At 39.7% G+C, this 72089-nt stretch overlaps 2 protein-coding genes across 5 annotated transcripts in view; both read left to right on the top strand.

Annotated features, from left to right (window-relative positions):
• Positions 1 to 13861: 13861 nt before the first annotated feature.
• On the top strand, positions 13862 to 51029 carry Coprox (oxygen-dependent coproporphyrinogen-III oxidase). The gene is made up of 9 exons (XM_071679792.1): positions 13862 to 14084; positions 19133 to 19229; positions 22220 to 22418; positions 26557 to 26759; positions 29594 to 29741; positions 30269 to 30431; positions 36745 to 36864; positions 41605 to 41774; positions 41920 to 51029. Exons 2-9 carry the CDS (start codon positions 19141 to 19143, stop codon positions 42004 to 42006), a joined length of 1179 nt encoding a protein of 392 aa, XP_071535893.1. The 5' UTR covers positions 13862 to 14084; positions 19133 to 19140; the 3' UTR covers positions 42007 to 51029.
• Positions 51030 to 66647: 15618 nt separating this feature from the next.
• The window catches only part of LOC139758393 (uncharacterized), a 120367-nt gene continuing 114925 nt past the window's right edge, over positions 66648 to 72089 (top strand). For 2 of the 4 annotated variants that reach the window (XM_071679758.1, XM_071679749.1), the window contains exon 1: positions 66650 to 66914. In XM_071679758.1, coding sequence (XP_071535859.1) covers positions 66797 to 66914 — 118 coding nt within the window. In that variant the 5' untranslated portion in view covers positions 66650 to 66796. Of the gene's footprint in view, positions 66915 to 72089 lie in introns of all 4 variants that reach the window. The other 2 variants (XM_071679777.1, XM_071679768.1) reach the window with 2 other exon arrangements.

Below are 72089 nucleotides of genomic sequence, written 5' to 3'. Positions count from 1 at the left end.
ACGCCGACGGAGAGTTGATCGTTACATCAGTTAAAAAGAAGACGAAAAAAAGTAATAATAATCCTTGGATTCCCCTTCGTTAGAGTTACATTAACTTAAGACGGGGGGAGGAGCCTCCCCTCCCCTCCCCCCCCCTCCTACCCTTCCCCCTTGCCCCTCCCGCTCGTTGGGGGAGGAGGGATGGGGGAGGGGGGAGGGGCATCCTCAGGTGGTCGTGGGGTGGACCACATCCGTGAGCCCGGCCTTCTCGAGAGGCACTGGACGTCATGGTGAGGTGGGTCAAAAGGTCGACATTAGGGGGGGGGGGGGGGGGGGTTGTGACCCTGAACGGAGCGTTGATCCACGTGAACAGTCTTCCTCAAAGACTTGGGATTTAAACAGCTGGTTGGTAAGCTGGCTAGAGGGAGGGAGGGAGGGATGGAGGGAGGGATAGAGGGAGGGAGGGATGGAGGGAGGGAAGGAAGGAGGGAGGGAGGGAGGGAGGGAGGGAGGGAGGGAGGGAGGGAGGGAGGGAAGGAGGGAGGGAGGGAAGGAGGGACGGACGGACGGACGGACGGACGGATGGAGGGAGGGAGGGAGGGAAGGAGGGATTGAGGGAGGGACGGAGGGAAGGAGGGAGGGAGGGATAGAGGGAGGGAGGGATGGAGGGAGGGAGGGAGGGAGGAAGGTTGGGTTGTTGAGTTGGGCACTGTTGAACCCTTCTCCTCTCTTAACTCCTTCGTAGAGTTGCATCTCTCGTTGGTCGTCCAGCTGGAGGATATGAGGGTGGAGGCAGCCACTGGCTTGTGTGTGTGTGTGTGTCCAGGGCTCTCTTCACCAGCTAGGGAAAGGGTCGGCGTCGCTGCTCATACACCCATAATAATCTGCCGAAGGACTAGACGTCTCCTGGGATGAGACCAGGGGCCACAGTAGTGAAGGTCACCTTGGCTTTATAAAGGCGACAGTACAGCAGCAAGTGTCTCGCCCGCCGTGGCGACCCTCACACATAAACACACACACTGGCGCACACATCACACTGGCGCACACACACACTAACACACACACATACTGGCGCACACACACACTAGCGCACACACACACACACTGGCGCACATACACACACACACACACACACACTAGCGCACACACACACACACACACACACACACACTGGCGCACACATCACACTGGCGCACACACACACACTAACACACACACATACTGGCGCACACACACACTAGCGCACACACACACACTGGCGCACACACACACACACACACACAGACACACACAGACACACACACACACACACACACACTAGCGCGCACACACACACACACACACACACACACACACACTGGCGCACACACACACTAGCACACACACACACACACACACACACACACACACTGGCGCACACACACACTAGCGCGCGCACACACACACACACACTGGCGCACACACCTCCAAGGTGGGCGCGGTCTCTGTCCTCAGTCTTCACTGAGGATTATATAAAACCATCCATAGCATCACAGGGTCGAGTACCTGTATACAAAGCATCGATGTGATGTCTACCCTCAGAGAAATAGCGTTAGTTTCAAAACAATTTTAGTGACGTGTTCACTAACACAATCTCCATCTCTTTCACGGATACACGTTTTTAGCTTGGGGATCATACCATCTCTGCGTCCTTAAACCGTACGTTCTCCTGCATTAAAGTCTACTCATCCGGACGTATAACTATTCCCGTTTCAACGTCTCAAAAAAAAAAAAAAAAAAAGAATGAATAATAATGATAATAATTTGGATAAGAGACAACCTCCCCCTCCCAGCCTTAGTTTTATCGCGTATCAAAGAAATTTGCGGCCCAGTGTTTACGACTCTTGTGAGGGCTTCTCTTACCTCCGGTAATCAGGTACGTAAATTCTCTGGCTCGTCTTATCTCGGTCCTGTTATCAAATAAGGGCATCACGACGTGAGGAACTTATCTTTTAACGATCGAGGTTATAATAACAAAGCTGAAATAGGTCGTTCGGGGGAAAAATAGATGAGTCATTCATTTAGCTTTAGTGATCCAGTGGTGGGTACTGGGTCAGATGGTTGACCTGTGCGTTGGGTCACCACTAGAGGTCAGCTGTTTGGTCTGTATGTTGTAGGGTCATCACTAGAGGTCGTATGTTTGACCTGTGTGTAGGGTCACTACTAGAGGTCGTATGTTTGACCTGTGAGTAGGGTCATCACTAGAGGTCGTATGTTTGACCTGTGTGTAGGGTCACCACTAGAGGTCGTATGTTTGACCTGTGTGTAGGGTCACCACTAGAGGTCGTATGTTTGACCTGTGTGTAGGGTCAACACTAGAGGTCATATGTTTGACCTGTGTGTAGGGTCACCACTAGAGGTCATATGTTTGACCTGTGTGTAGGGTCACCACTAGAGGTCGTATGTTTGACCTATGTGTAGGGTCACCACTAGAGGTCAACCGCTTCACCTATGGTTAAGGTCACTACAAGAGGTAAGCCGATTGACCCATGTAGGGTCATCATTAGGTCATCTACTTGATCAGTGGATAAAGTCACTACCAGAAACCATCTGCTTGACCCGCGCGTAAGACCATCAACAAAGGCAGTCTTAGCTAAAAACGTAAGTTGAATCTCCAACACCCCGAGATTGACCTCCACCCTTTACCCTCGGGATATCTATCAGGTAGATGGCTCAACCTGCATTGACTGACCCTACGACGCGTAGTAGAGTCCGCTGAAGTCCATCTATGGTCGTGGCTATGCAAGCGGTGGACATAGCTTTGGTCCTGAGCGACGTAGCGTCAGTGGGAGAGGAGTATCCGTCAGTTGAGCCTCCACTTTGTCAGTGGGTTGGAAGGATGAACCAACGAACGAAGGTAGTACACGTCTCCCTCCAAACTATCATTCACCCTTATGATCACGACAGTATATATCTTCGCACTATTACTAATCATTATGAGCACTACAGAGGATCACTGCCCTAAAAGGGTCTTTACCACAGCTTCGATAAACCTACATTGCAGCTTCCACAAACGCATCTCCACCCTTGAAAAACACGTCACTGCACAGCAGTGGCCAGAGTAAATACATACCTACTTGCCTTTCAATGAATGAATCGATAAATCCAACTTATGAGGTGGATATGATGAATAATGAATGTCGGCATAATAGCGTCACACCTTCCCGTGCAGACGTGTATCAAAAATGACAAATGACTAACATTACATTCGAGGGATTTTGATGTTAAAGCTCTATCTTGTAAAATGTTTACCTACATCAGAACTTTAAGCCTTTCTGTTTACACACAGACTATAATCAGTGCTTCTGAAGTAAACACTGATTATAAGTTCATATCAGAAATACATCTACTTGCTAAAGAACTTTGTCGAAGCCATTTAGTTCTAAATTACTACACACGGTAACTAAAGTATGATATGGAGTGGAAGGATAGCTTACGTCTTGGATCTGTTAAATGATTAAGCAAGATTGGAAGAGACGTGCTTTTGTACAAAAAAAAAAAAAAAGAAATATCAACTTCAGTTCTAACCTACAAGCTAACCTATGGCCGGTATATGTATTAGGTCGTTGAAACAAGAGCTACGAATTCTTGGCATTTAAGCGCAGCTTTATAGACTTGTACGTAAACTTGATGAAGTCCTTGGAATTGCGTGGAACTGGGACAGCTTTTATGGCGATGGATCCAGCAAGTAGTTAGCTGACTATAACAACATATTTCCCTAGATGCCACTAAAGCGAGGGACTCTATGCGCCATAATTATCTCACAGTAAAGTTTGATAACCAAAAGTTAATGGAGTTATATAGGCATAGCTTAATTATAACCCATATCTCTCGTACATACTGAGTGTGGCTTTATATTCGCTCGCAGTTTTCTTATATCAAGCAATATTACGTATTCCACTTCTGTACATGAATGTCACTCAGACGGTACGTACATTTACATGAAGAATGCCCCCCCCCCATATATATATATATATATATATATATATATATATATATATATATATATATATTATATTTTTTATATTATTATACTTTGTCGCTGTCTCCCGCGTTGGCGAGGAAGCACAAGGAAACAGACGAAAGAATGGCCCAACCCGCCCATATACACATGTATATACATACACGTCCACACACGCACATATACATACCTATACATTTCAACGTACACATACATATACGTACACATACATATACATACACAGACATATATTTATATTTTATTTATTTTGCCTTTTCGCTGTCTCCCGCGTTAGCGAGGTAGCGCAAGGAAACAGACGAAAGAATGGCCCAACCCGCCCACATACACATGTATATACATGCACGTCCACACACGCAAATATACATACCTATACATCTCAATGTACACACACATATATACACACACAGACATATACATATATACACATGTACATAATTCATACTTTCTGCCTTTATTTATTCCCATCGCCACCTCGCCACACATGGAATACCATCCCCCTCCCCCCTCATGTGTGCGAGGTAGGGCTAGGAAAAGACAACAAAGGCCCCATTCGTTCACACAGTCTCTAGCTGTCATGTAATAATGCACCGAAACATATATATATATAGAATAAGGCAAGGTTTATACTCCTTCGTCTCCCCTAGCCATAAGAACTACTTCTAACATACCCAACTCAGCTTAGCATAGGAAACTCCATTACAGGAGGGTGAATATTTTGGAGTCCGGTAAGCTGGTCTACATGTTCCAGTCAAAATCCGACATAAATCATAACCAGTTTTAAGTGGTCAAAACTAGAAGCGACAAAAGCTGCACGGTACAACTAACTTTACATACACAAAAGAAGGAACATATAAAGTTGCTAGAAAAATCTGAAATATACGACATGTCATTACACCCAGGTTCAGCTACGCACTTAACGTCAAAACTATTTTCAACAACAGTTCTGCTTGAATAAACTACTGCTCCCTAAAATGTAATAACTCACTACATAAAACAAGATTCTATAAGTTGCGTGGGTCACTAATTTGGTGAAATTAAATTTGGACTGCATACAATTAAGACTAAAACTATAAATATTTTTTGTAATATCTAAAGCTAATCTCAGTTAACATGTTTACATCTTTGTCAGTCTATATTAAACAGAAAGGTGTAAATCTGTAATGCAGGAACCCACAACTCCAGTTAGAAGTAATCAGTCAAAACCCATGGAATATATTATAATAATTTTATAGTGGTTATTGGGATACTGTCGGCACTCATGCATGATTCAAGGGATATTATGCCGACATTGACTGTCCTCCACTTTTCACGGCATTATGTGGAATTATCGATATTTCCGATAGAGTAGATAAATGATTTACTATGAAATTAAACCCATGGCTTTAACCGCACCGCAGTAATGATTTGTGTATGGTATTAAATAATTCTGTATTGCAGTTCAGTCGTATTTCAGGGTCCTACATTTGAAACTGCGCCTCCCTTTATCTATTTATGTATGATATCTACTGTAGTCTCCTCTACTGTGTATCATCATCAAATGATTATTTATATTATGTCTTTCTTAATGTCTTCTCTCTCTCTTACTTTCCAAAATTTATACATTAGTTCTTTCACAGCTCCTTACATTTTCATTTCCAAACAAGAGTTGTCCCATTATCATATCTTGATTATCTATAGAGGGTTGTTATAACTCTGGTTGCCTTCTTTCCATTGGATATCCCGGCACCTCAGAATGAAATGTAACTTCCCCTCTAATGCTAAACATAAAGCACCCTATCCTAGCCTTAAAAGACAAGGCAAATGACACCAGACCAAATCAAGCAATGTTATCTCTCATTATCATACAACATCAGAGAACTGGAATATGATACAGAGGAGACCTAAAGAAAATTGAAGTTACGTACAGCATACCACTGGCTGATCTACCTTCAACTTTGTTCTTAGCTAAGTTAGGTTAGACTAAATATGCTCAAAATGAAAGTACAAATCTAACATAGCCTAACACAACAATAACTTAGTGGTGACAACTCCAGGTGATACTAATGATTCCCGTGTCTACAAGTTACAATGAAAAGAGAAAACAGATTCTTCCTTTACATGAATATTTGTAATGATTTTAAACCCAGGTTCAGCTAAGCACTTACGTCAAAAAGGTTCAACAGCTGTGATTGAAGGGGAAAAAATACGGAGAATTTAGCAACTAGATGCTTATAGTTGTGTGAGTAAACTAACCTGATGAAGCTTAGTAAAACATTCGGAGTGCATATGATTATAGACATTAAAAATCTATGAATATTCAACGTAATATCTAAGATTCTTTTCATTTACGACGTTTAAACCCTTGTCAGTCAAGCGACTTTACAATTAATAACTAGGTAACTAAATACTCTGGGAACTAGAGGGTATTTTGCCTCTGTGTGTGTGTGTGTGTGATCACCATTTGTGTGAGTTCAGCAATAAACTGGAGAACATCTTTGTTCATAAAAGAAAAAAATCATTCTTCCTAAATCAATTTTCCTTTTCGTTTCGAAAATCCTTATTTTCCATTACCAATAAATTCCAGTTATCTACGAATAATATACACTGCTTACCATAAACCTTAAGGTATAAACTATAGAATATAGAAGTAAGGCTATCATTTGAAATATAGAACAAAGGCTATCAATTGATTCTATGGTATTGATTAGTGGTCAAGAGATGATAATCCCTTAAATTACTGACCTGATTGTGACGCGGGCCAGTATCATGATATTTGTATGGCTAATATCATATATGGCCTTGGTTTCTATCATATATGACCTTGGTTTCTATCATATATGGCCTTGGTTTCTATCATATATGGCCTTGGTTTCTATCTTAAGTGGTCAGCGTAGACAGCAACTTAAAGTTTCCCATGAGGATCCAACCACTCACTTAACTCACGAACTTAACATGTTTAGCAGCTCACTGTTTTCCTCTCTCATCATAATCATTAACTTTGTTTCATGATGATAGTATGACGAGCCACGTTTCATTGACCTAACGATAGTAAATGTATAAGTGAAGTACAACGGCACATATTCAGGTAATTTGATTCCGCGTGGGATGTTCAACCAGACAACCTTCCTAAACGCCATTAGAAAACTGACGTGGGCTCAAATATCAAGCGAAAGATTCAGAGAACAGTTAATAAATATATATATATATCATGAGAGGCCAGATGATAATGAAGTTTTGTTTGTCCTTCAAAATTAGTTGATTTTAAAGTACAAACAAAGAAATTATTGATAAAGGAGGATGGATTGGAGAAGTGATTATAGACCAAAATGTTTCTACTACACGTAATCAACATCTTTCCTGTATGGGATGTATTTTCTCAAATATCTTCTCGCAAATTACTCATCATTCACACAGTACACGGAGTCCAAACCCTAAAACTTCATTCAGTATAGGTGATTTCCCAACCCTGTATCCTGCCATCTCACACCACATCAATATCACCAACTAGGCCAGCAGAAAAGCACATACCACAAGGGTATAGAGAGAAATATAACACAAACTCCTGCTTGTGAGTTACACACTTCATAAAAACAGAGACACCAGCTCAGACGAACACCATTCACTATCAAGTAGCCATCACGGAGCCAAGACAGCTCAGACAACACCAACATGCAACTGTAAACTTCCACTCTGTCCTCAACACAGTGAACACACAACACCCCCACAACACAACCAACCATAGCACACGGTAAAGGTTGATCCACAACCAACCCAGACCCCCACACATAAAGCACCTCTGACTCAGTCCAATAACATTACTTTCCCCCAAAGTATACACAACCATACCCACGAAACACTACTCAAAGATATCAGCCACAAAACAACCTCACTCCTGAGAAGGAAGGTTATGAATAGCCTACACAAACTCCATCCGGAAACAACTGCCCATCCACTCTTTACTCCCACAAAGAATGGCATTAGAACACTTGAAGAGCTCTCCTGCTACGGTCCCTGAAAATATATGACTCTCATAAAACACTTTGGCTCAGTTGTACACAAAGTACTTGCAGATATCTTTATTCCTGGCCACAACAAACTCAGTAACCCCTGCAAACTTGCCTTGTATCATCTATTCTAAAACCCTCCAAACTGTCCAACTGTCCTTCCTCCTACCGCACTGTATCACTTCTGTCTTCAGTAACCAAACTCTCCGGGGGGAAAAAAAAAAAAGTATCCACAAGTCATGGAAAATATACTGCTCTCACCTACTCAACATGGATTTAGACAGTAAGTCCAACTCCCACACTACACACGCACTTCCCGAGATAGCTTGAGCGTCTTGCTGGTAAAGTATTAACGGCATTTAACATCTGACACCGTCCCTCTCTCTCTCTCTCTCTCTCTCTCTCTCTCTCTCTCTCTCTCTCTCTCTCTCTCTCTCTCTCACACACACATACACACACACCGTCCCTCCCTCAAGAGAACGTTAGGTCTCCACCCACTGCCTGCCCGTTGGAAAACAAGTCTCCAATCAAACATTTATAACAAAGAAATAATCCCGTTAAGTACGCTCTGGCATTAGCACATACCCCATACTTGGAAGGCTTTACTTTCCAACCTTTTCCTGGGAAACCAAACAAGACGATCATAGGCCACAACAACACTTTTGATTAACAAACAGGACTGATCACAACCCTTTCTAACCTATAATCTATCACATGTACTTGATGAAAGACTCCTCACAACCCTGGCTAACACACACACCACTCGCGCATCATAACAGTACAACACCTTCACTTATAACACGGTGATAGAAACAACATGAGACACGTACAACAGACATGAGGCAACGCACCATTACCCACCCCACCACCACGTTAAGCCCAACCAAGCCTACGTGCAGCCCACGATGTTATCCTTATACGTAACAAACACGGCGAAGGTATAGACGAAGTAGCACAAACACAATTGCTTCTCCTGGTTACTGGCATTGAACTACTGCCCCTATGTTTTTATCATGTGCTGTTCTCAGCCTATCTCAGACTCTGCCATATCACGTACTTCTCTCTCATCCACCCGTCACACGTCTCGTGTTCCACCTCCACCTCAGTGAATCATGTGCCTCCGCTCCACCCACACCACAGCTGTGGTGTCAGTGATGAACAATACTATTTAAGTATGTAGTTTAAAACACCTAGTTACTGCGTTACGTTATGTTCCAGGGAACAGTGATAAATAATTGGCCTCAGCTACGATGTGACTTACAAAATACAATAGAATACTAGAATTTAATACTTCAAATATTAATTCTATTTGTTTTGTTAGCTTAGACGGCACGCGAAACCGAAGCCTAAATCAAGGCCATCACATGAATATACGAAGTACACGAATTTCTAACTGAGGTTGAGCCAATACTCCCGTACACACATCACTGGACTCGTCAGTCGCCTTAGTGTTCTGGTACAACTATGGGTGCGGCTGGTGTGCCATTCCCTGTCATCTTCGACATGCCACCCTGTACCGTCCTCTCTCCTCCATAGGTTCTGAGGTGGTGGTGGTGGTGGTGGTGTGTGTCTCTCACCTGTAACTCCTCGTTCACCATCGTTGCTTACGCTTCCCAATGCCCCGGCGCTAGATGTTACTCATCTGTGGCCTCTCATAACACAGCGAGGAGGTACATACGTCGCCTTGGTTGCAACAACTCAGCACAACACGTCGTCCAGACTTGATCTTACTCCCACATTTAGCGCGTTGTGATATTTTCATTTTTTTACCCACAAAAACGGCACCCAAATTCACCCAAACATTTCAAGACCATGAGACCCCTCCCTCCCTCGCCCACCCACCTCCTGCTGCACCGAAAACACAACACTGGTTGCTCAACAAACTCTGCAGTTCTCCTGTTCTTCCATTGCAGAGATGAGTATCTTCTCTGGGACGTCTCCCTTCATCAAAGCTACCACTTGGTCCTTCAACGGAACCCTGGATCTCTTGTGTAGCTTCGCCCAAACGAATCATTCATCATCTCGAAAGCAAGTCAGGATCCAGCATGATCGGATACATAACGCTTGATCACCCTGGTGTGTTTTTTCTGCGTCCTCAAGGCATCGTCATTGTCACATTCTTAAATCCCTTTGTCGTCAGAAACATAAGTGCTTCTCCCAGGTGATTAGAACCTATTCCGATCTTCCTTAAGGTGTGGTTCAGACTCCTTATACTGCCTTCCCAGTGAAGCAACCCACAACAATTGCTCATGAGTACGTACATCACTTGGGAAGTACATACATACAATCTCCTACCTACGCTGCCGAAGTTGTTCGTCGCGTCGATGCCGTCTCGAGAACTGGTCGGCCCTTGTGGCGTGTTTTAGGTTCCCAGGTAAATTTTTTTTTAGTTCCTCTTCCAGACAAGTAGTTCGTCTGTACTTATCCTTCCTCGCGTCATCATTGTCACTTCCCTCACTCTGCATCGCGGCCTCTCGCCACCTTCTCTTTTCGTTCTTGCTGATCAGCTCCTGAAAATTGTCCTTCCCATCCATTGTTGTTGACCGCAGATCATCTTGAGTTTCGCTTCTTGATAGCTGCAGGGTCGTCTTATGAATTGTGTGTTGATAAAGTTGTTTCTCCAACCACACGCTTTCTAACTTGCTGCCCAACACTTGCCCCAGACATGGTACGGACCCTATGCAGCATCATCATATCTATTTGTCCCTTTGATTTTTCTTCCCTATTTATCCCTCTCCCTTCGTCATCCAACTCCTAAGAGGCCTACAACTCCCAAAATTTCATTCCCTCACAATACCCATCCATCTGGTCAACGGAGGTATCATAGCTTTTATATCAACCACCTGAATCTCCCTAAGTTTTTCTCGATGCTTCATGGAAAAGTAAACGTCAGTCATAAACATATCCATGCAGTCCAGTGACAGACGAGGAGATTTACAGCATCTCTTCTCAAATTTGATGAACCAGTGAAATATGCAAGGTCTCCCTGTGATCTGGTGTGAGCAGCGAGCGAAAACTACTACACTCTTGAAACATAGTCTAAGAAAATGGAGGATTTCAGGCTCGACTAAAAAAAAAAAATACCAAAACCACTAATCTTTTCTTTTGATTTGACTATCCCAATTTGATTATCCCAAAATGCCATTTCTTTTTTTTTTATGAAACATATGGTGCATTCCTCAGAGGGAATCCTCCCCTCATACTAAAGAAAGAAAATCGTATGGCTGCCTACTTTTCGCTAATGGTATTTCACTACTCATGTTTATTCTTTATATATTATTTTGATTCGTTATATCATCTATAAGAAAAACAGAATGTTGCATGAATGTTACAGGTATGTGTATGTTCGTCGTACTATCTCCTTTTGCACATTTTCTCTGATAAGATAAATCTTAGTATCCTTCACTTCACATTATATGCATTTACCTAAATGCTCCCATGCACTCATAGACACACTGATCTATGCCAGTAATATCACAAAGGAATCTGGTTGTCGTGGTGATGACAAGTACCCGTATCAGGCATGTATATGGAGGATCTTTACAAATACACACACAGACACAGACACACATCTTTCAGTTGACGAAGAGCAATGGCCATAACCAAATATAGAAGCTTGATGAAATGATTGCCATATACTCAAGCTCTTATCTGAACACGAGGCAATGTTGATTTCCAGGTAGTTTTAACATTTTCATTATCATTCATATTCTTAAAAAGTTTTTCTTGTTTTCTTAGTCCCCCCCAAGATAAAGAAAATAAGACTTGCTAGATAAGGGGAAATGCATGTTGGAGAAATATCGATTTGTTGATGTTAAATTTGAAAATCAAATTTCATTTCTTAATTCATAAAATGTAATTTTGAATAATTAGGCTAATAGTGAGATCATAAGGTCAGCTTAAGATCTTAGTTCAGATAATTTGCTTAAAATATTTTAGAAACATGAAACAAATAGACATATACCCATAAGTTTAGATGGAATTTGTGTAAATATGAGTAATAGCTCATTTATGAGTAAGATATTTTGGCTACCTTTAGGGTAAATAACCAGTGAAACATAACATTGAAGATATACTGGAAGGTGTTGGAACCTATTCATGTAACACGATGTTATGATCTTTTGCATACAACTTACCAGGTACACTCAACAAACGTATACCACTGATGTTGGAACACTCACCTCTGTCTCCCCTTCCTTTATACAGTGGCACTGTACATGTATTCCACCAACCCTCATGCACCTCATCATGATCCATATATACACTGAATATCCTTACCAACGGATCAACAACACAATCATCCCCTTTCCTGACAGATTCAACTGCAATACCATCGACTCCTGCCGCCTTGCCGGATTTCATCTTAAGTAAGGCTTTCACTACCTCTTCTCTCCTCACCAAACCACTCTCCATAACTTTCTCACATTGCATACCACCACAGACCAAAGCACCCTACATCTGCTACTTTATCATCAAAAACTTTCAGCAATCCTTCAAAATACTCACTCCATTTCCTCACTTCATTACTTCCTGCTACCACTTCTCCTTTGGTCCCCTTCACCGATATCCCTATTTGTTCTTTTGTCTTTCGCACATTTTCAACCTTTTTCAAAATATTTCATTCTCCCTAATTTCGCTAATACTCTCTCACCCCAACTCTCATTTGCCCTCTTTTTCAATTCCTGCACCTTCCTCTCGACTGCCGCTTTCTCTTATGCATCTCCCAATCATTTGCACTCTTCCTTTGTAAGTACCGCCCAAGCTCCTCTTTTTTCTCTTATACTGGCTACTTTACTTCATTCCATCACTCACTACCCTTTCTAGTCTTCCATCCTCCCACTTTTCGCATGCCACATGTATCTCTTACACATGTTAGTACTGCTTCCTTAAATACCTCCCATTCTGCACCCACTCCCCTCGATTTATTTGCTCTCACTTTTTGCCATTCTACTCTCACACAAGTCTCTTTTCCAAGCTCACTTACTCTCACCACTCTCTTCTCACCGACATTGTTTCCTCTTATTCAAAAACCTCCACAATCGTCGCACTTGCCTCCACATGATAATCATCTAACATCCCATCAGCTGCCGCCCTCTGCATATTTACATTCAAAACTCTCTCTCTCTCTCTCTCTCTCTCTCTCTCTCTCTCTCTCTCTCTCTCTCTCTCTCTCTCTGTGTGTGTGTGTGTGTTTGTAATTTTTTGCAGTTCTAAACTATGTTAACCAATGTGAAATAAAGTGGATAGAATTTACTTGGGAAATCCTTCCGGTGCTTTGACCAAAAACATATTACAACTCTCCATTGATCTACAGTGATTGATTCCGTGTTTTGTTAATTTGAAATTATTCACGATGAACATAGTAGATCTGATAATCTACGATGAACATAGTAGATCTGATAATCTACTCGAGTCCCAGTAACGTCACAGACCATTGCCACACGGAAATTTTATTTTAGCTGGAGAATGTCAATTACCAAAATGCATCGTTCAAAGTTCTGTTTTTGTCAAGGATAGGCTCACTAGGTTCAAACAGTGATGTTAATTCACACATGAGTATTATTTACCTTGTTTTTGATAAGTCATCGTATAACAGTGAGCGAGACTAGACAGTTCATGAACGAAAACTGTGGAAATTAATCCCTGGGCGAACATTTCCAGTTTGTGTTTTTGTGACTCTGTCACTTCCGGGCGATTCAGTATCTAACGTCTCAAAAAACACTGCTATTATGTCACTTATCGACATTTGGAATAAACCATCCATAAAACAGAGACACGACTCGTTACATTATTAGTAAAAGAATATAAAAAAAATATAATTCATGAAGGATGTGATCCATAGCATCGGGTCACAGTGGGGCGGTGAGCGTAAAGAAAAGGGAACTCCTCATGTAAGACAACTTGTGGTGGTGGTTGGGTAAAGAACTGATGCAAGGTGTTTGATATCAAGAAACGTTTGGACCGGCACGTACACCACCACCAGTTTTGAGGAGAAAAACAACTCTCCTCCTGGAATGATGCCGAGTGGCCGCTCCCAACGAGGGACTCACACAGTAGGAGTGGCATAGGGGAGAAGCTCTTATCTAGGCCGGCAGTCATCCGTAAGTTTTCCTATCTAAATCCCTGTATCATATGTGTGTGGTTGGGTACATAGCTGATAAGGTTATAGATTGCGAGTAATCCATAAGATTACATTCATTAGAGAATACAGGGCTAGGTTGATAATGCACATATGCTACAATTCCCGCAATGTATGTCAATGGACTTCATGTTCGTTATGTTGCCGACAATCTCGACAAGCAGTATGGGTACCGGTGGTTCAAACGTTCTTAACATTGTAAATATTTCAGGTTTGTTGCTGTTTGTTATTGGTCATAGAGTGATTTTGTTCAGCGGTGTTAGTATAGCATGAAAAAGGAAGGCAGTAACAGGCGTAGAGAAATTGAATGATTATTGGGTAAGGGAAAACTTGTGATGAATGTAGATGTAGCTAATGCACTTAGAAAAGGTCAACAGAACTTATAAAAATTTCATCCTAAGCTCGCAAAGGAAATATTAATAGAAAGTCTGTTTTAGCTCTGCACCATTGTTATGTGTTTTCAGTGCTGTGGTTTTCATAGATTCTATTGATAGGTATGGAGTATTATTTGGAGTTTTGCATTTTTTTTTTGCAATATGATGTAAGGCAATAATCGTTTATGTATGTTACTGTAAGTATGGGGTAAATTTATGTAAAAGTAGTTGATACCTATGTATGATATCTACAAAACCCATATAAATCTCACCTAATCTCAATGAGAAGCCAGAATAATAATAGAAATATATTTTGAGTGATCGGGGCCTGAACATAGAGGAAGGTGAAAGGTGTGCAAGGAATAGAGTGAATTGGAATGATGTGGTATACCAGGGTCGACGTGCTGTCAGTGGATTGAACCAGGGCATGTGAAGCGTCTGGGGCAACCATGGAAAGGTCTGTGGGGCCTGGATGTGGAAAGGGAGCTGTGTTTTCGGTGCATTACACATGACAGCTAGAGACTGAGTGAAAATGAATGTGGCCTCTTTTGTCTTTTCGAAGAGACGAAGCTAGGACGCCATTTGGTAAACATGTGATTGTCCAAAAAAAAATGGCGTCCTAGCTTCGTCTCTTCGATGTATATCAACTGACTGTTATATTTCTCTCTTGTATCTCCCCTGATGATGTGATAATTACACGAAAGTGCACTCGGGAACTTTTCGTGTTTCATTTTCCCCGTGGACTCATAGGAATATCTTGATCACGCGCAAAATTGTGATCCTTTCCAATAAGTATGTATATGTTGATATGTATATGTATGTATATGTGCCTGTATGGGTGTTTTATGTATATATGAATGGAAGGGCCTTTCTTCTGTTTTCTGGCACTACCTCACTGATATGGGAAACAGTGATTAAGTATAATGAATAATAAAGATAGATATATTGATATATTCATGGGATGTTGGGGTTATATGTCATCTGTTTGTTGATAATCTGGTACCATGTTGGTGGTTTATTTTCATGAGTATGATTGGTGTATTTCATCTTAAATATTGAACAGTAAGATGAATTTTGACCCTAGAGGAGGTTAGGTGAAGTTTTCCGAGGTTCTGTTAATTTTTGACATGTGAATAATATAATTTTACATTGATTAAGTTTCGTAGCTCCCTAGGTATATTATTTATTTAGTATCACTCGTAACAAATGATAATATAGACTGGTCCTCTGCTGGAATTTCTGCTATGACAATAATCTTTATAAAGGGGCTAAAGCTTGAATAGCCATTTCCTAAAGCTAGTTTCAATGCAGAGCTACTTTCTCCATTAGAATATACTATCATTAAACTCGTATGCTGATAAGGACTGTATGGCCACTAACTGGGCCATCTGTTTGCTATCATGTGGTGCCATTTGGACAGTGCTCTGTTATGGTTGTGACTGGTGTATTTTGCATGCAGCATTGGACACTAAAATCTTGACTGCTATAAAGGTTAGATGAGGTTTTCATATCTTTTGACTTTTTACTGATACTTTATCTGTTTTTACCTTAACCCCCTTTATTATCTTTGATATATGACTGTTGCTGTTTTTGATATCATTAGATTGAATGAATTGGTTGGAATCTTGCTCTTTAACTGTTAACATATTCTCTAAACACAATGCTAAGACTGCAGAACAAAGTCAATCAGTATCCAAAGCTAATATTGATTCGCTACTTAATTTGATGTTCAGAAAAAAAGCTTCACAGGGCAATTGATTAGATATTAGAAATGAGAGTTTTGCCTGGTGAGAATGATTTCCATTTCCAGTAACACTTCCATTCCATCCTTTTTAAAGTGTGTTCCTCCATGCAGAGTGGGAGTGGGGAGGCTTGGGATTAGGGAAACTCAGATTAGAAATAATGAATTTCTCAAAGCTATTAGAATAATGTAATGAATTATACTTTATTTTAGCATAGCTGAGCCTAAGAAAGCCAGAACCTTACTTAGCCAAGCACAACTTAAAATAACATAACCTTACCAAACTTAACCTAACCTAACATAACCTTGGCTAGCCAAGCTTTGATCAGTTTTTGTTTGGTTAGGGTTAAATAGAATGTTTGTTTCTTACTTTTTAAGTGGAGGAAGAGCTTCAACAGCATGGCAAAACCCATGGCATTGCTCGGTGGGGTGAAGTAGGCCATTTGTAATGCCTGGACTCTTTCATAAGAATAGGTCCAGGGGTAATTATAGATGAAAAAGAAAACATTTTTGGAGTGTTGATGCTTGTCAACTTTCATTTGTAGATTTTAACATGACCTGATGCTGGAGATATATCACGCTGTGGTAAAGTTTCCATTGTTAATCACAGTTTCCTTTGTTAATCACAAGGAGTTTGGCATGATTTCACTTCATACAAACTTACCTGAAATTTGATTGAAAAAAAATATGTTCTTGTTACATTTTAGATGCCCAGCACTGATCCTGAGAACTGATGTTAGGTAATTAATTTGAATGCTCAAGTAATGCTGTATTTGAAGCATGTTCATGGTTGATATAGATGTCAGAAGTAATCCATCACAACTTAGAATAGTGCATGCATCAACGGGAAAACTCAAATATAAGGGCTAATTTTACAAAAAAAAAATTTTCCTCTAGAGTTTATTGTGATATCACTATAAAATGTAAATGATAATTAGAATAACTTGTAAAGAAAGGACAACAAAAGCTTGAAATCTCAAAGAAAAGGAAAAAGTAGACTGTCAAAGTTTGCCCTTTAGTTGAACCATGCAATATAGAAGAAAAGATTTTGTTGCATTAAAACTCAGTATCATTATAATCTTTCTCATCCAACTTATTTGTCCACTTTTCATTATCTCCAACTAGCTTCCTTGTGTAGGTTTTCAATAAATCCAGAAGCAAAACAGCTTATCTTTAGCAACATTTCACTGCTAACATTGTTTATCTTCCTTTTCACTATTCTGTTCCTGGGTTTGTGCAAACCGATGCCTGTCTTAAGGTTATGATTAGGTAGGTTGTGGTAGTTATTTGCTTGAGTCTAGCCTTCTGTTCGTTCTTCATTTTTTTTAAGACTAACTTCATGGGGCTATTAAAGTTAGAGATGAGAAATTTCTCAGGGGAATTTGTTATTATTAATATATTTCATCATATGATGATAATTAGTCAGTAATGGGGAGAGCTAAGAGCTTAGGGAGAACATTAATGTAGCTGAAATAACTCTAGAAATCAACAGAACATGAAAACCTTACTTAAAATCCCCTCTCAGTGAGATTCACCTTACTTTTCATAGTTACATTTGAAATACTATTTATGTCCACTCTTTGTTGTTCTTTCTTTTTCTGTAATGCTTTTTCTTTGTTAAGCAGCAGGAACAGACAAAGTAAAGGTATTTGTTTACATGGATTCTGCGCCTGTCATGTGTAATGCACAGAAAACACAGCCTCCATCCACAACCAGGCTCCACAAACCTGTACATAGTTTCCCCTGGCTGCTTCATATTCCATGTTTCAGTCTATCGACAGCATGTCACACCATGTATGCCACATTATTCCAATTCATTCTATCCTATGGATGTCTTTTCCCCCCTCTGCATGCTCAGGCTCCAAGCGCACATAATTTTATCCACTTTATCCTTCCATCTTCTAAACAGTCTCTCCTGTCTCCTTGTCCCCTCCACTTTTCCCTCATGTATCCTTTCTAGTCGTGGTGAAAAATCTGGAATATATACAAAGGATGATTTTTTCATATAAAGATTATGAAACTTTTGTTGAAAACATAAAGTATATAGATAGTCATTTATAGTAGAATGATCATGATAGTACAAAATTCTCTGAAGAAAAATGAAAGACTGCTGCCATCAGAGTTTGATTTATGATTACGTCCATGAGCAAAACCAAAAAAAGAGACAGGTATAAGCTCATGCTGTTGTACTTTGTCAAATTTTTTAGTGAAAATTGAATATCATTATTATCCTCCTCAGCTGATTAGTCCATTTTTGATTATTCTAAAAAAAAATTATATGTAGGGTAAGTTCTAAAATCACTAATAAAGTGCTAGAACTAAAGTAAATAACACTCACTAGGATTTTCTTAAGGTAAGCTGTAAATAGTGAATTTGCTGTTATTGTTTGTGAAAATTATTGGATGTGAAGGAGGGAAGTGTAACAAAAATGTTATTGATTTGGAGCACTTTTAAGTTTGAATTTCATTTCATATAACGTAGATATGATGATGTGTGATTACTATTTAGTAACATTTTGGAGAATATTGCGTATTTTTTAGAGACATTACATCTAGAATATTTTTTTATCATTTTATAGAGTTGACATGGCATAGGCCAAAGCATCCATTGTTGAAGTCATGACAAAGTGAAATGGTAGGAAAATGCGTTCATCAAAAATAGAAATACAAGAGATTACTTTGAGCTCTTTGGTTATTTGTAAATCCAGGTGTTGATTTTGGAAAGGTTATATGAAGATGAAGAAAGGAAGAGAATTCCATAGCTATGCTATTTTGTTGGTAAGAACCATTATACATGTAAGATTAGAGCTCATAGTATGATGCAAAAGTATTAGTAGCTGTATAATTTCATGAAGCATAATTTTCCTCTAATAATTTGTATTAAAAAATCATTCAGGATTTCACATGATGATGTCCCATGCTGTGAGAGGTGCTATCCGTACCTTTACAACTATTGCTGCTATCAAGACACCAAGAGCAGCCAAGATTGGCAGGTAAGGGAAAATAATAACATTTTCAGACATTTAGGTTGCTCTTAGTGGATAGATAATATATTCCAATTCATAATGGCAATTTTGCCTTGGTTGTTTATTTGATAGAGGTGAAGGTTTCCTAAAACAAGTTTATCATGATATGAAAGAAGATTAGAAAGGATATGAAATATGTGAAGTACATGCTGAGGTCTCAGATATGGTAATCTTTGAGGCTTAGCAGTTGCCAGATTATGGATTTTACTGGAATTTAGGTGTTGATATTGCTAAAGGGACCTCATTGTGGATAGAATTGATTGTAATATACTGTAGAATTTTATTTTTCAAGAGAAGAGGGAGACCAAATTGGAGGTGGAAAGATGGAGTGAAAAAGATTTTGCGTGATCGGGGCCTGAACATGCAGGAGGGTGAAAGGAGGGCAAGGAATAGAGTGAATTGGAGCGATGTGGTATACCGGGGTTGACGTGCTGTCAGTGGATTGAATCAAGGCATGTGAAGCGTCTGGGGTAAACCATGGAAAGCTGGGTAGGTATGTGTATTTGCGTGTGGGGACGTATGTATATACATGTGTATGGGGGTGAGTTGGGCCATTTCTTTCGTCTGTTTCCTTGCGCTACCTCGCAAATGCGGGAGACAGCAAAAAAAAAAAAAAAAAAGTTTATATGGTTTAGACAGTATTATAACTAGTTATTTACTGTACTTTCTTAAAGCTCTTGTCTGTGATCTCAAAACATAGAGGTAGGGAGGAGTGATTGCATTAGAGTTCAGATGCTCTAAACCACACATACACAGGGTTATCAAGGTCAGCTGATCTAGCCCCAGGCATTGACCAGTGCCTAAAAATTCAAAACAGAGGAAACACTGATCTTTGACAGCACACTTAATTCAAACGTGAGTCTCATTTTACTTAGCACTAATAACCTTGTAAGTGCTGGCATAAAGGGGATGTCGGAGTTTTGGAACGCTTTATTGGAATCATATACCCTATTTCCTATTCTTGATTTTATAAAGCAGAAACCTTCCTCTAATGATGTTTCATAGGGTCTGGGATTCAGTATTTCTTGCCATTTTTGTTATTCTATTTTCATGAAATGCCATGCATTTTTCTACTTATTTTTATTTTTATTATACTTTGTCGCTGTCTCCCGCGTTTGCGAGGTAGCGCAAGGAAACAGACGAAAGAAATGGCCCAACCCCCCCCATACACATGTATATACGTAGGTCCACACACGCAAATATACATACCTACACAGCTTTCCATGGTTTACCCCAGACGCTTCACATGCCTTGATTCAATGCACTGACAGCACGTCAACCCCGGTATACCACATCGCTCCAATTCACTCTATTCCTTGCCCTCCTTTCACCCTCCTGCATGTTCAGGCCCCGATCACACAAAATCTTTTTCACTCCATCTTTCCACCTCCAATTTGGTCTCCCTCTTCTCCTCGTTCCCTCCACCTCCGACACATATATCCTCTTGGTCAATCTTTCCTCACTCATTCTCTCCATGTGCCCAAACCACTTCAAAACACCCTCTTCTGCTCTCTCAACCACGCTCTTTTTATTTCCACACATCTCTCTTACCCTTACGTTACTCACTCGATCAAACCACCTCACACCACACATTGTCCTCAAACATCTCATTTCCAGCACATCCATCCTCCTGTGCACAACTCTATCCATAGCCCACGCCTCGCAACCATGCAACATTGTTGGAACCACTATTCCTTCAAACATACCCATTTTTGCTTTCCGAGATAATGTTCTCGACTTCCACACATTCTTCAAGGCCCCCAGAATTTTCGCCCCCTCCCCCACCCTATGGTCCACTTCCGCTTCCATGGTTCCATCCGCTGCCAGATCCACTCCCAGATATCTAAAACACTTCACTTCCTCCAGTTTTTCTCCATTCAAACTCACCTCCCAATTGACTTGACCCTCAACCCTACTGTACCTAATAACCTTGCTCTTATTCACATTTACTCTTAACTTTCTTCTTCCACACACTTTACCAAACTCAGTCACCAGCTTCTGCAGTTTCTCACATGAATCAGCCACCAGCGCTGTATCATCAGCGAACAACAACTGACTCACTTCCCAAGCTCTCTCATCCCCAACAGACTTCATACTTGCCCCTCTTTCCAAAACTCTTGCATTTACCTCCCTAACAACCCCATCCATAAACAAATTAAACAACCATGGAGACATCACACACCCCTGCCGCAAACCTACATTCACTGAGAACCAATCACTTTCCTCTCTGGTAAGGTTATTTAATGTATGTATGACTCATGGTGAGGTGCCTGAGGATTGGCGGAATGCGTGCATAGTGCCATTGTACAAAGGCAAAGGGGATAAGAGTGAGTGCTCAAATTACAGAGGTATAAGTTTGTTGAGTATTCCTGGTAAATTATATGGGAGGGTATTGATTGAGAGGGTGAAGGCATGTACAGAGCATCAGATCGGGGAAGAGCAGTGTGGTTTCAGAAGTGGTAGAGGATGTGTGGATCAGGTGTTTGCTTTGAAGAATGTATGTGAGAAATACTTAGAAAAGCAAATGGATTTGTATGTAGCATTTATGGATCTGGAGAAGGCATATGATAGAGTTGATAGAGATGCTCTGTGGAAGGTATTAAGAATATATGGTGTGGGAGGAAAGTTGTTAGAAGCAGTGAAAAGTTTTTATCGAGGATGTAAGGCATGTGTACGTGTAGGAAGAGAGGAAAGTGATTTTTCTACTTAAGCTCTACTTTTCTGTCATGTCCTGTATGAAAATTATATCACTGGTTGAATCTTCACATTCTCTAACTTCAATCAGTGCAAGTTCTTCCTCTGTAAGCCCAACACTCTCAGCACAGTTTAGTATTTGTTTTCAATTGTTCTTAGAAATATATAATGCTAAACCATATACTGTGTATTGTTTCTTGAACTGATGCTTGATTATGTAATACAGTGATAGCTATAAGTAAAAAAAAAGATTATTTTTACAGATGCATTGGAGCTTCATTGCTGACATCAGGAGGGATTTTACTTTACTCTTCTTTCCATGAAGTTGTTTCTGCTGCTCAGAAATGCACCATTTTAGACACCTCTGCCTTCATGGCAGAGCCTATTACAGAACTGAGCATTTTAGAGGGGAATCCAGATGATATGAAGACTAAGATGGAATTACTTATAATGAGAATTCAGGTAAGAATTGAATAATGAATTATGGTAGGAACCTGATTATGATCATAAATGTGTGTATGAATGATGGTCATTGGATGTGATATAAGGAGAGATAAAGAGCTTTCAGACTTTCACATTTAATTATTTTATTATCAATGTATATTTAAAAGTAGGACGTGATGCCCTTTTTGTTTTCAGATATATGGCATATATGAAGCCTTTATTTTTTAAATGTGCTGGAAACATAATTACTTTTAGCTCATTCAGATTGCCATACAGTGTGAGAAATGTGGCTGCATAAAGTTATATTACAAGTGTCATTAGTGGTAGATTGAAAAGAACCAAGAGATCAGGGTATGCGTACTAGAGTATTACGACAGTGCGAATGATATGTTTTATTTTTATTTATTATACTTGATCAGTGTTTTCCCTGTCAGCGAGGTAGTGCCAGGAACAACCCATCCACTCATACATACACACACACACACTCACACATATATTCGTTCACACTCAGTCTCTAGCTGTCATGTGTAATGCACCAAAACCACAGCTCCCTTTCCAAAACTAGGCCCCGCAAAACTTTCCATGGTTTACCCCAGACGCTTCACGTGCCCTGGTTCAATCCCTTGATGGCACGTTGACCCCAGTATACCACATCACTCCAATTCACTCTATTCCTTGCTCACCTTTCACCCTCCTGTATGTTCAGGCCCCAATCACTCAAAATCATTTTCACTCCATCCTTCCACCTCCAGTTTGGTCTCCCACTTCTCCTCGTTCCCTCCACCTTTGACACATATATCCTCTTTGTCAGTCTCTCCTCACTCATTCTCTCCATGTGACCAAACCATTTCAGTACACCGTCTTCTGATCTCTCAATGACACTCTTTTTGATTACCACACATCACTCTTACCCTTTCATTACTTACTCAATCAAACTACCTCACACCACATATTGTCCTCAAACATCTCATTTCCAACACGTCCACCCTCCTCGGCACAACCCTATCTATAGCCCATGCCTCGCAACCATATAGCAAATGGAACCACTATTCCTTCAAACATACCCATTTTTGCTCTCCGAGATAACGTTATTGCATTCCACACATTCTTGAACACTCCCAGAACATATATATATATATATATATATATATGGTTGCGAGGCGTGGGCTATAGAGTTGTGTGGAGGAGGGTGGATGTGTTGGAGATGAGATGTTTGAGGACAATATGTGGTGTGAATGAGGTGGTTTGATCGAGTAAGTAATGAAAGGGTAAGAAAGGTGTGTGGTAATAAAAAGAGTGTGGTTGAGAGAGCAGAAGAGGGTGTTTTGAAATGTATTGGTCACATGGATAGAATGAGTGAAGAAAGATTGACAAAGAGGATATATGTGTCAGAGGTGGAGGGAACGAGGAGAAGTGAAAAAGATTTTGAGCGATCGGGGCCTGGACATGCAGGAAGGTTAAAGGCGTGCAAGGAATAAAGTGAATTGGAACGATGTGGTATACCGGAGTCAATGTGCTGTCAATGGATTGAACCAGGGCATGTGAAGCATCTGGGGTAAACCATGGAAAGTTTTGTGGGGCCTGGATGTGGAAGGGGAGCTGTGGTTTCAGTGCATTATACATGACAGCTAGAGACTAAGTGTGAACGAATGTGGCCTTTGTTGTCTTTCCTAGCGCTACCTCGTGCACATGTGGGGAGAGGGGGTTGTCGTTTCATGTGTGACGGGATGGTGATGGGAATGATTAAGGGCAGACTATGAATTATGTACATGTGTATTTATGTAAATGTCTGTGTGTGTGTAGATATGTATACGTTATATATGGGAAAATGGGTACTTTTGACTAGATTGTTTCTCATATCAGAGGAAACAGGAAGTTCCCACCACAAGTTCCATTTGTTCAGCAACACTTTTATTCTCTAACACCACGTACATTACAAAGTTATCAATTATAGGTTCATTCAGAATTTTTTTCATATATCTATCTAATCTTGTAACAGCTAGCCTCTTTATTTGGAGTATATGTTTTCAAAATTAATTAAAAAATGATGTCATCCCAAGTAGACTCAGAAATTTTTTTATTCCTGAGCCATGTCACTTGTGAATGAACCTAGCTGTTTTGCATCAACAGATACCATATAAGCATTATTTACAATCCCTGGCAGATGACAGCCAGACCCAGTTGCATGAGAGAACTCATGTAAGAAATCGATGTAACCTCTTCTTAAGGTGATTCTTTGTTATCTTACAAGATATTAGGTGATGGTGAGCACAGAAGTTGTGATTAAAGAGGTATTGAAGAAGCTAGCTTAGAATGATTTCTAAAATGCAAATTAGTTGAGACCTGGGGCTTTCCAAATTTAGGAATTTTCTGAGTTTAGAATGAGCAAGCAGAAATGACGTGTACTGTGCACATAAGAACAATACTGCAAGAAATCCTGTGGACTTCAGTTGAACAAAGAAAATAATGAATTCAGTTAATAAATACAAGACTGTATATATGAAGGCTCAAATAACAGGCAACCCAATGCTACCTAATCTCACCTAACCTAATACAGTATGTAAAAAAAAGAAAAAATAGAACAGGTAGAAGCAGTAATAAGTCTATTTGATATACAGTACTTACCTAACAAAGATTTTATGTCTGCTTCCTTAATGCAGATTTTGGACAAAACTTTTCATAAGTCTCAGGTGCTTCGAGCTTAGTACATGAGAACATTTTCACTGTGGCAAATCAAAATCCATTTGTACAATACCTGACATTTTTTTTTACAGATTTTGCTTCATGCAGAGTATTATGCACCTCATTGCCTTTGCTTTAGTCACTCTGCCTAGGACATAAAGATTTTATCCCATAGCTTCTTTAGGTCATGGCTGATTGAATTTCCAACATCTTACTCACCACACAGTTGAGAGAGTTAAAACACCCCTCTTTTTGATTGGCTATGCCAATGTATATTTCCAAGAAGAAGGAAGAGTTTTCATTTGTAGACAGAAGTGAAGCACACAAGTAAGCATGGATGCATGGGCACAGATGCACTATCCTTCAAAAATATGAGAAGGAATGCTGTGTGGTCCACATTCCCTGCTTGTGTTTGGAAATAGAAAGGGTTCTTGGACTCTGGAAAGAGATTATAGGGGTGGATATAAACTTAGTATGTGTCAGGAAGTGAGGCAATATTGTATTCATCCATGGTGGAGCTACATGAAAAAGGGGATTGAAAAGTTGCTTCGTTGGCAGAAGAAAAAGTAAGGGAAATGTAGGGTGACAGATACTGAAGAAGTATTGATTTGGCCAAAGACCAGAAAGATGCATCCTCAGAAGAAGAAAGCTTCTCATACTTCATGTGGATAAAGGAATGCCATACCTCATAAATATCATGTTCAAAATGGTTTCAGATGCTGATGAAAACTGACTGAGAATTGAAGGAAGAAGGTTTCCCTAGGTTTTGCCAGATCCTTTGCCCAAGGGGCTTCAAAATAGGAATGGTTGAACATAGGTTGGAAGAAAAAATATGTTAGAGGAAAAGGGATAATGCAAAAATGCTGGATGATAATCACTTCTAGCAAATCAGTGGGATCTCAAGTATTTGGAGTTCCCTGACAGAATGCATTTCTGCTGCAGGAGATTGGAGAACTGAGTGATCCATCCGTGAAAGTATCAGGTTTGATGTTGACAAAAGTGCTTTTAGAGTATAAGAAAAGTCAGTCAATATAGCATGCCTTTTGCCTGCCTGTATGTCCTCATGCCAGAGTTATGTATGTACATCAGAATGAGGGCTAATAGTTTGGCAGCCCTGAAAGTCTTTTCTTCGAGTCATTTAACGAAGTCTAATTTTTCCTTGCACAAGTTCTGTACTTTCTATGATTTCTTCATATTTGTTTTTCTGTATTTAGTGGGTGAGGTAGAACATGAAGCAGTCTAGGAGGCTTGGCTGTGAAAGGTAGGCTTTTGTTTTGGTATGTTATACATTACAGCTAGAGAATGGACATGTCCAAATGAAACTGTTGTTCAGTTGCTCATTATGCAACCTTGCTAAGGTAGGAGAAGCATTTAGCGGTTTCTCCTTGGTTAAATAATCTTTCAGAAACAAATTCTGAATGATGGTTAATTCTCTTAGAAAACGCTCTTTCTAGTTCATAACTTCTCTTCTCAGGCAGAGTTTTGTCGAGCACTTGAACAAGAGGAAGGAAAACAAGCAAAATTCACAGTCGATAGATGGAGGCGCCATAATCCCAGTGAAGGTGGAGGTATTACCTGTGTCCTCCAGGATGCTGAAACATTTGAGAAGGCAGGTGTGAACATTACTGTCATGTCTGCCCCACTTTCCAAGCAGCTACAAGCTAGTATGAGAGCCAGGTGAGTATCCTATAACTATTCATCCCACTTATATTACCATGACTCATTCTTTTCAAATGTTGATTGGTTAGTTAGGAATTTCAGTATATCTATGGCTTATGATAAGGCTTTTGAGGATTGCCAGAATACCTTTATAGTTCCATTGTATAAAGGCAAAAGGGACAAAAGTTGATATTCAAGTTGCAGGGGTATAAGTTTGTTAACTTTACTGGTAAGTTTTTGGAGGAGTAGTAATTGAGAGGGTGCTGGCATGCACAGAGCTGAAGATTAGGAAGGAACAATGCAGCTTCAGGAGTGATAGAGGTTGTGTGGATCAGGTATTTCCTTGAAGAATGTGTATGAGAAATACTTAGGTAAAGTGAAGAACTTGCATGTGGCATTTATGTATCTGGAGAAAGCATACAATAACATTGGTAGAGATGTTCTTTGAAAGTTTTGAATAATTAGTGTGGGAGGAAAGTTGCCAGAGGGACTGAAGAGTTTTCATCATGATGGAAAGACATGTGTGAGTAGGTAGAATGGAGGTGGGTGAGTCATTCCACTCCATTCCTGTCACTACCCGCCACACAGGAAATAGCATCGCTACCCCCCACTTCAGCAAGGCAGCACCAGGAAAACAGATAAAATAAGGCCACATTCATTCACATTCAGTCTCTACCTGTCATGTGTAATGCACCAAAACCACAACTCCCCATCCACATCCATGCCACACAGACCTTTCTATGGTTTACCCCAAACGCTTCACATGCCCAGGTTCAGTCCATTGACAGCACATCGCCCCTGGTATATGTATAAATATTATTCACTATTTTTTATACATAATTGCCGTTTCCCATGTCAGCGAGGTATGCCAGGAAACAGACGAAGAATGGCTCAGCCCCCCATATACACATATATGTAAATCAACGCCCACCTACACATATATACATATCAACATATACATACACATGTACATTTCATACTTGCTTGCCTTTATCCTTTCCTGTCGCTGCCTTGTCCCACAGGAAAACAGCATCACTATCCCCTGGCACATAAATCTTCTTTATCAACCTTTCCTCACCCTTTCTTTCCATATGTCCAAACCAATTTCAAGACACTTTTCAGTTCTTTCAACCACCCTATTTTTATTACCACACTTCTCTCTTATCCTTTCATTATTTTCTCGATCAAGCCTCCTTGTACCACATTTTGTCCTCAGACATCTCATTTCCAACACAGTCACCCTCCTTTGCACATCCTTATCTATAGTGCATGCCTTGCATCCATGTGATATTGTTAGGACTACTATTCCTTCACACATACCCATTTTTGTCCTTCCAGATAATGTTGTCTCTTTCTGTACATCCTTTAGCACTCCCAGAACCTTCACCCCCTGACCCACTCTATGACTAACTTCCACTTCCAAGACCAAGTCCACTCCCAGGTATCTAAAGCACTTCACTTCCTCCAATTTTTCTCCATTCAAACTCACACCCCCAACTTACCTATCCGTCAACCCTGCTAAGCCTAATAACCTTGCATTTGTTCACATTCACTCTCAACTTTCTCCTTTCACACACTTCCAAACTCATTGACATGCTTCTACAATTTCTGCTTAAATCTTCCACCAGTGCTGAATCATTAGCAAGCAAGTGACTCATATCCCAAACCTTCCCTCCTTCACGTGCTACATACTCGACCCTCTCCAAGAATCTTACATTTATCTCCATCGCCACCCCATTCATAACCATATTGAACAATCATGTTGGTATCACACACCTATGCCACGGACCAATATTCAACTTGAACCATTCACTCTTTTCTCTTCCTTCTCATACACAAGCCTTACATCCTTGATAATAACTCCTTGCTGATTCTAGCAGGTTTCCTCCCACACCATATACTCTTAAGACCCTTCCACAAAACATCTTTATGAACCTTACATACCTTCTCCAGAGCCATAGATGCCACATAAAAATCCATCTGTTTTTCTAGATATTTCTTCATGCATTCTCTAAAGCAAACATCCTCTACCACTTCTGAAATCACACTGCTCCTCCCCAATCTAATGCTTTGTACATACCTTCACCCTCCCTTTCAGCACCCACCATACAACTTATCAGGTGTACTTAACGAACATATACCTCTGTAGTTTGAACACTCACTTTATCCCCCTTTTCCATGATACAGTGGCATGGTACATGCATTCTGCCAATCCTCAGGCACCTCACTGTGATCCATACATACACTGAAAATTCCGACCAACAAATAAACAACACACCGCCTTTCTTAATGAATTCAACAGTAATGCCATGCACTCCATGCATTTTTGCCACATTTCATCGTATGCAAGGCTTTCATCACCTCTTCACTCTTCAACAAACCACTCTCCATAACTCTCTCGCTTCACATACCACCTCTACCCGAACACTCTACATATGCCACTTGATTATCAAACCTGTTTAACAGTACATCAATATACTTCACCTCCTCCTCACTTCATCACTACCTGTTATCACTTCCCCTTTGCCCCATTCACTGGTTATCATTTTTTCTCTTGTCTTTTGCACTTTATTTACTCCCTTCCAAAACATTATATTCTCCCTAAAGTTTACTGATACTCTCTCACCCCAAATCTCATTTGCCCTGTTTTGGAAGCAGACGATACAGGTGGGGATGATTTCCAGCCCACCTGTTCCCACCTAATAGTTGCCTTCTATAACATGCATAAGAAACATATTCTGTAGTATTTATTTCTGTGTATCATAAGGATAATACTTGAATTACTTATGTATGATACTGTCGATATAGATTGATAACAATATGTGCATGATTCTTGAATTTGGTTATTACAGAGGGAAGGATCTGCCAGAGGACAAGCAATTCACATTCTTTGCTGCAGGGATAAGTTCTGTGATCCACCCACGCAATCCACACATACCAACAATCCATTTCAACTATAGATATTTTGAAATGCAAGATGAGGATGGTAATAATAAGCATGTATGTCATATTCTTTCATTCAGTTATTCATATTATGGTTTCTTATATGAAATTTAGTGGTTCTTAGTATTTTTTCTTCATTTTCTGTATTAGCATAATTTAGTGATCAGGTCTGCATACATACATTTAATTACCTTTTGCATGTGTTCTTTCACTGGAAATAGATGTATTTAAGATACTAGATGCTTTGACCACTTCTTTTCCCTTTGCTGTATTTTGTCTTTTTGCCATTGCATATGCTTCTTGCTTTCCTGGGTAAGACTGACTTTTTATTTTCTTCATGGATGAGAGATAGTCTCTTACTGATTGTATTGTAAGACCACAGTTGATGTAGATGGTCCACCAGATTGTTAAGAATGTATTACAAATACAAAGAGAAGGGATTATACTGTCCATATGCCAGCCAAAGCAAAAGGCTAATATTCTCATCATGGCAGCTAGTTATCATCGATACCATTTCATATTCCAAAGCAAACTTTTCTGTATGGAAGCTAAACAATAAAGAGGATTTTTTTTTTTTACAACAGTGTTGGTTTGGAGGTGGTACTGACTTGACTCCTTATTATCTGGTTGAAGATGATGTCAAGCACTTCCACAGAGTACTGAAATCAGCTTGTGATCGCCATGACCCACAGTATTATCCCAGTTATAAGAAATGGTGTGATGACTACTTTTATGTTAAATACAGAGGTAAGTAGTTTCATGTGATGTGTCTGTATGACTGAACAAAAATTGTTTCATACTCCATGGAAAGTAACTTTGTTTCTAGGATACTTTGTCTCTTTTCAAACCTCTTACCATTGTTATCTCTATCACTCAAGTAATTTCATGAGTGGACTCCTATCTGATGTTTTGTTTACCTGATCTCTTTTTTCCTGAATCTTAGACATATTAGAGTCTTCACATTTAATGTTTAGTTATTGATATGATTTTACTCAGTTTGATTTTAACTGCTGAATATCTTTCCCTCAATAAATCTTATATTTTGATTAGTTAGAAGGCATTGATATAGGAATAATCATAGATTGATTATGGATTATTGTACATAGGCACTCCTGTCGACATTTATGTATACATATCATACCTAAAGTAAGATGGTTTAATATTTTACAGGTTGAGTATCCCTTATCTGAAATGCCTGGGACCAGAAGTGTTTTCGATTTTGGAATGATTGCGTATACATAATGAGTAATGGAAAATAGGATGGTAGGGAAACAAGGGGGCTAGTTCTGAGACGTACCTCAACATTTCAACTGTTCAACGGTCTTCCTCTGGAGATACTGATTCCAGCATTCAGCAGGGCCTTATTCCCCAGCACGTGATGGTCACCCGGTCAGACGCTTTGGTGCATCGTTGCCTGACTGGATCGTTTGTCCCGCTGTCTCCACTCATTCACAGCAATGTCCGCTGCCTGACGTGACCAGTAGATGAACCCAGACCTTGTGTTGACATTGTCTTTGGTAGTGATATAAGCTGCTTCTAATGTTTTTCTTATTTGTTTACTTAGGCCCTCATGCAGTATTCTTGCCTCATCCCACCACACAGATTTGCAGTAATGAGTTTTGCTTTGTTTACATTGTGCTGAGACTTGCATAGTGTAAACAAAGCGAAACTCGTCTGTAAATCCATGTAGTGGGATGAGGCGAGAATACTGCATGAAGGCCTAAACAAACAAATAAAGAAATTAGAAGCTTCTTACATCGCTACCAATGACAACGTTATAACAAGGTCTGATTTCATCTGGTCACACCAGGCAGTGGAGATTGCTGTGAACTAGTGGAGGTAGCAGGACAAGCAATCCAATCAGAGAAAGACACACCAGGGCATCCAACCAGGTGACCATCACTTGCTGGGGAATATGGCCTTGCTGAATGCTAGAATAAGTATCTCCTGAGGAACTGTTAAATGGTCTAAACATTGAGGCATGCCTCAGCTCTAACCCATTTGTTTCCATACCATCCTGTTTTCCACATAGCCTGATGGTAATCTCTACAATATTCTTAATGATTTTGCACATGACACAAAATTTGTGTTACACTGAAACATCAGATAGCTTAGGTGTCACAACCTCAGCTTGTTTGAATCTGCCTCATTATCTGCCTCATTAACAATGGTTTTTGTTAGAAATCTCTTTGATTTAATTGACACAATCTCTTCTGTTATGAATGCACACAGCTCTAGTCCCTCAATAAGTCCATCTCACATTTTTACCATGTCATCTTTAGGCATTTTATCTGCAGAGTTAACAAAGTCATCTTCAGTGTCTCTTATCATGATCACCTTGATTCAGAACCATTTCAGCTATTTCACTGTCAGTCAGTGAATGAACAACTGGAGCCTCATTATCTGCAGGCCTATTTTACAATTTCAACAATATATTTGTACCACAGAGCAAAGAATAAGCAAAAAACATAGTGGGTAGTGCACATAGGTTTGGCGGTGATGATGGTTTGTAACACCAACGCCAACAGAGCATCAGAGCCCAGTGTGGGCAAGTGAGGTTAGGTGTGGAATTTTCCACTTGTAACATCGTGTCACCACTCAGAAAGTTTTGGATTTTAGAGCATTTCTGATTTTTTGATTAGGGATGCACAACCTGTATATGTTTGACTGAAGGCAAGTTATACACATGTGCTACAGGGACAGCTTTGACTAAAGATCTGTTACAAGACTTGTATGGATAGATCAGAGAATTTACACCCATGAGCAACATGATATATTTTATGTGGTGCTCCATTTCTTAATTTTCAAAATTTAAGGAGTATAAGATTATATGAAAGTTTATCAGTTGTGGGCATATCGGACTTATCCTTTTCTCTCTGTTTAACACCAGGGGAAGTGCATTGCACAAGTATAGTTCTACTGTTATGGACACTTTTCGAATGCTCTTGTTGGTGTGTAAGCATTAAAAGATTATCAAAAGTTAGTGCATATAGATTTATGTGAGCTAGAGCACCTAATCTTCTTTATTGTAAAACACAAAGAGGATGGCCATTTGTTAGAAGGTCAACATTCATAAGCAAATGCAATACATCTCATTCCTTATACATTGTTTTTTCTACCATAAGACAAGATCTGTTAGACTATATAGCTTTTACTGAGTGTGTGGTAACCATGATATGAGATACCTGTGTCAAGTCTCGGCAACTTTTGCTGAAATCTACAGAAAAATGGGCTAAAAAATGAAATTATGCATTTGGCCTCTGTAGAATATTAAGAATTGCCTAAATCTCATATCTTATGAAAATGTTGTATGGGGCTTGTTGAAAGGTATCTTTGTGCTAAGTTTTTTCAACATTGCATGAAATAGAATGGATTATTTGCAAAAAAAAAAAAACTTTTTGCTGCATTTTATGAACTGAGTTGTAGCAAAGTAGTGGGCCAAACAAAATGTATTGTAGGTGATTTTTTTTATGCCCATAGAATAGTAAAAACGGCTTAGATCACATACTTATCCTTCATACTGCATGTGACTTGTGGAAAGGTAACTGTGCAGTAATTCTTGTCAAGTGTAATAAGGAGCAGCAGCTTTAAATGTTCTCAGTAATTAACCTTTAACCTGATAAAATCAATTAATGTACCTAAATGATAGAAAATATAAAAGGTGTTTGGGCATGCTGAACCAAGGTACATGTTTACCAAGTTCCGAGTTCATGGGTGAATGTTATGTATTTCCCTCATTATACCCTTTCAATATTTTTGTTCTGAGGCTCATAATCAGTTAGAGGATATTGAAAATGTGTGAATTATAGTAAGGAACTTCTGTGCCAGACCTCAGCAACATTGGGTGAAGTGCTACAAAAAAGTGGGCTAGAGAATAAAAATGAACATCATTATCAACTTTTGAATTCTCAACACCAGGTTATACATAGATAGAGGTAAACATACAAGAACACAAATTGTTCACCAGGCATACCAGATGTTCACGACACATGGACATGTGTCAAGAAATGTGTTACTTGACAACTTCAATGTTCTGATTGTTTTTTGTTCAGACGGAACATATCCCTATCAAAGCCCATCTCAGTTGAAAATTATAAAGTAAGAGAAAAGGTAACTGTGCAGTAATTCTTGTCAAGTGTAATAAGGAGCAGCAGCTTTAAATGTTCTCAGTAATTAACCTTTAACCTGATAAAATCAATTAATGTACCTAAATGATAGAAAATATAAAAGGTGTTTGGGCATGCTGAACCAAGGTACATGTTTACCAAGTTCCGAGTTCATGGGTGAATGTTATGTATTTCCCTCATTATACCCTTTCAATATTTTTGTTCTGGGGAGGTGATAACAAGTAGTGGTGATGTGAGAAGGAGATGGAATGAGTATTTTGAAGGTTTGTTGAATGTGTCTGATGACAGAGTGGCAGATATAGGGTGTTTGGGTCGAGGTGGTGTGCAAAGTGAGAGGGTTAGGGAAAATGATTTGGTAAACAGAGAAGAGGTAGTAAAAGCTTTGCGGAAGATGAAAGCCGGCAAGGCAGCAGGTTTGGATGGTATTGCAGTGGAATTTATTAAAAAAGGGGGTGACTGTATTGTTGACTGGTTGGTAAGGTTATTTAATGTATGTATGACTCATGGTGAGGTGCCTGAGGATTGGCGGAATGCTTGCATAGTGCCATTGTACAAAGGCAAAGGGGATAAGAGTGAGTGCTCAAATTACAGAGGTATAAGTTTGTTGAGTATTCCTGGTAAATTATATGGGAGGGTATTGATTGAGAGGGTGAAGGCATGTACAGAGCATCAGATTGGGGAAGAGCAGTGTGGTTTCAGAAGTGGTTGAGGATGTGTGGATCAGGTGTTTGCTTTGAAGAATGTATGTGAGAAATACTTAGAAAAGCAAATGGATTTGTATGTAGCATTTATGGATCTGGAGAAAGCATATGATAGAGTTGATAGAGATGCTCTGTGGAAGGTATTAAGAATATATGGTGTGGGAGGAAAGTTGTTAGAAGCAGTGAAAAGTTTTTATCGAGGATGTAAGGCATGTGTACGTGTAGGAAGAGAGGAAAGTGATTGGTTCTCAGTGAATGTAGGTTTGCGGCAGGGGTGTGTGATGTCTCCATGGTTGTTTAATTTGTTTATGGATGGGGTTGTTAGGGAGGTAAATGCAAGAGTTTTGGAAAGAGGGGCAAGTATGAAGTCTGTTGGGGATGAGAGTGCTTGGGAAGTGAGTCAGTTGTTGTTCGCTGATGATACAGCGCTGGTGGCGGATTCATGTGAGAAACTGCAGAAGCTGGTGACGGAGTTTGGTAAAGTGTGTGGAAGAAGAAAGTTAAGAGTAAATGTCAATAAGAGCAAGGTTATTAGGTACAGTAGGGTTGAGGGTCAAGTCAATTGGGAGGTGAGTTTGAATGGTGAGAGGCTGGAGGAAGTGAAGTGTTTTAGATATCTGGGAGTGGATCTGTCAGCGGATGGAACCATGGAAGCGGAAGTGGATCATAGGGTGGGGGAGGGGGCGAAAATTTTGGGAGCCTTGAAAAATGTGTGGAAGTCGAGAACATTATCCCGGAAAGCAAAAATGGGTATGTTTGAAGGAATAGTAGTTCCAACAATGTTGTATGGTTGCGAGGCGTGGGCTATGGATAGAGTTGTGCGTAGGAGGATGGATGTGCTGGAAATGAGATGTTTGAGGACAATGTGTGGTGTGAGGTGGTTTGATCGAGTAAGTAACGTAAGGGTAAGAGAGATGTGTGGAAATAAAAAGAGCGTGGTTGAGAGAGCAGAAGAGGGTGTTTTGAAATGGTTTGGGCACATGGAGAGAATGAGTGAGGAAAGATTGACCAAGAGGATATATGTGTCGGAGGTGGAGGGAACGAGGAGAAGAGGGAGACCAAATTGGAGGTGGAAAGATGGAGTGAAAAGGATTTTGTGTGATCGGGGCCTGAACATGCAGGAGGGTGAAAGGAGGGCAAGGAATAGAGTGAATTGGAGCGATGTGGTATACAGGGGTTGACGTGCTGTCAGTGGATTGAATCAAGGCATGTGAAGCGTCTGGGGTAAACCATGGAAAGCTGTGTAGGTATGTATATTTGCGTGTGTGGACGTGTGTATGTACATGTGTATGGGGGGGGTTGGGCCATTTCTTTCGTCTGTTTCCTTGCGCTACCTCGCAAACGCGGGAGACAGCGACAAAGTATAAAAAAAAAAAAAAAAAAAAAAAAAAAGAGAAAAAGAATTAAGATAGTAATCTGGGCTCAGCAATCGTTTTTAGACTGGACTCTAAAAGGGAGAAAAGTTAGAAGAGGGAAAGATGAAGGAGGAAGAGAATTCCTCAGATTAGCTATTCAAGAGAAGAAACAGCTGTCATATTGGTCAATCCTTGAGTTGCAGGCTCCGCACAGAAACAGTGGGAGGCAGCAGCAATATGCATGCCATTGGTCCAATCCCTGGGAACACAGTCGCGTATAGACAGCTCAAGAAAACAGTGGCCAAAATAATACCTTTAAAACAGAGAGAGAACAACACCATTACAGAAAGGGATGGTTGAAGAGAGGTGATGTTAGGAGAAATGAGGCAGAAGGCTTTTGATTCTATTTTTGCAAAGAGAGAGGTGGAGGAAGAACCACCAACTGGCTATCTCCTCAGTCGCAGTCCTCCCAATTAGACTGGTCGCATGCTCATTTTGGGCACCACCCTCAGCCAGTCAGAGATGACTTAATCAACTCATTGTCTCAGCCACTGACATTCATCTTCCATCCTCACCAGACTGTTCCTTAGCTAACATGTAGTTCTACCCTGCATGGCTCTAGGGATTTCTCCTTCTGGAGAGGGATTTTCTTGTGGCTCAGGTTCACCATTGCAGTTGCTGATTATGGTTCTGGGTTCATTCTTATCTGGAAGATTTTCTCTAAGGCTTCCTCCTTTACATGAATATGCCTACCCCTGCCCTATGACAAGGTTATCATAGTTTGAGAATTGTCTTAGAATGATTTAGGGAAGATCTAAAGTATGTTTAACGCCATAATTTATAAAATTTGATAGCATGTTTCAATGTTATTCAACAGGAGAGAGACGTGGAGTTGGTGGTATTTTCTTCGATGATTTGGAAGCTGAAAATGTAGAAAATCTTTTTGGCTTTGTAAGAGATTGTGCTGAATCTGTGGTTCCCTCATACCTCCCTTTAGGTAAGTTACCTAAACCAGTAAAATAGGGTATAATTTGCATGTGAATCTTCTGATATGTGAAAATGTATATCTCGTGCACCTAGAAAGAGCATCTCTTGGACAAACATTATCACTGCCTGTGATCACTGCATGCATGTTATCTATGAGGCAAAGTATTCCTTTATTCAAAGAAAGTGCAATAACCTCTCCTCGTCATCCACCAATAAGTCTTTCTGGTCTTTAGCTAAGGGCATCTGTAATAACTTCTCTCACTTTACCTTTCCTTCACTTTTCCATTCTGACTGCACTATAGTTCTCTCTCTCGTAGAGAGAGCAACTGTCTTTGGTTCCTTTTTCTCCTCAAACTCCACCTTGGATGACTCAAATATTCCTTCTTCCCCTGATGCTCCTATTACTAATCCTATTCCCCTTCCTGTAATCTTTCAGTTTGTCTGGAAAGTGCTTCTTTCTCTGGACGTAAGCAAGGCTTATAGTCTTGATGGCATCCATTCCTGTGTACTGAAAGAATGTGCTTCTCAACTTGCACCTGTGCTTGCTCCTCTGTTGCATTTCTCTGTAAAAACCAAAACTTTTCCTTCTCCTTGGAAGCATGCATTGACATCCCTTCCCTAAGAAGGGTGACCATGATGGCTCCTTGAACTATCTTCCTATTGCTTTGACTATCATTTTCAAAGTCTTTGAATCTTTCCTCACCTCCATATCCTTACAACCTCGAAAGTCACAGTCAGCTGAAGAATGAGTGGAAAGAGAGAATGTTATCTAAGAGGGCCAAAATGGGTATGTTTGAAGGAATAGTAGTTCCAACAATACCGCATGGGTGCTGTACATAAGATTTTGCAGAGGAGGTGGATGTGTTGGAGATAAAAACGTTTGAGAACAATATGTGGTATGAGGTGATTTGATCAAGTAAGGCAAATGTGGTGATAAAAACAGTGTGGTTTAAAAAGCTGAAAAAGATTGTGTCGAAATGGTTTGGACATCTAGAGAGAATGATTAAGAAAAGGTTGACAAAGAGGATATATGTGTCAGAAGTCAGGGGAGCTAAGAGAACGGGGAGAACAAATTGGAGTTGGAAGGATGGAGTGAAAAAGATTTTGAGCGATCAGGGCCTGAACATGCAGGAGGGTGAAAGATGTGCACGGGATAAAGTGAGCTCAAACGTTGTGGTGTACTGGGGTTGATGTGTTGTCAATGGACTGAACTGAGGCATATGAAGCATCTGGGATGAACTGGAAAGTTCTGTGGGTCCTGGTTGCATATAGGGAACTGTGGTTTCAGTGCTTTACACATGAGAGCTAGAGATTGGACGCAAATGGATGTGACCTTTCTTCGTGTGCTCCCTGCATTACTTTGCCAATAAGGGAAACAGCAATCAGATATGAGTATAAAAAGTACTTGTTTTCTTTATAAACAAATACAGTGTTTGTGAACATACTCTTTAATAGAACTCATAATATCCTCTAACAACAAGGATTCAAACCACTTATGATTTGCATGGTAGCTTGGTCCACAGACCACTCGGCTGTGCTGCCCATAAAAGGGAAATGACTGCGATCACTAGTAATCAAATACCCTTTGTCTCATGTTGGTGAGCAAAAGGGTTTAGGCCGGTCAGATCTCATCAGACTCACATTATCCATTAGTCAGCAGTTTTATCAAACATAATGTCACAATGTGGAGGTATATTTATGCAATTGTAGTGCATGTGAATGTACGCTTTCATAGACCACATAATGCCTTCCAACAACAAAGATTCGAACCTCGTAGCATTTGTGTAGTAGCTTGGTCTGCTGACCACGAAAGGTATTTGATTACTATTGATCAAATAGTCATTTCCCTAATGTGGCCAGCTTAGCTAGGTGATCCTTTGATGTGTTGAATTGATTTTTGTGATGTAGAGGTATGTGGTGTCCAGAACATAGATGAGAAAGTTTAACACTTGTTCAGTTATTTTTCATACTTGCCTAGTATCAGTATACTGTTGAATTAAGACAAAAAATTTGCAGGTTTTTGCTCTTTAATGACATGAAATTTATGAAGTGCTCCACTTACGTTGCATGGATTTTGAATATCTTCATTTGCTACTTAAGGGACTTTTGGCACTTTTTCCACTTTTGTCATGCAGAATCTTAGTTAGACATGTTGGATCTACCCTTTGAGGCTCTGGGATTTGTCTTTCTTGAGAATTAGTTTTCAGAGTTGTTCTGATTAATCATTAAGGTTTTATTTGCCTTGGGGTTAGTTATCTAAGAGTCTGTACTCTAGCCCTCCCCCATAATGAGACAGGGTAACATAAAGAAGAAAGTTTTAGTTTTTCTACCCTAACCTGTCTTCCCCTGCATTTTCAAAAAATCTTTTCTCCTGATCTTCAGTTTGCCTTGAGTTGGCACCTGCAGTCTGCAAAAGGTGAGCTCCAGGCAGTTGCTGGGGGTGAGGTCAATGAAATTTTCCTGGTGGCATTTGCTGGTTATCTAATCAAGCCCTGACTTATGAGCGTTGGTCATAACATGCCATTTACAAATAGTGAGTGAAGGCTATTGCCATCTCACCAGTTATTAGGGTGCAGACTGAAATATAACTTCAGTGATCCCTGGGAATTTCTCATGATTAAGAGACACCAAATCAGAGAGAAAAAGTTCTTCAAATATCTTTGCCAATATTATTGGAAAAGAACAAGACAAAGAAAAAGTATGATAAGAAGAGATAGAAAGAGTACTTTAAAGGACTTCTAAATGTATTTGACGACAGATGCAGATGTGTGGTTGGAATGAGGTGGCATTAGAGTGACTCATGACTAATGGTGAAAAGACAAGGTACTGAAAGCTTTTTGCATGATGAATTGTTAGAAAGCTTTAGAGTGGATGAGATTTCAGGTGTTTTCTCAAAAAAGGGGATGATTTTATCAGTGATTGGTTAGTCAGGTTATTTGGCATATATGTCCCACGTTGAGATGCCTGAGAACTGAGGGAATACATACGTAGTGCTTCTGTATAGAGACTATCTATCTGACTATATATCTGATGTCCGTTCCCTTTGGGAACTCCCTCAAGGGGGTGGTCACGGCAAAAGTCTCCATGACTGGTGAACTCCAATCCTTCTTTGCAATTAGTGCCTTACCTTTAAGTGGCCACTGGCAGAAGGCAACTCTCGCACTGTGGTTTCAGAGACTCTTACCTAATATTCCTAATGTATAGAGGCAATGGGACAAAAATCAGTGTTCAAATTATATATGTATAAGTCTGTACACTTTCTGGTTTCAGTCCATTGTACATGACAGCTAGATATTGGATGTGTGCAAATGAGACCATTTTTCATTGTTCCTGATGCTACCTCATTAAGATGGGACAGGCAATTAGCTATATAAAAATCTCTTTAGTGTATCTGTAGGGTATGCAGTAGAGAGATGATTGTAAAGTGGTGTTATGCACAAAGAAACTGCTTAGGGAAGGTGCTACGGATTTGTTGAGTGAATTGAAAGATACTAATGCAGTGAGGAGTTTTTTACCAGGAAAGTAAGTTGTATGGGTGAGTAGGAAAGGATGAGGGTAAGTGTATCCTGATAAAGATGGATGTATGATGTCATCAAGGTTGTTAATTCTTTTATGGATGGGATGGTAGTGAAGGGTAATGTGAGGATTTTCTTTAATGTACAGGTCTACAGTATACTGAGGGTCAGGAGGGCATAGGTGATTCAGTTGCTATTAGCGTATGACGTGGTTCTGGTGATTGGAGAAAAGTGTAGGAAAGTGCACAGAGGAGAAATTTGAAAGTGTTTGTGAGCAAAAGTGAGGTAATGGGGTGAAGCAGGAGGAGGAAACAGGATGTTTTGAGAGTGAGTTCAAATGGGGAGAACTTGAAGAAAATAGGGTGAAATGCTATAGGGACTAGAGAATGGACATGACAGTAAAACTATGGGGATCAAGTGAGTCACAGGGTGGAAGAATGGGGTTAAGTTCCTGGATGCATTAAGGAACATGTGGAAGAAAAGTTCATTGTCTCTAAGGGTTGAGATGGGTATAGTTGAAGGTGTAGTAGTCCTGACTGTGTAGTGTGGAAGTGAGTCTTGGACCTTGAATATAAATGGAAGGTAATGGCTGGACTTTATGAGATGGGTTAATCATGATGTTATTAGAGGTATGGTAGGGAGCATAATCTGATCAAGAGGCCTACGAGGGTATGCTGAAATAGTTCAGACATATGGAGAGGATGTTGGCACAAAAAGATATATATGTCAGAAGTGGAATCCAGGGATAGGGGAGACCAATGAGGAGATAGAAGGATGGAGTGAGGGAGGCTTTAGATTATCCAGACCTGAACATTCAGTTGGGTTTCTGATAGGCATGCATTAGATAGAATGAGTTGGAGCATTGTGGTGTGTGAGGGATGACTTGCTGTGACTGCATGTAAAGCAATCATAGTAAGCCATGCAATAGTGTTTGGGGTGAGGCCAGAGATTGTAGTCTCAGGTTTCAGCTCAGTGTGCCTGACAGCCTGAGATTGAAAGTGTGGGATTAAGGCCATTTTTCATTTTTTCCGATGCTAACTAAAACATGAAAGGCAATCATGTATGAAAAAGATTTAGAAATAGTTTTCCAGGAATAGTGCAGAAGTTTTTTTGAATAGCTTACTCCATTTGTATTCATGATTTTTTCAAAATAGAGTTGGCTTTGAAAGAACTCTTATTATTTTGTAATTGTGACAGCCTTTAAAAGGACTTATTCTATGTCTCTCAACAAACAGTGAAGAAACATAAGAATGATCCAGTAACAGATGCAGAACGTCGATGGCAGTTGTTGAGACGAGGGCGCTATGTTGAATTTAATCTGGTATATGACCGTGGAACTAAGTTTGGATTTGCAACACCAAATGCTCGCATTGAAAGTATATTGATGTCTCTTCCTCTACATGCAGTAAGTACTGTATTATAAATATTTTACTTAATGCACATTACAGTGCTATTGTTGCACTGTAATTTCTTTCATATGCTATAATCTATATGTATCAGTAGTATGATATTGATAATGAAGCCATTCATTTGGAAAACATCTTTTCCAGAGATGGGAATACATGCACCAACCTGAACCTGATTCACGTGAGTATAAGATCACCGAGGTATTAAAGAACCCTAGGGATTGGATATAATATTAGTGCAGAATCTTCAAAATAAAAGACAAAAAATAAGAAAGACAAATGATTAATGCAACATTTGCTTATCCAGTGCATACTTAGTATAAAGGTAGAAAAAATTCTTTGTATCTTGTAACTTTTTAGCTTGAAGACTAACAATGAATGAGATAAAAGAATGATAAGTGTAAAGCTTTGTTGAAATATATTGTTGTATGTTCCTGTCCAACCTAAACATTCTTTCTCTGCTATGATGGTTGTAACATATATGAATTATGTTACAGAGAAAAATGTAAAGAAATTTCGAATTTTTTTGCAGTTTTTGTGAATATCTGAATTTGTTTTTGTTAAAGTATTGGAACAGAAGAACTTTGAAATTCTTTCAGTTTTGATAAGTGTTAAAGAAACTGTTATGTTTAATTATTGTATTGAACCCTCAATCAGGTACTTTGGTATTGTTCACCATAAAAAAATTTTCTTTTCTACTTCTCAAACCACTAACATTGTTGAAAGTTAGATACTTATATAGGGTTCTTTCAGTGTGAGTATATCATTTCTGTTTAGCTAATCAATCCTGAATCATACTTGACAGATAAGTTTATATTAGAGTGAGATTTGATAACTTTAATTGATATTAAACTTTTATTTTACCTAAGCACTTAAAACTTAATAGTTTGGTGCCTTTTGAGCCTCAGTAATTACTCATGTAAATGAGACCTACACTACAGTATGCATTTGGAAAAGTTTTTTACTTAACTAGGTTAATGTAGGGACTACTTAAGACTACAGACTGTATGTAGGTTGTAAAACTGGTTTTCTTTGTGAGTCTAACGTGTAACAAGATACTCACATGGTAAGCAGATATTTGTGTATCTATCTATCTATCTATATCCCTGACACTTGTTCCCTTTAGGAATTCACACAAGGGGATGGCCATGGCAAAAGTATCCATAACCGGTGAACTCTAGTGCTGCCTTTTAGTCTTTAGTGCCTCACTTATAACAGCCACTGGCAGAGGGCAACTCTAGTAGAGTGTTTTCCGAGGCTCCTACCTAATGTTCCAGCCTATTACTTTTACCTAATGTTTCCACCTAATATTCCTACCTACTACTTCTACTTAATGCTCTTGTCTTATGTTCCCACCAACAACAATTTATTCTTCCTACCATTTTGCCCTAAGGCAAGGCTAGCTCATGGTGCTCACTGTAGAAAAAATTTAGTTACAAAGAATGAGTTGTGTAAGTTGATTGCTGTCTATTGTCATGTGTGACAGGGAGAGATTTTATGTTTGTTCAGCAGTTAATTGGAAAGGGGGAGATTGTATGTTTATTCAGCAATTAAATGAAAAAAAAAGTTGGTTTTCAGACATTTTTTTGATATATTTCCTAGAAATGTTAGTGTTCTGTAGTAAATGTTTTAAAGATATTGTTATTTGAGTGTATATATTATTGATTTATATATGATATATTCTTTATTTTAAAAAGTTAAGGTTTTGCTATTGTTGTGGTTAGTTTATGAAGTGTGACTACAAAAAAATCTAGTGCATTGATTTATCTTTTATGATTGTCATGCAATATGGTATGCCAAATATTTGCTTTTTGTGAAGTAAAGGTTTTTGTGTGAGTATTTTCAGCATTTACGTGCACTGCATGTACTTAAGTAAATATTCTGTCGATGATCATGACACCATAATTTATTTTGTTTGTGATGTAATTTTCTTTATTCCATGCATTGTGTAAAAGAGCTACTTGCAGGTCTTCCCATGTCATGATAGCCAGATATGCCAATAGTTTAAGTTATTATATGTCCTATTTGTAAGATCTTTGTTATTGACTTAGAAGGCCTATGGTACTGATTGATATGTATATCAAGCTCTCTTACTATAGATTTTTTAGCCAGAGGATATACTTTTGTTTCATATAAATATGTTGAATTTATGTGTTTGCTTACCATTTTTCAGCTTTTATTTGAAATGTTTTGGAAAGGGTTTAAAAGTTGTGTTATTAGAAAGGTAAATATGTGCATTGAACAAATGCTAGTACCTGAGGCTATAGAAAAATGATGTAGAAAAATTATTGGAAATACGTGTGTTTAACTTAAAAGTGAAAATTTGGCAGAAGGCAGTTATGAATGAAATTGTACAGAGCTAGGAAATGAAGAAATTTCTGTGAAAATGGCCTTCAATGAAACATGCTGTGCATGGTTCATCATATAAGGTGGATATATTGTGAATATTGAAACCATTCTGATTTGTCATCAGATAATGATTTTCTATTTGCATTTTTTGTGGGCGATGTTTTTAAATTAATTTTTCCATGATAGCTAGACAGTGGATGTGTGCAAATGAGACACAATGTTTGTCTGTTCCTTACTTTACCCAAGATAAGAGAAACAGTTTTTATTAACAAACAAGAGAATTTTCTTTAAGATATATGAAAACTGGCTTGGATAATTTATTTTTCTGGGATTAATAAAGCTGGAAAGATTCATGATAATTAGTTCTCTTCAGGAGGCTAACTGAAAGTTCAGCCTCCTTAAGAAATCAATCAAAACTCCCCAGCATCTGTCCTTCTTAGGCCAGCTACATGTATTCTCAGAATGCATAAGGTCTTGATACCTTAAACCCCTACTAAGACCCCTAAGTTCTCAGTTGTAGAATGAGCTGATTGTCTCAAAATATTTGTCCACAGTGTTAGCAGGCTCATTGTTGGAGCTTTCATAGAAAAATTGATAATGCAGAAAGAGATCAGATTTATGAATATGTACTTTTGCTTGACTTCAGTTACACTTTTATCTATCTTTCTGTATCGCCAATGCCTGTTCCATTCTGGAACTCCCTCAAGGGGTTGGCCATTGCAGTAGACTTCCATAATTAGTGAACTCTAGTGCCATTTCCTAGCCGTTAGTGCCACTCTTAACAGGCCACTGGTTGAGGGCAAATCAAGTGCAGTGTTTGCAGATACTCCTACCTGATGGTCCTTTTGACTACTTCTAGTTAATGCTCCTGCTTAAAGTTCATACCTATTACTTCTACCTAATGTTTGTACCTAATGCTGCTGCTTAAATGTTCGTACCCTCTACTTTTATCTATTGCTAATACCCTTTTGCCAAAAGGCATGGCTAGCACATAGCGCTCACTAGAAGAAAATCTAGAGTTGTAAAGAATGAACTGCAAGTTAAGTGTTGTTAGGGGTTATGCATGACAAGTGGAGATTGTATGTTTCTGGACAGAATGCCAGTAGTCCATGTGTCAAGTGAGGCAGAGATGAAAGACAGCTATGGGGGTCCGAAGAGTGCAACTTGACACCCACTATCACTAACCCTTCCAATATACAGGTGGGTAGTACTGGAAATATACCTCTCTGGTCATTGGCTGCTTACCAACTACTGCCTACTTTTACATATACATCGCCATCATTCTACCTCTAAGAAACAGGGAATCATGTTTAGATATTGAAATTTCTTTTCTTTTAAATAGTTGCTTTGTTTATACAAAGAAATATATCCATCTTTGTATGGAGTACTGCTCTCACATCTGGAGTGGTGCTAGCTCTGCAACCTTACATGACAGAGTTGAGTTGAAAGCAGGCTAAGTTATCAACTCTTCGAGGCTAACTTTAAAACTTGACCCACTTGACCTATGCCACATTGTTGGATCACTTTCCGTATGATATAGGCATTCCTTTGGTTTTGCTCCCGAGAGTTGGCTGATTGTGTACCCTCAACCACCAGCAAGACCACACAGTACTCAGCAAGCTGTTGTGTCAGATGAAGCAGTTTTGATAACTGTTTCTGTTCCTACATCTTGAAGGTTTTTAACTACCCTCTCATGTCTTTCCCAGTAACTATGACTTGGTACTTTTTATTGGACAGGTTTTTTGCTTTATCCAAAATTTGTAAGTACTTTTTTTAGTCTCTTCTTTGTACCTTTCATTAACTTATTTATATTTCAAGTTAGGCATAGCCTTGTGTCAATTTTTGTTCATGACTGGAACCTCCAACATGAAAAATGTTCTCATAGATATAGTCTTTCCAATCAATTTTTTTTCTGTAAGGCATCATTCAGTTGGCTTTGGCTTGTTGGATACAGGGACCATAAATCCAGGAAAATGCATGGTACAAATTAGATGGAGTCCTCTGTCATTTTAGATGATAAGATTATTAACATCACTCAAAATTATGGATAGAGTCACAGATCTCAACTGTTTCATTCAGTTCATGTATCAGAATAAGATGGTCTTTTAAGAAGTTTAACGTTCATTTTCCAAAAAGTTTTCCTTTTTCATCAGGTCTTTTAAGAAGTTTAACGTTCATTTTCCAAAAGGTTTTCCTTTTTCATCTAGATGAGATTAAAGGAAGGTATAATATCATTTGTGACTAAAGGATACATCAACAGCAAGCATTTTCATTCTGTGATTGGGACTGAAATGTTGCATCATTTTCTTACATGGATTGTAGAACTGACACCTTAGATTATAAAGATGAAAGTTCCCAATTCTTTGACATCATGCCCCATAGTCTTGTAAGTCCCTAAGCAGCATATTTTGAATGATACAAGGAGCATGGCGTCTTTGGTCAATAAGATTTTTTCTCAGATGTGGAACAGTTAGAGCTGTTCTTGGACTATGCAGTTTTGTTCTGTTTCTTGTAAGGTAGTTAGTGTTGGTGGTAGCAAATGACATGGTCACCATAGTGCTTTGACTGTAAATAGTTGAGGCGAGTCCATTTCCCTTGGATCTGTTCCATTTGATTTTAACTTCTGCCTCACACCTAATGATTACCCTATTTTCTTTTTATTTTCAGAATTGCATGTCATGCAAGGGGAGTCACATTAAGAGAATCTTTTTTTTATGATTCACTAATGTTAAACACCTTTTGAGATAGATCTCATTGCTATTTCAGATTCAAGGAATACATTGATACTTTGACAAAACAAGACTCCTAAATTTAGCTCTTTCATTAGAATTTATATAACCATGATGTCCTTAAAAGTAAATTCTTTCAGAGTTGGTCACATTAGTAAAATTAAATTCGCCTGTAAAGCATGAAGAAGAATGATAAAAGGTGCCTTATCTTGTATTGGTTGAGGACAAACAGACAAGTGTATTTATAATACTTCAAGTATTTAGTTGTAATGATAGATTACAGTGATTTCCAGTCTTCTCTTGAGTTTTTTTATGTGTTTTCTCAGGTGTGTCATCATTGTTTGTAACTGCATTTGCAGTTTTCTAAAGATTTGTTGAATGAAGTGCCTCTTACCAGATTCTGCAGTGTGACATTATTATTTCACATTCTTTTTTAGAGAAAGTGTGGACCATTTACTAAGACTGTTGAATTTTGAGGTTCAGAATAGATAGATATGTAGGGTCCCTACCAATTTAGGAAATGAATGAGATTGTGTACTATGTTTAAAAGCCTTGCATAAGATTAGAAGTTGGAAAGAATGAGGAGTGGACGAGACTACATTTGAGAGTCTGAAGATTGAGGTGCATGAGGACTGGCAGGGTACAGTGTGCATAGTGTCTTTGTATAAAATGCAAGAACAAAAATGAAATAAGAAGTACAGAGGTATAAATTTGATAAACATAACTGGTAAGGAGAATGGGAGAGTAGTGACTGAGAGGTTGTTGTGCATAGAGCAGCTGATTAGGAAGGAGCAATGTGTTTGATATCAGGAGAGGTAGGTGTGTGAACCAGATGTTGCTTTGAAAAGTGTGGGAAATACTTGGAGAAAGAGTGACTTTTACCTTCATTTATGGATGCAAAGAAAGCATATAACAGGATTGACACAAATGCAATATGGAAGGTGATAATTATAAGTAGGGTAAATGGAACTTTACTAAATGCACAGAGGACATTTTACTGGAAAAGTAAGGCCTGTATGTGGGTAAGAAGGGAGAAACGTATGAAAAAGGAAAGTTGAAAGTAATTGTGAACAAGAGAAAGGCAATGAGGTGCAGCAGTGAGTTGACACAGGATGGTTTAGATTTTTCTTTGAATAGAGAGGACCTAGAGAAAGTAGAGTGCTTTGGTATTGGGGCTGAAGTGAATCATAGAGTGGGAGAAGGGCGAAGGTCCTGGTGGCTTTTAGGGCTTTGTGTAAGGAGAGGTCAGTTTCTGTTAGGGCAAAGGTGTGTATGTTTAAGGTTGTAGTCGTCATGACAGTTTGGTATAGGTGTGAGTCTTGGGAATTCAGTGCAAAAGAGAGGAAGATGGTGGATACGTTGAACATGAATTCCATGAGAACAACACATGATATAAGACAGTTTGATTATGTAAGGCATGACTGTACCTGAGAAGAGTGTGGTGTTAATCACTGTGATTGAGGAAGCTGACTAGTATATATGCAGATGTTTTGGACATAAGTAGAGGATGAGGAAAGTAGAATCCAGAGAGGCGTTACATGTCAGAAGTAGTGAGATGGAGGAGGAGACCAAGAAATAGATGAAAGGATAGAATGGAGTTGACTTTAGGCTGCTTGGGCCTGAACATTCAGGAGGGTGAGATGTGCATGGGATAGTATGAATTGGACCAGTGTGGTTGAGGGTTGGCTCTTTCTTTGCTTGTCTTAGTAAAGTGATAAAACGAGGAGGGAGAGGTTGAAAAGTTTTTAGCCCCTTGCTTCTACCATTCATAATTGCCTTGTATGACACGCAGGAAATACTTTGGTTATATTCTTTCTGCCGTACCCCCAGAGTTTTACATATTGTTTGTATTATGAAACTTCTGCCTGAAACTTGCTCAGCAGGATCACACTGTCAGTGTTTGCAAAGAAGTAAAAGGTTGTTTGTATTTAGTTATTATTTTGTCTATTTTCTTGTGTATGAGTGCTTTTTCAGTAATTTCTTTTATTTCATGATGTCAGCACTGGTCAGACTAAAATCTTTTCTTTCAGTACTTTGTTTCACATTGATTATGCTGTATGTATTTAGATGCTTATTTGGGCATGAGTCAAAGCCAAATACAAATGTTACATGATTTACTCCAGTCTACTGCTATTTTTTATGTAAACTCTAACGTCTCAAATATGTTCCATAATCCAACATTTGTAAGGGGACTGGAGTTCATTGAAACCCACTAGCACATTAACTTACGTGCAATCACTCATTGCTACTATAGTCTACATGGTACAAAAGTTAGTCAAGGAAAAACTTAATTACGTATAGCAAATGGCATTTTAAAAAATGCATGAGAAAACATCAGAGTCTTGTACATGTTCAAGTACAGGAACTCTAATTCTTTTACTCAACCCCATTTCATTTGCTTCCAAACCTGAACTGAGTTTTGATGATGATCCAAGCACATCCACACGTGGTCCTACAGTGAATGAAATATAAGATCTGCCTCCGGCCTATCCAGGGGCATCATCCTCTCCACTGCAAGATGAAACTGCATCTTGCAGTGTTGCTTCCTTGGTCTCTGCATTTACATTTTGGTATTGGAAACAGTAAAGAATTCTTTTATTATACTGTAAACTATTACTTGTTATGTGATCTGAAACATATAATCTTATATATGGAAAAAATCAACAGATTAAGATGTGATTTATTTGCTTTGCAGGTAGGTTCTCTTAGCCTAGGTGATATACAAAATCCAGAAAATTTCAAAATCTAACAAACAGTTTGGCCCCAAGGTTAGCAGATTTGAAATGTTAGAGTGTACCTTTGCATTCATTTATTGAAATGTATGAAGTATTGGAAAAACAAATATACTTAGATTTTTCCAGCACATACATATTGATGTAATGTTATTATAAAGTTAGAGAAGCCATTGTTTATTATTGGTAAAATGTGTATGGTACAGCACTCATATTACTTATTAGCCACACTGATGGGACAAAAATAGCTCACCTTACTTATACTTAACAGTGGATAAATGATGTTATAAGAATTAATAGCTTGCATGCTACATGTACACTCTCATATCTAGAAAGTATGATACAGTACTTAATGTGAAATAATGATGGAGTGCTAACTAATTTTTCAGCTGAATTCAATGCATCCAAGAATGTATAAAAATGGATTCATGATTAAGTATATTAATTTCACTAGCTGATTGATTACTCTGAAAATGTATAATTCTGGAACAGATTTTTCTGGTAAATTTGTTGACATTCCCACCAGACATATGAATATTATAAGACTTGTAGGTAAGCAAAGAACAGATTTAGTCATTAATTAAGCAGTTGATATGCTGATCATGAATATTATAGTAGTTCATTGCACCTTTATGGAGTTCCATGAAGATCAAGTGAGATTTTGTGAGTGAATAGGACATTAATCTACCAGTCAGTGAAACATGAACCTTGATCTACAGCATTAAAGTTACACTCTGATTTTGTCAATACCTAAAGCTTGGCTGTTAAGATTCAGAAAAAAAGAAATTCATCAATCAACTTTTGATATAGTCTTTGTAAAACATCTTAACTGTAGAAGAGCCTCCAGTCTATGGATGGAGGAGCTGTTATACCTTAGGAATCATTCATTGATATACTACAGTGAGCATTAAACTTTCATGGTATATGATGTATCATTTACATTACAGATGATAGTTATGAATTTACATTACAGGTGATAGTTATGAAAAGCTTCACCAAATATTCATTGTAAAATTGAAGTTTTTCAAAGGCAAGATTCTTAAAAGTAATTGTAAGGGTGGGTGGATATTTTTAGGTGAAGAGTCGAATGTCCAGAGCACAAGTAAATGGATGCATAAGGTATTTGTAATGATCATGCCTGATTTTGTTTTTGATTCATTTTGATGTGGATTAAAATAACATTTTGTTATCATTTTTTACCACAACTGATTTCTTGCATTTTAGCCAGATGACTTTAGATAAGGTATCCAGATGTGTAGATAGAAGTGACTAAGGACCCTCACTTAACTTTCAGAAAGATGCTACCTTTTTATCTCTATATATATGGGTATTCCATCCTTTTACATATGTTCAGTATGGTGATGGTACAAATTGTTTTTGATAATTTGTGTTCTACTATATTTTTTAGTAATGAATTTCTTAATAAAATAGGAAATATCAAAAAGTTTTATTGACATTCACTTGCTGCAAGTTACTAAACTTCCAATGGATTGGATGGACAGCCTTGAATGTTTAATGTGACAGGCACCAAGTTTTGTAAGCCAAATAGACCATTCGAGTCTGGGTTACTCTGCAGACATTACCCATGTAGGTCAAGGCTCTACTTTACTAACACAGTGCACATTTAATGCCATATCTGATCTGTCCATAGAAGGATGAAATCTACAACATTTGCAGTGATCAAGTTGCTTGTCCATATAAATGCAGTTATGACCATCCAGACTTTTGACACTTAAATGGAGAATTAATTTCATGAAGAATGTTCAAGAATTCCCTGAGTATCATTGTGAATTTTTTAGTTTTGCCTTATTTTCTGGTCTCTCAGTCTGTCTTAAGAATCATTTTTATGAAAATTTTGATAAAATGATAGTAAGTAATAGGAATAAGACTTGTCCAGCTAAATTCAGTTTTTATTAAAGAAAGCCATTATCCTGATATTTTCAGCACGAACCACACAAGCAGTTGTGAGTTTCAGTGTCAAGACAAATTTTCTGAACATCATGAATTCCCTAACCTCAATATTTTTTTTTTTTTTTTTTTTTCTCCCGCATTTGCGAGGTAGCACAAGGAAACAGACGAAAGAAATGGCCCAACCCACCCCCATACACATGTATATACATACACGTCCACACGCAAATATACATACCTACACAGCTTTCCATGGTTTACCCCAGACGCTTCACATGCCCTGATTCAATCCACTGACAGCACGTCAACCCCAGTATACCACATCGATCCAATTCACTCTATTTCTTGCCCTCCTTTCACCCTCCTGCATGTTTAGGCCCCGATCACACAAGATCTTTTTCACTCCATCTTTCCACCTCCAATTTGGTCTCCCACTTCTCCTCGTTCCCTCCACCTCCGACACATATATCCTCTTGGTCAATCTTTCCTCACTCATTCTCTCCATATGCCCAAACCATTTCAAAACACCCTCTTCTGCTCTCTCAACCACGCTCTTTTTATTTCCACACATCTCTCTTACCCTTACGTTACTTACTCGATCAAACCACCTCACACCCCACATTGTCCTCAAACATCTCATTTCCAGCACATCCACCCTCCTGCGCACAACTCTATCCATAGCCCACGCCTCGCAACCATACAACATTGTTGGAAGCACTATTCCTTCAAACATACCCATTTTTGCTTTCCGAGATAATGTTCTCGACTTCCACACATTCTTCAAGGCTCCCAGGATTTTCGCCCCCTCCCCCACCCTATGATCCACTTCCGCTTCCATGGTTCCATCCACTGCCAGATCCACTCCCAGATATCTAAAACACTTTACTTCCTCCAGTTTTTCTCCATTCAAACTTACCTCCCAATTGACTTGACCCTCAACCCTACTGTACCTAATAACCTTGCTCATATTCACATTTACTCTTAACTTTCTTCTTTCACACACTTTACCAAACTCAGTCACCAGCTTCTGCAGTTTCTCACATGAATCAGCCACCAGCGCTGTATCATCAGCGAACAACAACTGACTCACTTCCCAAGCACTCTCATCCACAACAGACTTCATACTTGCCCCTCTTTCCAAAACTCTTGCATTCACCTCCCTAACAACCCCATCCATAAACAAATTAAACAACCATGGAGACATCACACACCCCTGCCGCAAACCTACATTCACTGAGAACCAATCACTTTCCTCTCTTCCTACACGTACGCATGCCTTATATCCTCGATAAAAACTTTTCACTGCTTCTAACAACTTGCCTCCCACACCATATATTCTTAATACCTTCCACAGAGCATCTCTATCAACTCTATCATATGCCTTCTCCAGATCCATAAATGCTACATACAAATCCATTTGCTTTTCTAAGTATTTCTCACATACATTCTTCAAAGCAAACACCTGATCCACACATCCTCTACCACTTCTGAAACCACACTGCTCTTCCCCAATCTGATGCTCTGTACATGCCTTCACCCTCTCAATCAATACCCTCCCATATAATTTACCAGGAATACTCAACAAACTTATACCTCTGAAATTTGAGCACTCACTCTTTATCCCCTTTGCCTTTGTACAATGGCACTATGCACGCATTCCGCCAATCCTCAGGCACCTCACCATGAGTCATACATACATTAAATAACCTTACCAACTAGTCAATAATACAGTCACCCCCTTTTTTAATAAATTCCACTGCAATACCATCCAAACCTGCTGCCTTGCCGGCTTTCATCTTCCGCAAAGCTTTTACTACCTCTTCTCTGTTTACCAAATCATTTTCCCTAACCCTCTCACTTTGCACACCACCTCAACCAAAACACCCTATATCTGCCACTCTATCATCAAACACATTCAACAAACCTTCAAAATACTCACTCCATCTCCTTCTCACATCATCACTACTTGTTATCACCTCCCCATTTGCGCCCTTCACTGAAGTTCCCATTTGCTCCCTTGTCTTACGCACTGTATTTACCTCCTTCCAGAACATCTTTTTATTCTCCCTAAAATTTAATGATACTCTCTTACCCCAACTCTCATTTGCCCTCTTTTTCACCTCTTGCACCTTTCTCTTGACCTCCTGCTCTTTCTTTTATACATCTCCCACTCAATTGCATTTTTTCTCTGCAAAAATCGTCCAAATGCCTTTCTCTTCTCTTTCAGTAATAATCTTACTTCTTCATCCCACCACTCACTACCCTTTCTAATCAACCCACCTCCCACTCTTCTCATGCCACAAGCATCTTTTGCGCAATCCATCACTGATTCCCTAAATACATCCCATTCCTCCCCCACTCCCCTTACTTCCATTGTTCTCACCTTTTTCCATTCTGTACTCAGTCTCTCCTGGTACTTCCTCACACAAGTCTCCTTCCCAAGCTCACTTACTCTCACCACCCTCTTCACCTCAACATTCACTCTTCTTTTCTGAAAACCCATACAAATCTTCACCTTAGACTCCACAAGATAATGATCAGACATCCCTCCAGTTGCACCTCTCAGCACATTAACATCCAAAAGTCTCTCTTTCGCGCGCCTGTCAATTAACACATAATCCAATAACGCTCTCTGGCCATCTCTCCTACTTACATACGTATACTTATGTATATCTCGCTTTTTAAACCAGGTATTCCCAATCACCAGTCCTTTTTCAGCACATAAATCTACAAGCTCTTCACCATTTCCATTTACAACACTGAACACCCCATGTATACCAATTATTCCCTCAACTGCCACATTACTCACCTTTGCATTCAAATCACCCATCACTATAACCCGGTCTCTTGCATCAAAACCACTAAGACACTCATTCAGCTGCTCCCAAAACACTTGCCTCTCAAGAATCTTTCTTCTCATGCCCAGGTGCACATGCACCAATAATCACCCATCTCTCTCCATCAACTTTCAGTTTTACCCATATTAATCGAGAATTTACTTTCTTACATTCTATCACATACTCCCACAACCCCTGTTTCAGGAGTACTGCTACTCCTTCCCTTGCTCTTGTCCTCTCACTAACCCCTGACTTTACTCCCAAGACATTCCCAAACCACTCTTCCCCTTTACCCTTGAGCTTCGTTTCACTCAGAGCCAAAACATCCAGGTTCCTTTCCTCAAACATACTACCTATCTCTCCTTTTTTTCACATCTTGGTTACATCCACACACATTTAGACACCCCAGTCTGAGCCTTCGAGGAGGATGAGCACTCCCCGCGTGACTCCTTCTTCTGTTTCCCATTTTAGAAAGTTAAAGAAATACAAGGAGGGGAGGATTTCTGGCCCCCCGCTCCCATCCCCTCTAGTCGCCTTTTATGACACGCGAGGAATGCGTGGGAAGTATTCTTTCACCCCTATCCCAAGGGATAATATATATATATATATATATATATATATATATATATATATATATATTTTTTTTTTTTCTTATTATACTTTGTCGCTGTCTCCCGCGTTTGCGAGGTAGCGCAAGGAAACAGACGAAAGAAATGGCCCAACCCCCCCCATACACATGTATATACATACGTCCACACACGCAAATATACATACCTACACAGCTTTCCATGGTTTACCCCAGACGCTTCACATGCCCTGCTTCAATCCACTGACAGCACGTCAACCCCGGTATACCACATCGCTCCAATTCACTCTATTCCTTGCCCTCCTTTCACCCTCCTGCATGTTCAGGCCCCGATCACTCAAAATCTTTTTCACTCCATCTTTCCACCTCCAATTTGGTCTCCCTCTTCTCCTTGTTCCCTCCACCTCCGACACATATATCCTCTTGGTCAATCTTTCCTCACTCATCCTCTCCATGTGCCCAAACCACTTCAAAACACCCTCTTCTGCTCTCTCAACCACGCTCTTTTTATTTCCACACATCTCTCTTACCCTTACGTTACTCACTCGATCAAACCACCTCACACCACACATTGTCCTCAAACATCTCATTTCCAGCACATCCATCCTCCTGCGCACAACTCTATCCATAGCCCACGCCTCGTAACCATACAACATTGTTGGAACCACTATTCCTTCAAACATACCCATTTTTGCTTTCCGAGATAATGTTCTCGACTTCCACACATTTTTCAAGGCTCCCAGAATTTTCGCCCCCTCCCCCACCCTATGATCCACTTCCGCTTCCATGGTTCCATCCGCTGCCAGATCCACTCCCAGATATCTAAAACACTTCACTTCCTCCAGTTTTTCTCCATTCAAACTCACCTCCCAATTGACTTGACCCTCAACCCTACTGTACCTAATAACCTTGCTCTTATTCACATTTACTCTTAACTTTCTTCTTCCACACACTTTTCCAAACTCAGTCACCAGCTTCTGCAGTTTCTCACATGAATCAGCCACCAGCGCTGTATCATCAGCGAACAACAACTGACTCACTTTTTTTTCATACTATTCGCCATTTCCCGCAATAGCGAGGTAGCATTAAGAACAGAGGACTGGGCCTTTGAGGGAATATCCTCACCTGGCCCCCTTCTCTGTTCCTTCTTTTGGAAAATTAAAAAAAAACGAGAGGGGAGGATTTCCAGCCCCCCGCTCCCTTCCCTTTTAGTCGCCTTCTACGACACGCAGGGAATACGTGGGAAGTATTCTTTCTCCCCTATCCCCAGGGATAATATATATATATATATATATTTTTTTTTTTTTTTTTTTTTTTTTTTTTATACTTTGTCGCTGTCTCCCGCGTTTGCGAGGTAGCGCAAGGAAACAGACGAAAGAAATGGCCCAACCCCCCCCCCCATACACATGTACATACACACGTCCACACACGCAAATATACATACCTACACAGCTTTCCATGGTTTACCCCAGACGCTTCACATGCCTTGATTCAATCCACTGACAGCACGTCAACCCCTGTATACCACATGACTCCAATTCACTCTATTCCTTGCCCTCCTTTCACCCTCCTGCATGTTCAGGCCCCGATCACACAAAATCTTTTTCACTCCATCTTTCCACCTCCAATTTGGTCTCCCTCTTCTCCTCGTTCCCTCCACCTCCGACACATATATCCTCTTGGTCAATCTCTCCTCACTCATTCTCTCCATGTGCCCAAACCATTTCAAAACACCCTCTTCTGCTCTCTCAACCACGCTCTTTTTATTTCCACACATCTCTCTTACCCTTACGTTACTTACTCGATCAAACCACCTCACACCACACATTGTCCTCAAACATCTCATTTCCAGCACATCCATCCTCCTGCGCACATCTCTATCCATAGCCCACGCCTCACAACCATACAACATTGTTGGAACCACTATTCCCTCAAACATACCCATTTTTGCTTTCCGAGATAATGTTCTCGACTTCCACACATTTTTCAAGGCTCCCAAAATTTTCGCCCCCTCCCCCACCCTATGATCCACTTCCGCTTCCATGGTTCCATCCGCTGACAGATCCACTCCCAGATATCTAAAACACTTCACTTCCTCCAGTTTTTCTCCATTCAAACTCACCTCCCACTTGACTTGACCCTCACCCCTACTGTACCTAATAACCTTGCTCTTATTCACATTTACTCTCAACTTTCTTCTTCCACACACTTTACCAAACTCAGTCACCAGCTTCTGCAGTTTCTCACATGAATCAGCCACCAGCGCTGTATCATCAGCGAACAACAACTGACTCACTTCCCAAGCTCTCTCATCCCCAACAGACTTCATACTTGCCCCTCTTTCCAGGACTCTTGCATTTACCTCCCTTACAACCCCATCCATAAACAAATTAAACAACCATGGAGACATCACACACCCCTGCCGCAAACCTACATTCACTGAGAACCAATCACTTTCCTCTCTTCCTACACGTACACATGCCTTACATCCTCGATAAAAACTTTTCACTGCTTCTAACAACTTGCCTCCCACACCATATATTCTTAATACCTTCCACAGAGCATCTCTATCAACTCTATCATATGCCTTCTCCAGATCCATAAATGCTACATACATACATACATACATACATACATAAAAGAAAGAGACAGGAGGTCAAGAGAAAGGTGCAAGAGGTGAAAAAAAGGGCAAATGAGAGTTGGGGTGAGAGACTATCAGTAAATTTTAGGGAGAATAAAAAGATGTTCTGGAAGGAGGTAAATAGGGTGCGTAAGACAAGGGAGCAAATGGGAACTTCAGTGAAGGGCGCAAATGGGGAGGTGATAACAAGTAGCGGTGATGTGAGAAGGAGATGGAATGAGTATTTTGAAGGTTTGTTGAATGTGTCTGATGACAGAGTGGCAGATATAGGGTGTTTTGGTCGAGGTGGTGTGCAAAGTGAGAGGGTTAGGGAAAATGATTTGGTAAACAGAGAAGAGGTAGTGAAAGCTTTGCGGAAGATGAAAGCCGGCAAGGCAGCAGGTTTGGATGGTATTGCAGTGGAATTTATTAAAAAAGGGGGTGACTGTATTGTTGACTGGTTGGTAAGGTTATTTAATGTATGTATGACTCATGGTGAGGTGCCTGAGGATTGGCGGAATGCGTGCATAGTGCCATTGTACAAAGGCAAAGGGGATAAGAGTGAGTGCTCAAATTACAGAGGTATAAGTTTGTTGAGTATTCCTGGTAAATTATATGGGAGGGTATTGATTGAGAGGGTGAAGGCAGGTACAGAGCATCAGATTGGGGAAGAGCAGTGCGGTTTCAGAAGTGGTAGAGGATGTGTGGATCAGGTGTTTGCTTTGAAGAATGTATGTGAGAAATACTTAGAAAAGCAAATATATATATATATATATATATATATATATATACACACACCTACATACGCACATATACACACATACATATATATACATATGAAAAAATGTAAGAAATAATTTAGAAAACTGAAACTTCTAGCTTGAAATGAAAAAAAATGAATGTCACATAATGGTTCAACCTCTGGCTATGGAAAAGGGAAATGTATAATTTATTTACACAAACATCAATTTAACCACTGTATCATACTGCCTGGTCCACTTCTCTTATCATGAAACAGGAATGTTGGCTTATGATGTTTCTCAATGTTCTTCATTACACAAAGTACAACTCAATATACTCACGCAAAATACCTGACTGACACTGAAGGAATTTAATCATTTTTGCCAAACACTGGCTTGTGTAATGACAGTAAAACAGGTTGCTATTATCTATATGGTGGCAGTTCAGTTTTGTACTATACTAACTTACAGTGTAAGATTGATGCTGCTACTACGGGTAAAGTATCAAAAATCCTCTTTTCTGTAAGCAGCAAACTCCCAACATCTGTAACCCAGTGCATTCAAAAACAGCAACAATTTGAAGCTTGATTTCCCAGTGTTGTCAGCTTTATTATGCATACACTATTGTTCTCTGTCTAAATACATGGTAGTGAAGCTTTGCATTATTTCCAGGTATATGTGTAATTTTTCTTGAACTCTGCCATTAGAACACCATCCAGAAAGCATTTGAATGATAGCTTTTGGTTATAGTATTGCAAAGAGGAAGTATATAACACTTATCATCATGCAGAAAGCAGAACTCTTACAAAAATCACATAATGCTGGGTTGGTGCCTATTCCTAGCATTTAGTAAGCATGAATAAGTCACATCATTGTTTTATTTTCTCAGTATTTTTCTTGAATATACACATTATATGGTTGCGAGGCATGAACTATAAATTAGAGTTGTACAGAGGAGGGTGGATGTGTTGGAAATGAAATCTTTGAGGACAATATGTGGTGTATTAGCATTTGTAATCTAATTACTTCAGTTTGATTGCTAAATGAGCTAGTTTGATTGAGTAATGAAAGAGTAAGACGTGTTGTAATAAAAAGAGCGTAGTTGAGACAGCAGAGGAAGGTGTGTTGAATTGGGTGCTAACAGTGTGGTCAGAGGACACTCCCTCCCCCTCTTCTGATTGGTAAAAGTTATGGTTCCACAAAAAAAATGCAGCTAGGTAAATGGAGGGGGCTTGAATTTCCAACCTGTAAGGGACACAGGAATGTAGTACATTCAGCTAGGTTCATTGAAAAGCCAAATACTGTACTGAGGTCATGGAAGACCCAGATAAGGTATTAACAGCCTCCCAAACAAAACACTCACACAAGGGAGAGCTAGTTGTTTATTTGAGGATATGATAAAGACAAAGTTCATTATGGAAAAGTTCCAATTTATTTTTTCATTACAAGTAGTTTAGGACAGTGCTCCTCTCATCAGGGTTAGGCAAAATAATATCATTAGTGGTAGGGACAAGAATAAAGTTATCACTATGGAGGAGGCAGTTACAGAAGCTCTACATTCCTGGCTGTTTCCCCCTAAAGGATGAACATTTCATTGAGAGCCCAAATGTCAATGGGCATTGTCAACATTGGAGCCACAGCTTGGCAGTGTGACTTTAACACCAGGTGTCTGCAGTGGCTGCCATGACTTGGCTTTATGGAAACAGATTGTTCAAAGAGAAAGGGTCCCTCATAAGTGTCTCAAGTGTGGAGAAACTCCCAATGCTTGGTCACTATCATTCTCTGGATTACCCAAATAGAAACCTTGAGAGGAGCACCATAAGTCTCACCAAGCCTTGCACTGTCGTCCCATTCCCTGATCCCACCTCTTACAATGCCCTCCCATTACATCCAGCCCCAACCTTTTGCATGGTCCTCTCCTCCTAAGACCCACAACCTCTGCATGGCCCTCCCCTTATCCTTGAACCCTTTGTAGCACTGCCCAATCCTTCCCTGAGGCCCCCCACCCCCCAGCATGGCCCTCCCCTCACCAGACTCCCAACATTGCATGACCCTTACCCTCCAGAACCTCATTCAGTGGTGGCCCATCTGGTTGCTGTGACTGGTTTAGGCTACCATAGTTAGCTGTGATTACCATCATTCACCAGACATAGTTCATTATACATTGACTAAAAAGTTAATTTGTGTTCTGGGAAGTACTGTGCTTGAAGTGTTCTTAATATGTTCTTTAGTCATACAAAACATTTCTAACAAGTTTAACCCTTAGAAGATGGTTAACCTCAAATGAAATTATTACTATGATCACTCACCAGTGCAGTAAGTATTGCTTCCATGCTACCAGTGACACACGTCAATTATACTGAAAGTCTGTTGTGTAATTTGAAAGCTCTGTGTGAATGTTGGAACTTTTAAATATTATTATATCCAAACTGATTGCAACTAAAGATTGTGTCTGAATTATCGGCAAAATGGGAGAGAGTTCCCAAGGATTTTCATGATTAAAATTATGATAGCCCTTAGACCCATTTGTAATAGAAGTACATGGGAAAGACAGGCAACGGGACACGTTGGTCCATGTCTACGTTGTCTGTTTTGATCTTAAATCTATAACAAATAAGTTAATGAGGTAAAGATGAAAGACTTCATGGAACTTAAAATAATCAGAACAAGAGGGAAATCCAACTAAACAAAGTTTGTGCACAATCTCACCCTTTGCTGCACTTCAGTGCAATTGTAGTGAAGACAATGAACCTGTAGAAGAGGTAAACTCCAGAAGGAACATTCTAAAAGATCAGAGACTGGTATTGTTGCACCCTGTACAAGGTGTGGAGAAGCCATGGGTATTAATCACTTTTTTCTGAGGGGGGTACTACCTGGTTATATCTGAGAGATTTGCAATCAAAAATTAGAGATTGTTGTCAAGTATAGTTAAGATATGCCAGAAGACTCACTGGAAGGGCATTCACAAAGTTATCTTTTGGTGATACTGTATCAAATCCTTTTAATCAAAGCAAACTGCACAAAATCAAACTACATCCAACTGCCGTAAAAGTTTTTTTGTCCCTTTGCATTTTCTGCATGATTCAAGTGACAGTTGCAGAGGGCTAAAGGTCTTTCAGTGAAGTAAACCAGACAAGTAAATATGTAAGTATGGTACATAACTGCCAGGACCAACTAATTAATATGAGAAGCGGTGCAATCGGAAGCCAGGCAGCCCATACTTGGATTTCAGAAAAATCACAATCAATTTGCCACACAGAAGGCAAGGGAAGTACATTACTAGTGATAAAAATCATACAATAAATGAAACAAATGTCCCCCTCAATGATGATAAGCCCATTCATGTATTACATGCACTTGTCTTTCTTCCATTTACCGTGAGGAACAGACATGAAGTTCACTGTATTAGCATTTTTAATCTAATTACTTCAGTTTATTCTGACTGCTAAATGAGCTGTTATTCTTACAAATAGGGGAAAATATGAGGCTCCTGAAAGTTAAATGTATAATATCTGTCAGGCTGACAATGGGCTGAACCAGGTTATATGAGGCAGTTGAGGAAACCACAGAATGGTCTTTAGGAACTGGCTGTTAATAGCAGTCTCTGGGTTTAGTGCATTAAACTCAACAGCTAAAAAGACATGAACAAATGAGGCCATTCTTAGTCTGTTCCTGAAGCTATCTCACTAACCCAGGAAACAGCAACCTATTGTCATTCTTACTATCATTTAACCCCAGAGCCCATTGCACTCATGGGGATCCTGGAACTTTAAGTCTGTGCTACTTCCAGTAGTAGGGAAATGATGGACTCTTTTTGGAAAGAAAAGTTCTCTGATGAGACTACTTTATTTCGTCAATAAACATTAAAGAATGTACTTTATTTCGTCAATAAACATTAAAGAATAAGTTTAAACACAGACCCCAGCATGATACCATGTGATAAATAATAAGATTTACCGATATAGGCTGGTGAAAAGGCATAGACTCCCAACATACCAATAAATTGAACAGCCTCACCGACAAGACTTTACACTTGCAATGTAACCTTGAGTAGGAGTCTGGTAATACCAGCCCTGAGGAACAAGTCTGTATGTCAGTGTATATATATATATATATATATATATATATATATATATATATATATATATATATATATATATATATCACCCAAGAAACCAGTCTCACACCCAGATCAACCCTCCCACCTCTCTGCAGCTACACAGTGTAGGAAATACTAGACAAGAAGAGAGAAGGAGAGCTCATAACACTCATCCAGCAAACCGTACCATTCTTCAGCACTACTGACTCCACAAAACAGGTTACAGACACCATCAACACCCTTGAAATACAGTCCATCAGAATAAACTACACAACATGAACTACATCATGATCAACAATTACATACATACCAACCCCTTCTGCCCCCCCCCCCACACACACGTTCCCCAGCTACATTTCTCACATTTAGACCCAACCCCAGCATGCCCAACACCTACCTCTGTGGAGATTTCAATGCCCATCCTTCCCACTTGGTACAACACACACACCCATGATTATCCCACGTACACTACCAACAAACCAACTGAAGTCTCTCAATATCTTTAACCTATGTAACCACCTAACCAAACTCCCAACCCACCAATCTCGCCAGCACTACACACAAGACCAACTGGAGCATACTTCACTAACTATCCTCTGCCCATTTGCCCATTCTGATAACACACCATCTAGCCCACCCAATCAATACAACCACGAAAAAGAAAATACAAAAACACAGGAAAGCAAACTGGCCAGCCTTTACATACTGTAAGTACATACATGGAAGCAAAGCTCACAAACTTCATTATGGATCATTTCTGATCATGCAGTCTTCCACTTCACCAAGCATCTCCAACCGAGCCAGCAAAAAAGTACATACCACAAGGGCACAAAAAAGTAATATAACCCAAATTTCCCCCCACAGTCACACACCTCATCAAGCAAAAAAAAAAAAAAAAAAAAGCTCAGACCCAACCACTCACCATCAACAGAAATCAAAGAACAAATCCAAACTCTAAATAACACCATCACTAACCTAAACACTGAAAGATTAAATGAAAACTGGCACACCTTCATCACAATGACTCAAGACCCATAACAACCAACTCATGTGCATGTTATAGATCCTCTTTTATGACACCAGTCCAGCCAGCCCCGACTCATGGAGCATATTTGGCCCATCCCAGTGACATACCCCTTCTCCCACAGAACATGTAAACTTCATCCTGAAACACTGCCGAAAAAATAAGTCATAAAGCAACCTCACCCATTAAACAACAAAATTCCATCCAGAAATGACTGCCCAGCCATCCTTCACTCCCACTGATACAAGCAATGCAATGAAAATCTTTAAGAATTCTCCTGCTTCATGCTCAAACAACATATTGAACTTTCACGGAAAACAGTTCAACTCCTCCCAGCAATATGATAAAATTCCTACAATTTGGAAACTTGCTAGCATAGCACCAATCCTAATACCTTCCAAACCACCCAAATACCTCTCAGACTATCGCCTTATATCAATTCTATCCACAGTGTCCAAACTCTGTGGTGAAAATTGATCCACAACAAAACCAAATTTAACATCCTACTCAGACCGACCCCCTCTACCACCACATTACACAATGAACTCACACAACATATCCTAGAAGAATTAAATCAATCAAAACTCCTTTCCCGCACAGTACTAATGGCGATTAAAAGGTGAAACGCATTTCACATTCCCCCGACACAAAACAAATGACAAAAAATAGATGGATAGTTTCATTGTCGGCCTCTCTGCCATATTCACTCACAATGGCCTCACCTCTAGAACATTTAAACTGTACAAAGGAGTTCCGCAAGGAGCAGTCCTTCTCCCTCTTCAGTCTTTGGTACACGACCTTCCACTACCTCAGGCAAACCTCAATATGATTATATGAAGGCCCTTTCGTATATAGACGACCTCATGATCATACATCAGAGCACATTGGCACCGCAGTATTAATATCAAACTTATACCATTATCAGTTATATGACTGTTCTATATATCACTATGATACACAATTAGAAAAATGGCTCCCCAGGAAAAGAAAAAACATGAATCTTCAATCGCTATTTCAACCCAAGACAGACATGAATCCAACTCACATCCTCCAATCACTTTGAATGGACAGTCCCTCCCACTGAGTAAATTACCAACCATTCTAGGTATTACATACACACATCACATCAACCAGAATAATCAATGGCTGCCTAGCCACTACAAACACTCATCACTTTCACACCGAAAAAAAAAAAAAATCTTCCAGTACAGTCCCGGCTCAGCATATTGGACACTCAACTCTAAGCATCATCTGGGCTGCTCTCAGTTATATGCAACCCCTCTCTGTAATTCACCACCAACAACCCCAAGTAAAAATACAATGCTTACTTCTTGCCTCACACTTCATTCACTTCTGCTCATTAAACTCCCTAACCCTTATCAAATACAGGACTAACAATACAAATATATAACAACCGCTTAACATTCGACCTCCCAACTCAGTCTTGAACTCCAAACCACTAAGACGTCCGGACATTCAACATAAAACCAGTCACACACTCTCGTTCAGGTACACCATATCATTCATCGTTAAAAAACTATATACAAGCACCGTTCCAACATGTCCCAGGATCCTTCATGCCCACGATGCAACCACCATAGAGAAAATATAAAGCATTTACCACTGATATGGCCAGCAAACTATGCACACACACACACACACACACACACATCACAACACTTTATGACCTGTGGTTTTGACCGGTGGATGTGGCTAGCTTCCTGAGTGCTGCAGGAGCCTCCTGAGAAAGAAGAAATTCATGGGACAGGAATATATATATATATATATATATATATATATATATATATATATATATATATATATATATAGAGAGAGAGAGAGAGAGAGAGAGAGAGAGAGAGAGAGAGAGAGAGAGAGATTCAATGCGATTCCTTTAAACAATATTGCACATTTTGAGCATTTTTTTTTCCATTAGAGTGACCATATCTGACGCAGGCAAATAACATGAGCTAGTCAATGGCCATCTCGGGTGACAGACAAAAAGGGTTAGAGAGATAGAGAGATATCTATAAAAGGTTAGAGAGATAGAGAGATATCTGTAAAAGGTTAGAGAGATAGAGAGATATCTATTCTCGAGATAAATCACTAATATAATGGGAGACTGTACGAGACCTCGCCTTCATCATTATCGATCAACCATTCGTCATGTCAGTACCAGGAGGGAGGCTTGTCTCTACCCGCTTGTCTTACCCTTGGATAATAATATCCAGTGTTAATAATATATAAAGAATACCAATGAATCAGTGTTTTTTTTATCATACCTTTATTGATTGGTTTTGAGAAGCGACATTTACGGAAAAAACACTCCCAGCTGACTCGTAATAATTCACATGTAAGGTAGCGCCGTCATGGAATCCTTTTCCAATCATGCTCCATGGGGTCATTGCCAACCCATGATTTAATACAAAAATGTCATGTAATGGACAATTATTCAACTACTACTCCACACCTTAACAAGCACTTTTCCGTTGGGGTTGGAAAACGTTACATATTTTGTCGACCTTTTTTTTCCCCTCTCAATGGCCGCAAAGTCAAGGTGTGCATTGCCTAGAACAAAGAAGTCAGTTTCTTTTTTTTTGAAACACTGTGTTTCTTGCCTTACACTTTCTTCCTCTTTCAATAATTGATAGGAATTCATGCAATGAGATTAACTTGCTGTCTAAGGTTGTTTGGACTTCGAGAACATTGTTAGATGGTAGACTCAGTAAGAAAAAAACCGTCGAGAAATACGTTGAACTGATCATTAATTATGTTCCTTTTAACTGTAGATCTATATATCATTTACCTATATATATAGTTAATTGATTCCCTAGTTGATGAAATAAGTCGGTAAATAGCCAGTGGGTACTCAACTACATCTATGTTTCCGTGACGCCAACTGACTTTCCTTGTGAATATCAGATAAAATCTGACTGAAAAACTTAGAGAGTAGTTACTGAAACTTTGAAATACAACAATGAAAGAGGAAAAAAAAAACCATATGAAATCACCCTCTCTCTCTCTCTCCTATGACAACCTTTGTGTAGCCTTAGTGTTTCTTTAAGAAATACCATCACCTGGAAAAAAGGCTAAAATCATATAATTCAGACCTAAATCTGTACCTAATAAAATCTGAAGTAAAAAGGAGGATTATCATCTTACATATATTATGAAAATACAGATGAAATAGATGATTTTAAATGTCTAAATCATTTTCTAAAAGTCGTCGTGACGTGCATGTGTGTGTGTGCAGCAGGAACCCCTCACTGTTTATATGTTGGTTGGTGGTGGATGGTGGACCACTTCGATTGGAATTGTCACCCGAAACTTTGGGGGGTCTTGAGTAATGCCTGTGGGGCTGTGTCATTGGTTTTATGCCAGCTAGAACGTCAGCACGATGGCAGATACACTGTCCAGTAATTTCTGTTCCCTGTGTGGTTTTTCCTTCGACCGGTTCGGCTCGGACAAGTTGAATATAAGAACGTCTTTGGCCTCCCCCGTCGTGGAGCAGTCAGGTGGGTTGGTGTCTACATCTGCTGCTGCTGGTGTAGGGTCAGGGTCAGGAGGGTCGTCTGACCTCTATTTTAATGGTCTGATTGTTCTTCCCTTGGCCACGACGTTGTTCATGAACATAGGAACGAGTGGCAATCGATAATGAAGCGGAACACTTAGGGGATATGGTTGATATATATGGTGGTGGTGGGGGTTGGGGTGGTTTGATGGCACCTGTTCACGCAACGTGGGGAGCGAGATGAAGCTAAGGGAAAATTATTTTTTTTCCTGGGAAAATGAAAAGGGGGAATTAGATTACATCAATGTAATGTTACTTAATCAGACCCCAGCTTGGTAGTTGTTGAATATATAGACGTATCATCTGGGGCATATGTCTCTTATTTTAAAGCATATGAATATATTGCAGTTGATAGTAGACTGTTGCTCCTTCCTAATAGTTCTTAATGTCACTCTACCTAGTTAAGAGTCTAGTTTAGCTCTGCATTGCTATAAGCTTTTGGTACTTAGGGATTTTGATATTCACTCTTAGTATAGTGTTTAAAGAATACTGCGATTAACAGTTGTGGAATACGATAGTGAGAGTTCTAACTTAACAAATGATATTAGATTAGGTTATAGTGGTATATCAGGGAAAGTGTGGGTTTATGATTATGAGAGCAGGCAGTTTAGGTGTGAAAAATCAGTAGACTGACAGTTTCACCTGATGCCCCCAAGCATTGAACATTTATCATAACGTTGAACATTGTAGACTCATTGTTGTATACCAGTCACAGCCATGATTGAATACCATGCTGATGTTTCCACTATTTCCTTGGCTAGGAACTGAGGTTTCTTTAGATTCTATTAATTTTTATTTTACAGATTTGTTGTTAACTTACCCTGCATTTTCCCAGATCTGCATAACTCTCACTATCATTGCCTTAGTTAACATCATTTGATAACAGATAATGCTCACAGTCAAGTGCTGCAAGTGTTCATATATTTAGTAGACACTCATCTAGCATTGCAGAACAAAATCACAACATTAAAGTAAATAAGGATTTGAAGCAAAATGAGAGTTTTATTCTAATGGATCTCCTTAAAAAAATGAACACCACTGACAACCAGTGAATCTGTCTGTTTATCTATATCTCTGATGCCTGTTCCTTCCGGGAACTCCCATCAAGGGGGTGGCCACGGCAAAACAGTTTTTACTCATCCCTGTCTGTATACGCTATCCTCACACACACCATGCCATGCATTCTTCCACCATTCCTCTCCCTTCAGTATTTTTCCACATTTTGTGCCCCTGTCGCAGCTGTAAGAGTGGATAGTGAGTTGAGTAGATGTTTTGCTATGAACGTGGGAATGAGACAGGGCTGTTTGATGTCACCATGGCTTTTTGATATATATATATATATATATATATATATATATATATATATATATATATATATATATATATATATGGAGTGATAAGAAAGATGAAAGCAAAACTAGGGAAAGGGGCTGCAGAGATGGAGTGTGGCAGTGATATATGGTGGCTAGTGACAGGCCTGTTTGCAGATGGATACTCTGTTGTTTGCTGAGTGAAGAGTTGCAGAACGTTGTGTGTTTTATTTGTAAGCATCGGCAATTGAAGGTAAATGCAAGTAAAAATAAAGTAAAGGTGTCTTAAAGGAAACATGTTAAAAGTATAGATTTTGTTAAACTATATAAAGTGAAAGAAGAAAGTTTACTAAACTGTGCTATGGATATGGGAGGAGAAAGATTGGAAGAGGGGAGAGAATTAAAGTATTTGGGAGCTGTTTTGGGTACATTTGGTGATATGGAAGGAGAGATAAGGGAGAGAGCAGTACAGGGTAGAAGAATCACTGGGTCCCTTGATAGAAAAATGAAGTGTAGAGGTATAATTCTGAAAGTGAAGAGAGGATTAAGGGACCATAGTCCTCCCAAACCTGACCTGTGGTGCTGAATAAGTGGACATGGAATGAGTCACAGAGGTCAAGAATCCACGCATGTGAGGAGAGCATGTGGTGTGATTAGATGGAATGAAGAAATATATGAAGAGGTGTATGAGAGATGTGGTATAGCACAGAATGCAAAGGGAATGAATTGTGGAGTGGTAGAGTGGGTGAAACATAATACTTTGAGGTAGTTTGGGCATGGTGAAAGAATGCAAGACTGGGAGTGTGCAAGGAGAGTGTATGATAGCACAATTAAAGGGAATGGTGTGAGAGGAAGACCACCTGTGACATTGGCAAACAGGGTGGAGGAATACTGGAGGGAGAGAAATGGTGGAAGAATGCATAGAATTGTGTATGTGAGGGAGGCATGTCAGGACGGGAATAAGTGGAAACTCTTTTGCTGTGGCCATGCTTTGATGGGAGTTCCTGGAGGGAACAGGCATTAGAGATGAAGACAGATAGATTATACATGTTTTGAAAGGATGACAACGAGGGTATATTTGTCACAGGTGGAGGGAACAAGGAGAAGCAGGAGACCAAATTGTAGGTGGAAGGATGGAGTAAAAAAGATTTTGAGCGATTGGGGCCTGAACATGCAGGAGGGTGAAAGGTGTGCATAAAATAGAGCTGGATGTAATGGGGCTGGATGTAATGGGAGGGCATTGTAAGAGGTGGGATCAGGGAATGGGACGACAGTGCAAGGCTTGGTGAGACTTATGGTGCTCCTCTCAAGGTTTCTATTTGGGTAATCCAGAGAATGATAGTGACCAAGCATTGGGAGTTAAAGAGGGATAAAGAGTGAGTGCTCAAATTTCAGAGGTATAAGTTTGTTGAGTATTCCTGGTAAATCATATGGGAGGGTATTGATTGAGAGGGTGAAGGCATGTACAGAGCATCAGATTGGGGAAGAGCAGTGTGGTTTCAGAAGTGGTAGAGGATGTGTGGATCAGGTGTTTGCTTTGAAGAATGTATGTGAGAAATACTTAGAAAAGCAAATGGATTTGTATGTAGCATTTATGGATCTGGAGAAGGCATATGATAGAGTTGATAGAGATGCTCTGTGGAAGGTATTAAGAATATATGGTGTGGGAGGCAAGTTGTTAGAAGCAGTGAAAAGTTTTTATCGAGGATGTAAGACATGTGTACGTGTAGGAAGAGAGGAAAGTGATTGGTTCTCAGTGAATGTAGGTTTGCGGCAGGGGTGTGTGATGTCTCCATGGTTGTTTAATTTGTTTATGGATGGGGTTGTTAGGGAGGTGAATGCAAGAGTTTTGGAAAGAGGGGCAAGTATGAAGTCTGTTGGGGATGAGAGAGCTTGGGAAGTGAGTCAGTTGTTGTTCGCTGATGATACAGCGCTGGTGGCTGATTCATGTGAGAAACTGCAGAAGCTGGTGACTGAGTTTGGTAAAGTGTGTGAAAGAAGAAAGTTAAGAGTAAATGTGAATATGAGCAAGGTTATTAGGTACAGTAGGGTTAAGGGTCAAGTCAATTGGGAGGTGAGTTTGAATGGAGAAAAACTGGAGGAAGTGAAGTGTTTTAGATATCTGGGAGTGGATCTGGCAGCGGATGGAACCATGGAAGCGGAAGTGGATCATAGGGTGGGGGAGAGGGCGAAAATTCTGGGAGCCTTGAAGAATGTGTGGAAGTCGAGAACATTATCTCGGAAAGCAAAAATGGGTATGTTTGAAGGAATAGTGGTTCCAACAATGTTGTATGGTTGCGAGGCATGGGCTATGGATAGAGTTGTGCGCAGGAGGATGGATGTGCTGGAAATGAGATGTTTGAGGACAATGTGTGGTGTGAGGTGGTTTGATCGAGTAAGTAACGTAAGGGTAAGAGAGATGTGTGGAAATAAAAAGAGCGTGGTTGAGAGAGCAGAAGAGGGTGTTTTGAAATGGTTTGGGCACATGGAGAGAATGAGTGAGGAAAGATTGACCAAGAGGATATATGTGTCGGAGGTGGAGGGAACGAGGAGAAGTGGGAGACCAAATTGGAGGTGGAAAGATGGAGTGAAAAAGATTTTGTGTGATCGGGGCCTGAACATGCAGGAGGGTGAAAGGAGGGCAAGGAATAGAGTGAATTGGAGCGATGTGGTATACCGGGGTTGACGTGCTGTCAGTGGATTGAAGCAGGGCATGTGAAGTGTCTGGGGTAAACCATGGAAAGCTGTGTAGGTATGTATATTTGCGTGTGTGGACGTATGTATATACATGTGTATGGGGGGGGGTTGGGCCATTTCTTTCGTCTGTTTCCTTGTGCTACCTCGCAAACGCGGGAGACAGCGACAAAGTATAAAAAAAAAAAAAAATATATATATATTTTTATTTATTTATTTATTTTGCTTAGTCGCTGTCTCCCGCGTTAGCGAGGTAGCGCAAGGAAACAGACGAAAGAATGGCCCAACCCACCCAAATACACATGTATATACATACACGTCCACACACGCTAAATATACATACCTATACATCTCATCGTATACATATACACACAAAAGACATATACATATATACAAATGTACATAATTCATACTGTCTGCCTATATTCATTCCCATCGCCACCACATGAAATAACAACCCCCTCCTACCTCATGTGTGCGAGGTAGCGCTAGGAAAAGACAACAAAGGCCACATTCGTTAACACTCAGTCTCTAGCTGTCATGTAATAATGCACCGAAACCTCAGCTCCCTTTCCACATCCAGGCCCCACAGAACTTCCATAGTTTACCCCAGACGCTTTACATGCCCTGGTTCAATCCATTGACAGCACGTCAACCCAAGTATACCACATCGTTCCAATTCACGCTATTCCTTGCACGCCTTTCACCCTCCTGCATGTTCAGGCCCCGATCACTCAAAATCTTTTTCACTCCATCTTTCCACCTCCAATTTGGTCTCCCACTTCTCCTCGTTCCCTCCACCTCTGACACATATATCTTCTTTGTCAATCTTTCCTCGCTCATTCTCTCCATGTGACCAAACCATTTCAAAACACCCTTTTCTGCTCTCTCAACCACACTCTTTTTATTACCACACATCTCTCTTACCCTATTATTACTTACTTGATCAAACCACTTCACACCACATATTGTCCTCAAACATCTCATTTCCAGCACATCCACCCTCCTCCGCACAACTCTATCCATAGCCCACGCCTCGCAACCATACAGCATTGTTGGAACTACTATTCCTTCAAACATACCCACTTTTGCTTTCCGAGATAATGTTCTCGACT

This window comes from Panulirus ornatus, chromosome 2, assembly GCF_036320965.1.
Source record: "Panulirus ornatus isolate Po-2019 chromosome 2, ASM3632096v1, whole genome shotgun sequence".
Classification (NCBI taxonomy): domain Eukaryota; kingdom Metazoa; phylum Arthropoda; class Malacostraca; order Decapoda; family Palinuridae; genus Panulirus; species Panulirus ornatus.
The sequence above is the reverse complement of the archived record's forward strand: the minus strand, read 5'-3'. Positions and strand labels throughout refer to the sequence as shown.

Bases quoted from the DNA above. Each gene is read 5' to 3' on its own strand.
- Coprox (XM_071679792.1), top strand. From the start codon at position 19,141: ATGATGATGTCCCATGCTGTGAGAGGTGCTATCCGTACCTTTACAACT. The intron at 19,230-22,219 runs GTAAGGGAAAAT...TTATTTTTACAG, and splicing joins AGAGCAGCCAAGATTGGCAG to ATGCATTGGAGCTTCATTGC. The intron at 36,865-41,604 runs GTAAGTTACCTA...CTCAACAAACAG, and splicing joins TCCCTCATACCTCCCTTTAG to TGAAGAAACATAAGAATGAT.